Consider the following 72,089-nt stretch of genomic DNA (forward strand, 5'->3'; position numbering starts at 1 on the left):
ACAGGCTATGAGAGACTTCTGGGCGATTTTCAACCTGACTGAAATCGCCCAAAAACGGGCGGGGCCATTTGAAGCACGACTTTAGCCTGATTTGACATTTAGTGGCTGGCAGATCAGACGTGAACACTGATAACTGCTGTTGCCGTGATATAATTTTTTATAAATTTATTTTAAAAAAGTATTATTTTTTTTATTTTATTTTTTTTATAATTGATTAGAAAAAAAATCCCTTCCTTTTCCCGTTTGGCAGTGCGTCGCCCATATCGCCCTATTGAACAAGCCGTCCCTGATTGAACCTTACTATTGTTGATAAAACAAGTTTACTGGAGAACGGAGAAAAAGTAGAGACTTTTGGACAAGGTGGATAATTGTATAATATAAGGCAGTTTATTCAGAGGTAAAGATATCTGCAATCGCGTTCACGGACCCGTTCGTCAAACTCTTAGGGAGCTATAAATCAAGCCCCATTACTTACCATATCAGATAAGAGAAATTGCTGCAGCTACATATATTTTACATCCTGGCCCTACATAGTTCACTATTTGCATCACTTACCAAAATATTACATGTGGTCATATATGCTTGGAAAGTGGAGATGCCATAGAACGTCAAAAAAGTAAACATTGCTGGAGACACATTGCGTTTGCTAGCGAAGAGATTTGTTGTGGCAAATGAATTTGGGCTGGGAATTGCCAGGAACCTCACGATAAGATATATGCATCAGCATTGCGAGTCTCATGATTCTATACGTATTGCGATTCGATACTGTGATTTTATTGCGCACCATATGTCTGTTGCAGAGGGATCAGAAAGCCATGAGAACGAGTTTTGATCAGTCATGGAAATAAAAGTGCTGAAAACAAATTGGCTCCCAATGTGAAAAGATTGAGAACAAGCTATGAAGGAACAATAATGGTGTTTTGGTGCAGGTACAGCCAACTAGCGCTAAAATATTGCGATATTGTCAATACAGTATATCGTAAAGTATCACTATGTAACTCGATTTCTTTCACCCCAATCCCTCAAATTAACGGTAAATAACTGAATTGTTTGCCCCACATTTAGCTAAGATGATTAGCTAGCCAGCTAAAATGTTTTATTTAGTTAGCAGTCGCATCTACAATAGTTTACTGTCAATAACATGTCTCCAAAAATGACGTGGTGTCTCCAATTGTGTTGACATTTTACAATTGCAATGCGCATCCATGAGTATCCACTTTCTGTAGCTCAGCTGGTAGAGCATGGTGCTTGTAACGCCAAGGTAGTGGGTTCGATCCCCGGGACCACCCATACACAAAAATGTATGCACGCATGACTGTAAGTCGCTTTGGATAAAAGCGTCTGCTAAATGGCATATTATTATTATTATTATTATTATTATCTGAAGAGAGCCCCGAAACATTGTGTGCAGACATTTTATGCAATAAATGAAGTAGGTTCAATCTAGTAGTTCTGATCTTCTGACTGGTCCTGATGAGTTGGGCGAGGTCCCCTCCAGGCTACTGTCACTGTTGCATTGTGTTATGATTTAACTGGATAAGAACCCAAATGCAGACAAGTACACCAAGCCAGATAAGTTTTAACAGGTTTATTTACAATGTTCAAAGTCCAGGTTTCCAAATATAGGGGAAGAGCAAGTCCAGGTACAGGGAGGGTAACAGATCCAGATCAGGGCAGGTGTGGTACCGTAATGTCCTAGTGTCCGTGGTGAGTCCAAAAGAGAGGTCCGGTAAAGGAGAGCAGGATGGTGGTGGCAGGAGTGAAGCGGAGGCAGGAGTCAGGTTCCAATATCTGTGGCACAGGAGAAAAAGTAAATAGAGCAGGCCAAAAAACACAAAGAGCAAAAATAACCAGGTTGAATCGGCAGCGAGACTAACATGGTCGTCTTGACTATGATCTGACGATGAGTGGCAAGTTTGACCGGGTCTTAAAGGCTGAGGTGATTATGGTGAATGAGCTGCAGCTGGAACCCTGACTCCCGCACACCAGACTTCACTCCTGCAATCAAGGACAGACAGAGGGGAGGGAGAGAGCAGAGAGAGCTACCTAGCAGCAGTAGGCCTAACAGTACCCCCCCCTCTACGGACGCCACCTGGCGGCCGACGGGGTTTATCGGGATGTAACCTATGAAACTCTCGGACCAGAGCAGGATCCACAATGAAGCTCCTGGGCACCCAGGAACGTTCCTCAGGACCATAACCCTCCCAATCCACCAGGTACTGGCAACCACGACCTCGGCGGCGAACATCCAGAAGTCGCCGGACAGTGTGAGACCGGACCCCCACCCACGATCCTGGGCGGAGGAGGGGGACGAGAGGGCGGGCACAGAGGGCTAACCGACACAGGCTTAATCTGGGAAACATGAAAGGTGGAATGAACCCGTAGGGAGGCAGGAAGCTGTAGCTTAACCGTGCAGGGGTTAACAATAGACAGTATCTTGAACGGTCCTATAAAACGAGGCGCCATCTTCTTAGACTCCACCTTCAATGGAAGGTCCCGTGACTTCAGCCATACCTCTTGACCAGGAGAGTAACCGGGAGCCTGGGACCGGTGACGGTTGGCTTGCCTCTGCATGTACGCCCGAAGCTCGGGACAGAGCTACCCTGGCCTTCCTCCAGACCTTGAAGCAGCGGCGCATGTGGGACTGCACCGAGGGTACCGCCAGTTCCCTCTCTTGGGAAGGGAACAGGGGAGGTTGATAACCCAGAGCACACAGAAAAGGAGACAAACCAGAGGAAGCGTTAGTCAAGGTGTTATGAGCATATTCCACCCAGGGGAGCATGGAGCTCCATGACCCAGGGTTAGACCCAGTGACACAGCGAAGAGCGGTCTCCATCTCCTGGTTCGCTCTCTCGGCTTGCCCGTTGGTCTGGGGGTGATATCCAGAGGACAGGCTGGATATAATGCCCAAAACTTTACAGAAAGCTTTCCACACCTGGGAGACAAACTGGGGACCCCTGTCAGAGACAATATCCGTGGGTAGACCATGAGAGCGGAACACATGTTCAACCAAAATCTCAGCCGTCTCTCTGGCAGTGGGCAGTTTAGGTAGGGCCAAAAAAATGAGCGAACTTAGAAAAACGATCAATCACCGTAAGAATGACAGTCTTTCCAGACGAGGGGGGAAGTCCAGTGACAAAATCCATAGCGATATGCGACCAGGGCCGGCTGGGTATAGGTAGAGGTCGTAGATGACCGGCGCTGGCCTGGGTGGAGTTTTTACTTCGTGCACATACCGTACAAGCAGCAATGAAGGCTCGAGTGTCCGCCTCCATCCTGGCCCACCAGAACTTCCGTCGCACAAAGTCAAGGGTCCGCGAAACTCCAGGGTGACAGGTAAGGGGAGACGAGTGAGCCCACTGAAGTACCTGGGAGCGAGCAGACTCAGGGACAAACATCCGGTTAGGAGGACCCCTCCCAGGGTCAGCTTGATGATGTTGAGCCTGTCTAACAATCCCCTCGATGTCACATGTGATGACCGCAATACTGCAGGTAGGAGGCAAAATGGGTTCAGGGTTACTACCAGTATCAACAGCCGAATGAACACGAGACAGGGCGTCAGGCTTGACGTTGCGTGACCCAGGACGGTACGACAGAGAAAAATTGAATCTCCCAAAAAATAGTGCCCACCTGGCTTGACGGGGTTGAGCTGCTTCGCTGACTGGAGGTAAGCCAGATTCTTATGATCCGTCCAAACGATGAAGGGTTGTTCCGCCCCCCTCCAACCAATGTCGCCACTCCTCGAGAGCCAGCTTAACGGCGAGCAGTTCACGATTGCCAACATCATAATTCCTCTCAGCCTGAGAAAGTTTCCTTGAGAGAAAAGCACAGGGATGCAGTTTGTTATCTTCAGGAGAACGTTGTGACAACACCGCACCTGCCCCAGTGTCGGATGCATCCACCTCCACGACAAACTGGCGGTCGGGGTCCGGCTGCATCAGAATGGGAGCCGAGGCGGCGATGTTGCAGTTCTTCGAACGCTGATTCGGCCCCTTCATTCCAAGCGAACGGTCGTGAGATGGAGGTGAGAGCGGTGAGTGGCGCCGCAATGCGGCTGTAGTCCTTGATGAACCTCCTAGAGAAGTTCGCAAACCCCAGGAATCGTTGAAGTTGTTTTGCGGGTAGAGGGAGCTGGCCAGTCCGTGACAGCAGAGATCTTAGCTGGGTCCATCCGCAACTCCCCCTGAGCTATGATGTAACCCAAAAAGAGGTCTCAGACACATGAAATTCACATTTCTCCATCTTCACAAACAGTTTGTTCTCCAACAACCTTTGCAACACCTGGCGCACATGCAGTTCATGTTCCTGAGAGGACTCTGAGAAAATCAAGATATCATCCAGATAGACAAAAACAAACCGATTCAACATGTCCCGAAGGACATCATTGACTAGTGCCTGAAAAACAGCAGGGGCATTGGACAACCCAAAAGGCATAACCAGATACTCAAAATGTCCCAAGGGTGTGTTGAAGGCAGTCTTCCATTCATCACCCTTACGAATGCGCACCAGGTGATACGCATTTCGTAGATCCAGTTTCGTAAAGATGGTAGCACCATGAAGGAGGGGAAAAGCAGAATTAATCAAAGGCAGAGAATACTTGTTCTTAATGGTGATGTTGTTAAGTCCACGGTAATCAATACAGGGTCTGAGGGTCTTATCCTTCTTAGCAACAAAAAAGAATCCCGCTCCTACAGGTGACGAGGAAGGACGCATAATACCTGCCGCCAAGGAGTCCCGAATGTAGTTCTCCATAGCCTCCGTCTCCGGCCGGGAGAGATTGTACAGGCGACTGCTGGGGGAGCGGGGCTCCTGGCTGGAGGTCAATGGCGCAGTCGTAAGGCCGGTGAGGAGGAAGAGAAGTAGCTCTGTGTTTGCAGAAAACGGATGCCAGGTCATGATACACGTCAGGAACAGCAGAAAGATCCATGGACTCCAGTGGAGGTTGAGGCACAGTACTGGCAGGAGTCTGAGCAGAACACAAACAATTCACATGACAAAATGTGCTCCATTAAACAATGCTACCTGTCACCCAATCAATGTGTGGATTGTGTCTTATGAGCCAGGGGATACCAAGGACCAGGGGAGTCTGTGGGCAGTCGATAATATAGAATTGAATGTTCTCCTGATGATTTCCCGACACTCTAAGACAAACAGGAACAGTCTGATGGGTAATACGGGTCAACAATTGTCCATTTAGACCCTTAGCCTGCAGCGGACAGTCCATAGGAACAGTCTCCAAATCCATTTGTTGAGCCCACTCTCTATCCAAAAAGCTTTCGTCGGCACCAGAGTCAATCAGCGCACTAACAGAGAAATTCTGGGACTGCCACTGGAGGGATGCCTGGAGCAGAATGCGGGGAGAAGAGGAAGAATCCGCTGCTCGGCTCACCAAAACTTCTCCCATTAATGATGAGCCGGCCCTTTTCCCGGACGAACTGGGCAGGAAGGAACGAAATGACCAGCTTCTCCACAATACAGGCAGACCCGAGCCTGAATACGACGTGCACGCTCCTCTGAGGACAACCGTGCACGACCCACCTCCATGGCTTCGGGTTCAGTGCTCCTCGTATCGACTCGGGAAGACACGGCTCTCTCCGTAGGGACGATGCAGGGAGGAGTTTGTTGATGACAGACAGGTTGCTTGGAACTAACACTCCTCTCCCGGCGGTGCTCCCGAATCCGATTATCCAACCTGATAGTGAGTGAAATAAGATTATCCAGCGTAGGCGATTCATCATATGACACCAATTCATCTTTTAAAGTCTCAGACAAAGCATTGATGAACACTCCTTGTAATGCCTCGTCATTCCAACCACTCACTGCTGCTAAAGTCCGAAACTCCACTGCCATCTCCGCCACACTACGAGCCCCCTGCCGAAGAGAAAACAGCCGTTTCGCAGCCTCCTTGCCTCGTACGGGGTGGTCAAAAACCTTCCTCATCTCCGTGGTGAAGGCAACGTAAGCGTTGCAGATGTCCGACTGACTCTCCCAGACCGCGGATCCCCAGGCACGAGCGGAACCGCTAGTAGAGTTGATAAGGTAGGCAATACGGGCTCTTTCTGAGGCGTAGGTGAGGGGCTGTTGTTCAAACACTAACGAGCATTGAGTCAAAAAATCGCCACAGGTTCCCATGTTCCCGTCATAGCGCTCTGGAGCAGGAACAAAAGGCTCTCGGATCTGGGCTGAAGGGGTAGTAAGGGCAGACACTTGATTGGAGAGTAATTGAACCTGATTAAGCAGCACCTGACTGTCCTCAGCAATCGTCTTAAACAGGGTATCATGTTGGCCAAGTAAAATGCCCTTATTGGCTATGGCAGTCCAAATTTGAGTGCACTCTGGGGTGGTATCCGAGCTACTGTCTGCTGGGTTCATGTTGGTCAGATCATACTGTTATGATTTAACTGGATAAGAACCCAAATGCAGACAAGTACACCAAGCCAGATAAGTTTTAACAGGTTTATTTACAATGTTCAAAGTCCAGGTTTCCAAATATAGGGAAGAGCAAGTCCAGGTACAGGGAGGGTAACAGATCCAGATCAGGGCAGGTGTGGTACCGTAATGTCCTAGTGTCCGTGGTGAGTCCAAAAGAGAGGTCCGGTAAAGGAGAGCAGGATGGTGGTGGCAGGAGTGAAGCGGAGGCAGGAGTCAGGTTCCAATATCTGTGGCACAGGAGAAAAAGTAAATAGAGCAGGCCAAAAACACAAAGAGCAAAAATAACCAGGTTGAATCGGCAGCGAGACTAACATGGTCGTCTTGACTATGATCTGACGATGAGTGGCAAGTTTGACCGGGTCTTAAAGGCTGAGGTGATTATGGTGAATGAGCTGCAGCTGGAACCCTGACTCCCGCACACCAGACTTCACTCCTGCAATCAAGGACAGACAGAGGGGAGGGAGAGAGCAGAGAGAGCTACCTAGCAGCAGTAGGCCTAACACATTGGCTCTGAGTCGGGTTCTCTGTCTTCAAATGTTCAGCCTAAGAGAGGGGATTTTTGTGTGTGTGTGTGTGTGTGTGTGTGTTTAACAGTGATGATGTGTGTGTGTGTGTGTGTTTAACAGTGATGATGTGTGTGTGTGTGTGTTTGTGTGTGTGTGTGTCCTCAGAGCAAGAACTCGTGAGTTGGAAGAACTGAGAGGCCTATGGCGTGGGTGTTGTCCTTGGCCACCTGCTGACAAGGCTGACAAGATAGGACCCTTTTGTCCATTGTTATTGGATAGGAACATAACTTATAACCAGCTCCTGACCTAAATAGATCTTAGCACAACATTTTACTCAACATATCATATTCCATATTCACTATAACAAATATATTTACTACGACATTAGCAAGAACCGCCACATCCTCAGCCGGCTAATCCAGTGTGTGAAGTTTTGCGGAGTGTTTGAGTTAGCTTTGCGAGGCAAAGATGAAACTGAGGGCTCCACCAACCCTGGTAAGCCAACACTTTTGAGATCAGTCAATAAATGCTTCTGGTATTGACTTATATGCTGCCCCTGTCTTCATGTTGTTGCTGGACATATCTTTTTTTAAATGTGTGTAGGTCACCTAAATCATCAGAAAAATTGCCCCTCCTGAGAATTTTTTCAGGAGCCGCCACTGGATACAGTGAATTATAAGTGAAATAATCTGTCTGTAAACAATTGTTGGAAAAAGTACTTGTGTCATGCACAAAGTAGATGTCCTAACCGACTTGCCAAAACTATTGTCATAAAAACAAGTTTTAATGACTCCAACCTAAGTGTATGTAAACTTCCGACTTAAACTGTATTTCTTACTGTTATTTTTCTTTTTAATGGCAGCCTACAGGTGCATGTTTTATACACTTATAAATTGAAATGAATAATGTACTTGTAACCACTCCACCCACCCCAACAAAAAAATTACTAAAGAAATCAAACATTTGTAATAAAAATAAATAAAAACATAAAGCTCACATGGTGGGACTTTTATTTGTAACATTTAATTATACTAGAGGTTGGAGTTTCTTGGAAAACGTGACTGATTTGAGTATTTTCAATTTGAACATGTTCACAAATATCTGACCTGTTGTAACTGGCCAAAGCAATCCTGTATTTTGTGGGAAGTATAGAAAGTTAGAATAAAATGGGTAGTTGTATGGTACAGCATTGACCAGGTAATTACTAAGAAACTACATAGTAAAAACCTATGAATTAGGCTACCTGTTTGTTTGTGTAAGATACATTCAAACAAGCACAACCTATTACTCCATGAACCTTTTTGTTGTCATCTGAAACTTTATTTATAGGTTCAAATCATGTTTAAAAATAATACATTCTAAAACAGTATACAGTATTTGCATGTGAAAATGTAATGAGATCCATTTTCTCTGTTGTTTATGTGTGACTTCAAGTTAGTGTCACTTCAAGTTTATAAGCTTAATTTCATAAACACATCATAACAACATTAGTTCATCTAATCCAGTAGTTCCCAACCTTTTCCGGTTACTGTTCCACCAACTGAATTTTGCTCTGTCCAGAGTATCCCTGAAGTACCCCCTCATGTGCATTTTACCAGTAGGCCTATGATCTCATGAGTCTTCTCATGTATCCCCTGTGGATAGGGAAAGTGCCCTCAGGGGTCCTAGTACCCCTGGTTGGGAACCACTGATCTAATCAATTTGCTTCAAGTTTAACAGCAACCCCAGTAAAATGACAAGTCATGTTTAAAGCACAGTACATTCTGCTTTCAACTGCTTTCCATAGCCATTCTTTTAGTTGCCTTTCAGTGAGAATCCACATTCTCTGCCCACTGTCATGCAACAGTAAGTTCGTAAAATATGTATAATAACACAATTCTCTTGAAACAAAATGAAACTTTCACATGTGAATATTTTCTTCATACAAATACAGACTTTCTTTCAAAGAAGTACTCAATTGTTGTGGTTTACCTTTAGCCTGGGTTTTAGACTGGCTCGCTAAATGTTTTAGTTTACCTTTAGCCTGGGTTATAGACTGGCTCGCCAAATGTTTTGGTTTTACCTTTAGCCTGGGTTTTAGACTGGTTTGCTAAATGTTTTGGTTGACCTTTAACCTGGGTTTTAGACTGGCTTGCTAAATGTTTTGAGGAGGAGGAGCAGGAGGAAGGTGTCAAGGTGATAGAAAGTGTCTCTGACGTCAACCTGAGTGTAGAGATGAGCTGCAACATCAATGAGCACAGCATGGAGCCCCTGAATTGATGTGACACACTTGAGTCAGACCATCACTCATTGTGTTCAGTGTTGTAACAGATGGGGTTTTGTAATATGTTATGTGGGTCAATGTGGGCTGATATAGAAATAGCAACACTTCACAAGTAAAAATAGCAGCAAGTGGCCGATGGTAAATATAAAAAATTGTCAGTTTACTTGTAACTTGAAGATGTTTCTGTTTACATATACGCTCACTGGACAGTTTATTAGGTACACCACCCCGTTCACGAAAATGGATCGCTGCTACATACAGTGAGTCACGTGGCCGTGGCTTGCTATATAAGCAGGCAGACAGGCATCGAGGCATTCACTTACTGTTCAATTGATAGAATGGGCAAAACGAGTGACCTAAGTGACTTTAAGCGTAGTATGATCGTCAGTGCCATGCGTGCCGGATCCAGTATCTCAGAAACGGCTACCCTCCTGGGCTTTTCACACACGACAGTGTCTACGGTTTACTGAGAATGGTGCGACAAACAAAAAAACATCCAGTCAGCAGCAGTCCTGTGGTCGAAGGAGAATGGCAAGAATCGTGCAAGCTAACAGGCGGGCCACAAACAGACAAATAATGGTACAGTACAACAGTGTTGTGCAGAACGGCATCTCGGAACGCACAACTCGTTGATCCTTGTCACGGATGGGCTATTGCAGCAGACGACCACACCGGGTTCCACTCCTATCAGCTAAAAACAAGAAGAAACGGCTCCAGTGGGCACACAATCACCAACACTGGACAATTGAAGAGTGTAAAAACATTGGTCCGATGTATCCCGGTTCCTGTTGCGTCATGCTGATGGCAGAGTCAAGATTTGGCATAAGCAGCATGAGTCCATGGAACCATCCTGCCTGGTGCAGTCTGGTGGTATACTGGTGTAGGGAATGTTTTCCTGGCACACATTATGTCACTTGATACCAATTGAGCAACTAACGTTTATGACTTGTAGAATCCATACCCCGAAGAATCCTGGCTGTTCTGGAGGCAAAGGAGGGGTCCGACCCGGTACTTGATGGTTGTACCTACTAAACTAGCAGGTGAGTGTATATAGTAGTGTAGGCAGTGGCGATTTTAGCATGTAAATCTTGGTGCGGCAAATTAAAAAAATTAAAAGTAATGCATGCCAGCACTACACAACACAACACTAAACAATACATTAATTGCACTATAACGGTGACAAACGGTGCCCACAAACTGTTTGGGCGTACATAAAGCTGTCCCAACAGCAGAGATTTCTTTTCAGCACCATGGAGTGAATCCTTACCACCGCTACACCTGGATATCAGCAGAGCCTTGTCTGGCAGTGAAACAGTTCATTCAGCGTAATTTACTGCCTTTATAAAAACATAGCTGATATGGCTGACTTGCTTAAACAAATGTGGTTTCTACTGACAATTGAGACGTACAAACTACAGTATGGCATAAGGGAACGACGAGCGGATAAGATGCAATCCGTAATTTCGATTAAGACATTAATGAGCGAGCTAGGACGGGCACAGTCAATATAGCCATTTGTTCAGCACCTTTGAAATGTACAGCGACAGAATTCAGAACATGGGCTGTTCTTACTGTATTCTTCCTGTACACCAAGTCAGAACGTAGGATAAATAAAGGGGGATATATAACCAGACAATGAAAACTCTTACAATACTCAATGATTACATTTCTCTAAAACAAGCTATAGGCTACATGTGCACCATCAAGTCAGAACAGTAGGCTAAGTTAAGAGGGGGAAAGGGACCAAATTACTAGGGTGAGGCACATGGGCTACTAACAGCTTACTACACAACATACACCTAGTATTACTTTATTATGCAGCAGCATACAATACATTTTTGGAATCACCTTGTTGTTCTGTGCTCACTTGAACAAGAAGGTGGTGCGGCGGTCCTTCTTGTGGGCAAATTTTGTCATCAAACTTTGTCATCAAAGTCTGGCATTCTCTGGATTTATGGTGCTTTCAAGACAACTGGGAACTCAGAAAAAAACAAGGTTCAATCAGGACGTCAGTGATCTTCAGTTCGGAGCTCTAGAAAGAGGCCCAAGTTCCCGACTTGGAATTCCGAGCTGGATGACCGTTCAAAACGTATTTTCCCAGTTGGAGCTCGTTTTTTCCCCGCGTTCCCAGTTGTCTTGAACTCACTGAAGTCTGAGATTTCCCAGTTCCGGGTTTCCAGTTATGCTGGATTGACATCATGGCCAATGTATTCAACCTTTTCTGGCCCATGGTGTTGTATGTGAATGTTTATCCTTTTAAGCTTGGAAAAGAAAGCCTTAAACCAAGACTTGGACCACACACCCACCCATTGTTGAATTTGCGATTTCCAACTTGGTGTGTAATGTTTATGTCCAATGGCCGATGAACACCGATACGTTTTATCCATACTTTCTCTTCATATGACAAGGATTGAAAAGGATTTGCCAGTAGATTGTCGACTTGATTCATGATGACTGCTTGCTAGCTAAGATTGTGAAAGCATGATGTTGACATGATCAGTCCAATCAAAGCTATGGGAGATAGAACGTGATTTGACGTCATCTTATCTGTGGCCAATGACCTTGAGCCTCCTTGCATGGGCACTTCTAATGTAAATCTATGGTAGCACCCAAGGGGCTTGAATTTTTTTGCTCTCCCCGTAGATTTTGCGTTGACGTAGTGTCCCCATGAGTGACAGAACACTGAGCCAATCACGGCGCAACTACAGTACATTACCAACCCCTACGCTCCGTATTTTCCGCTGGCTGCCCCACCACCACAGAAGCTAGGCTGAAACACCTGTATTTTGGAGCTACCTTACTCAAGAAAGCAAAAAAGACACCATGTTTGTTTGCGGCTTTATTAAGTCAATGATATTTTTGTTTACATTGTTTGCAAACTGATATGTGACACGTATTAATGCCAAAATAACATTCAAAAAAGGCAACACACACAAAAAAAGAAATATATATATATATATACAGTACCAGTCAAAAGTTTGGACACACCTACTCATTCAAGGGTTTTTCTTTATTTTTACAATTTTCTACATTGTATAATAATAGTGAAGACATCAAAACTATGAAATAACACATATGGAATCATGTAGTAACCAAAAAAGTGTTAAGCAAATCAAAATATATTTTATATTTGAGATTCTTCAAAGTAGCCACCCTTTGCGTTGATGACAGCTTTGCACACTCTTGGCATTTTCTCAACCAGCTTCATGAGGTAGTCACCTGGAATGCATTTAAATTAACAGGTGTGCCTTCTTAAAAGTTAATTTGTGGAATGTATTTCCTTCTTAATGCGTTTGAGCCAATCAGATGTGTTGTGACAAGGTAGGGGTGGTATACAGAAGATAGCCCTATTTGGTAAAAGTCCATATTATAGCAAGAACAGCTCAAATAAGCAAAGAGAAACGACAGTCCATCATTACTTTAAGACATGAAGGTCAGTCAATATGGAACATTTGAAAGTTTCTTCAAGTGCAGTCGCAAAAACCATCAAGCGCTATGATGAAACTGGCTCTCATGAGGACCACCACAGGAAAGGAAGACCCAGAGTTACCTCTGCTGCCGAGGGTAAGTTCATTAGAGTTACCAGCCTCAGAAATTGCAGGCAAAATAAATGCTTCACAGAGTTCAAGTAACAGACACATCTCAACATCAACTGTTCAGAGGAGACTGTGTGAATCAGGCCTTCATGGTCGAATTGCTGCAAAGAAACCACTACTAAAGGACACCAATAATAAGAAGAGACTTGCTTGGACCAAGAAACACGAGCAATGGAAATATGTCCTTTGATCCAAATGATATTTTTGGTTCCAACCGCTGTGTCTTTGTGAGACGCAGAGTAGGTGAACGGATGATCTCTGCATGTGTGGTTCCCAACGTGAAGCATGGAGGAGGAGGTGTGATGTTGTGGGGGTGCTTTGCTGGTTTATTTAGAATTCAAGGCAGAGTTAACCAACATGGCTACCACAGAATTCTGCAGCGATACGCCATCCCATCTGGTTTGCACTTAGTGGGACAATCATTTGTTTTTCAACAGGACAATGACCCAAAACACACCTCCAGGCTGTGTAAGGGCTATTTGACCAAGGAGAGTGATGGAGTGCTGCATCAGATGACCTGGCCTCCACAATCACCCAACCACAACCCAATTGAGATGGTTTGGGATGAGTTGGACCGCAGAGTGAAGGAAAAGCAGCCAACAAGTGCTCAGCATATGTGGAAACTCCTTCAAGACTGTTGGAAAAGCATTCCTCATGTAGCTGGTTTGAGAGAATGCCAAGAGTGTGCAAAGCTGTCAAGGCAAAGGGTGGCTACTTTGAAGAATCTCAAATATAAAACATGATTCCATATGTGTTATTTCATAGTTTTGATGTCTTCACTATTATTTTACAATGTAGAAAATAGTAAAAATAAAGAAAAACCCTTGAATGAGTAGGTGTGTCCAAACTTTTGACTGGTACTGTATATATTTTTAGCTCTGCCCCACCTGCCCTGAATGACGGGTCGCCACTGATTGTAGGTGCAACTTAATGTAAAGAGTGACTATAGAAACCAATAGTTTTAATTATCCCCTCCTCCATCAGTGTCATGCACCCTGAAAATCTGATTTGGCACAAAGTACATGAGAATGGCTGGGGAAAAGATTGAAAGGAATGTGAGTATTATTCAGTACATTTAGTAATTGCTTGCTTTTCTAAAGTCTACCAACCTTGCCAGCAGGCATGCCAGCTAAGATAGTTAGCCAACCTAGCTACTCTATCTTGACAGCCTCAAATGGCTTCTTGGTAGTTAGTTATCAAATCAAATCTTATTTGTCACATGCACCGAATACAACAGGTGTAGACCATACCGTGAAAAGCCCTTAACCAACAATACAGTTTTAAGAAAACAGAGTTAAGAAAAGATTGACTAAATAAACTAAAGTAACAAAAAAATGTTTTACAATAAAGTTATAATAACGTGGCTATATACAGGGGGTACCAGTACCGAGTCAATGTGCATGGGTACAGGTTAGTCGAGGGGGTGTTAATGCAAATAGTCCAGGTGGCCATTTGATTAATTGTTCAGCAGTCTTATGGCTTGGGGGTAGAAGCTGTTAAGGAGCCTTTTGGACCTCGACTTGGCGCTCCGGTACTGCTTGCCGTAGGGTAGCAGAGAGAACAGTCTATGACTTGGGTGACTGGATTCTTTGACAATTTTTTGGGTCTTCCTCTGACACCGCCTAGTATATAGGTCCTGGATTGCAGGAAGCTTGGCCCCAGTGATGTACTGGGCCATACGCACTACCCTCTGTAGCGCCTTACGGTCGGGTGCCGAGCAGTTGCCATACCAGGCGGTGATGCAACAGGTCAGGATGTTCTCGATGGTGCAGCTGTAGAACTTTTTGAGGATCTGGGGACCCATGCCAAATCTTTTCAGTCTCCTGAGGGGGAAAAGGAATTGTTGTGCCCTCTTCACGACTGTCTTGGTGTGTTTGGACCATGATAGTTTGTTGGTGATGTGGACACCAAGGAACTTGAAACTCAACCCGCTCCACTACAGCCCTGTCAATGTGAATGGGGGCGTGTTCGGCCCTCCTTTTCCTGTAGTCCACGATCAGCTCCTTTGTCTTGCTCACGTTGAGGGAGAGGTTGTTGTCCTAGCACAACACTGCCAGGTCTCTGACTTCCTCCCTATAGGCTGTCTCATCGTTGTCGGTGATCAGGCCTACTACTGTTGTGTCGTCAGCAAACTTAATGATGGTGTTGGAGTCGTGCTTGGCCACGCAGTCGTGGGTGAACAGGGAGTACAGGAAGGGACTAAGCACGCACCCCTGAGGGGGCCCCCGTGTTGAGGATCAGTGTGGCAGATGTGTTGTTGCCAACCCTTACCACCTGGGAGCGGCCCGTCAGGAAGTCCAGGATACAGTTGCAGAGGGAGGTGTTTAGTCCTAGGGTCCTTAGCTTAGTGATGAGCTTTGTGGGCACTATGGTGTTGAACGCTGAGCTGTAGTCAATGAAGAGCATTCTCACGTAGGTGTTCCTTTTGTCCAGGTGTGAAAGGGCAGTGTGGAGTGCGATTGAGATTGTGTCATCTGTGGATCTGTTGGGGCGGTATGCGAATTGAAGTGGGTCTAGGGTTTCCGGGATGATGGTGTTGATGTGTGCCATGACCAGCCTTTCAAAGCACTTCATGGCTAACGACGTGAGTGCTACGTGGTGGTAGTCATTTAGGCATGTTACCTTCGCTTTCTTGGGCTTTCTTATACATCTCGTTGAGTGCGATCTTAGTGCCAGCATCGGTTTGTGGTGGTAAATAGATGGCTACGAAATTATAGATGAAAACTCTCTTGGTAGATAGTGTGGTCTACAGCTTATCATGAGGTACTCTACCTCAGGCAAGCAATACCTCGAGACTTCCTTAATATTAGACATCGCGCACTAGCTGTTATTGACAAATAGACACACACCATCACCCCTCGTCTTACCGGACGTAGCTGTTCTGTCCTGCCGATGCACGGAAAACCCAGCCAACTGTATATTATCTGTGTCGTCGTTCAGCCACGACTTGTGAAACATAAGATATTACCGTTTTTAATGTCCCTTTGGTAGGATAGTCTCGAACAGAGTTCATCCAGTTTATTCTCCTGTGGTTGCACGTTGGCCAATAGAACGGATGGTAGAGGCGGGTTACCCACTCGCCGACGAATTCTCTCAAGGCACCCGGATCTGCGCCCTCTGTATCTCCGTTTTTTCTTCATGCGAATGACGGGGTTGGGAGATTGGGAACCTATCTGGGCTAGATAAAGCCAACTTCATAAAATTGCTAGGTGGCTAGTGGTATTACAGAGAAACAACATCAACAAAAATTACCTCGAAAATGTATGTTTTCATTTTTATAAAAATCTGGACAAATCTGAGGTGGCGCGTGCCCCTGTGCCCCATATAGGCATGACGCCTCTGCCCACCTCCCCCATCACACACCTCTTTGGAGAGCTTCTGAAACACATGGCTTCTAAAACACAAACAAAAGATGCCGATTGCAGTATTAGTCAAATAAGCATTGCCTCTTGAGATTACTATGAAACACACTTGGACAGCCACACTTATGAGGGGGCTTCAGTCAGTCAGTCAGTCAGATAAACAGCAGTTGAATGGCGCCTACCCACACCACTCTGCTCTACTCTGATGTAGGTCACAGATAGAAGCTGAATGGCTACACATTAAGGGAGGGGGCATGGCTTTACATTGCGTGACTCTTTGGGCACTCTTGATTCGATCACATTAACATAAATAAACAAATCCTCTTATAATCAGCACCTCAATGGGGTTGCGGTCAACCAGAGCCAAGCGAACACACTGCAGGGTCTGCATGGCCTTTTTCATCATCACAAAATGCCACCGCATAATCACTTCCTTTAATCATTAGAGTTATGGATGGACATAACCCAGTGATTAATATTATAATTTATTAACACTGACAAAAATGCTGTTTGAGTCCAAGGTCTCCATTAAAGTAAATAGTCTATGACTTCACGAATATGATTTCACATATCGTATAATTTGATCACCACTCAAAAGCAACATAAACTTTCATATGACAAAAATGTCCATACATAAAGTTTTGTTCATAGAATGTGTAGTCTCTCCTAAGTTCTCTTTCCAAATGCTTGCTTGTCACAAGCACTTAGATCCATGATAACTAAAGGTTTTTGATTGTTATTGTTGTGCAGTGGCTTGCAGCCAATCGATGCATTCACACCAATGAGTAAGGAACCCATGTCTGGGCAGAGCTACAGAATGTTGACTACACCTCAGCAGCTCAGCCACAAGGCTCTACCTGGAAGTGATCAATATCTGAACCACAGGACACATTTCACCTGGAGGATGATGGGAGGTCAGATATGCTGTTGTCTTACTACCTTGTTCAATCCTGTATGGGATGGAAAACAGTCAATGTTCACTACTTATATCATAGAGCCAAGACAAACCATGGAAGACAGTTGAGAGAGAGAGAGAGAGAGAGAGAGAGAGAGAGAGAGAGAGAGAGAGAGAGAGAGAGAGAGAGAGAGAGAGAGAGAGAGAGAGAGAGAGAGAGAGAGAGAGAGAGAGAGAGAGAGAGAGAGAGAGAGAGAGAGAGAGAGAGAGAGAAAGGGCTCTGTGGTGAAAGTGTTGTATGATCCATTAACTTGTTCATATGGACTGAATCAGGTCTGCTTCTCTTTTTGTCCCAGGCATGGACAACATGGACCGAGGTTTCTTCCGGAAGGTGGATGTGCCGGACCACGCTCATTACATCGTGGCCTGCTTTGTCATGGTGATTGGAGCAGTAGGGGTCGGTGGGAACGCCCTGGTGATGTACGCCTTCTTCAGGTAGGCCACAGTACCTGAGGGGAGAATGAAGGAGGGAATATCACTAGTTGGAGGAGAGAGGGCAAGTGTTTCTAGCCTGGGTGCCGGTCTGCACCCAGGCTGAAGTGTTTCAGTTTTCTTCCCTCTAAACCTGTTCTTATTTGATTCACCAAAGTAATTTGTGTTTATTACAGGATAGATTTTACCATGCAGGGTATTTAAAGAGGATATTTGGATATTTTAAGATCTTTGTGGGAACAGGCATGAGAATAGGCATCATCCCAGATTTTCACACCTTTTCGTTTTAGCTGTCAGATTTGTCCTCATCTGTCCTAAACCTGTTCTTTGTGCAATCCTATCCTTTTAAATTCCTCAAAAATGTTTGTGTTCAGCTCTTCAGTAAGGGGCCGATTCAGACGTAGGAAATCTATGCCTTTTTTACAAATTTTGATTTAAGCGCTTCTCAGTAGTGGGTACTCAGACTTACCTTATACACGTGCGTTATGGGCTGTGCAGGTGTGGCTCCCTTGCGCGCACTGAATAAATGTAATTCAACCGCTGAAAACCCTCCCACTTGCTGGCTAACAGATTTTCTCTAGGGGTTTTCATTCAATAGGGTCTTCAGTACATTTATCTAAAGCCATCCCTTTAAATACGGTGTACCTTTAATTTGAATTTTCTCGACAGACTCATTAGAGTATATTGAGAGAACAGGTTCAGAATATTTGAGATCAATGAAAGAAAGCCATCTAAATACATTAATATTTGTCTACTTTTCAGCACCAATTACTAGCTTTGAAAATACTCTGATCTTGTAGATTATTTCGGGTAATGAAAGTATTTATGAATCATGCATAGTAGTGTTGGAGAGCCTTTGCTCACGAAATATATTGGTTAATCAAAAATATTTCAACCATGAAATATTGGAAGATGAGAAAACTGTACAATAGGGGTTGAACAATAGTCCTATAGGCGGGTTGGTTGTTTAGCAACAAAACCGATGCGCGCGCAACCATGGGGCAAAACTGACAGGGTTGGCTTAGATCTGTTTATTGAAAACAAAAATATACATTTGCACATTGAGCACTTGTTGTCGCTCAAATACATCATTACAGTTGTTGGTTAGCTAGCTAGCAATTGTTTTGACATATTAGCATTGACATGAAATCAGTCAAAACAAGACATGGTATCAAGACGAAACTAGATTAAAAAAGTAACTTACATTTCCCCACATGGCAGTTTCTTGTCATTGTGGGTAGCTATCTGGCCATCCAGAATCACAACAACTTGCGGACTTCTGCCCCATTGAAGCGAGCGCATTGCTTTCGTGACGTTGTCAGCCAACCCATCCATAAATGTACCCTAATAATCCTCACTAATCATGGAACTGTGATGACAAAGGTCCAGTCGTTGTGAACCGCGCACTAGGCTCCAGGTTTAAACTGCTATGTATGGTCTGTGTTCCATAATGATTCAAATAGGCTACATGTCCCAAATTATTGCACAACTTGTTACGTTAGCCTAATATAGTCCACTATTGCTAACGACCCTCAGGAACAACCGCACGGACGTGACAGGAAAGAAAGTAAACTAATGATGTATTGGAATAATGCAAAATGTAGGCTACAAATTGAAGGAAACTAACACTAAAGGGACCGTTATTATGTATGTGGGTATTACTGACAGTGGTTTCCGATTGTTCCTAATATTTAATATGAAAACATTTAAAATACAAGTCTGGGAATATAATTAAAACATTCTAGAGAGTCTAAATCAACTCGGTAGGTTCGGTGCTATGGTCAGTGCAGACAGGTTTCCATAAGATACAGCCTCGGCTTGGGTCTTTGAATTTCACACCCGCAAATTATGAAGCCATAGGCCTACAATTAAAATTCGGAATAAAGACACAGCTGTTTATATTTCACTGTGGAAAAGAGGCCGGAATATCTGTCATGTTGATATGCTTTTCATTTTGCTGAAATATGACTGGTTTCACATTGGCTTCCAGCGATCATAAGGTCAAACGGATCTAAAACAATTGTAATTTATGTTTATACTGAACAAAAATATAAACACAACATGTAAAGTGTTGGTCCCATGTTTCATGAGCTGAAATAAAAGATCCCAGAAATTTTCCATATGCACAAAAAGCTTATTTCTCTCAATTTATTTGCACAAATGTGTTTAAATCCCTGTTACTGAGCATTTCTCCTTTGCCAGGATAATCCATCCGACTGACAGGTGTGGCATATCAAGAAGCTGATTAAACAGCATTATCATTGCACATGTGCACCTTGTGCTGGGGACAATAAAAGGCCACTCTAAAATGTGCACAATGCCACAGATTTTAAGGGAGCGTGCAATTGGCATGCTGACTGCAGGAAAGTCCACCAGAGCTGTTGCCAGAGAATTGAATGTTCATTTTTCTACCATAAGCTGCCGCCAACGTCATTTTAGAGAATTTAGCAGTACGTCCAACAGCCTCACAATCACAGACCACGTGTAACCCGCCAGGCCAGGACCTCCACATCTGGTTTCTTCACCTGCAGGTTCATTTGAGACCAGCCACCCGGACAGCTGATGAAACTGTGGGTTTGCACAACTGACACATTTCTGCACAAACTGTCAGAAACCATCTCAGTGAAGCTCATCTGCGTGCTCGTCGTCCTCACCAGGGTCTTGACCTGACTGCAGTTCGGCATCGTAACCGACTTCAGTTGGCAAATGCTCACCTTCGATGGCCACTGGCATGCTGGAGAAGTGTGCTCTTCACAGATGAATCCTGGTATGGGGTCGTGTGGGTGAGCGGTTTGCTGATGTCAACATTGTGAACAGAGTGCCCCATGGTGGCGGTGGGGCTATGGTATGGGCAGGCATAAGCTACGGACAACGAACACAATTGCATTTTATCAATGGCAATTTGAATGCACAGAGATACCGTGACGAGAATTCTTCAGCTGCTCCGGATGACTATGTGATCACGCTCTCCGTAGCCGATGTGAGTAAGACTTTTAAGCAGGTTAACATTCACAAGGCCGCATGGCCAGACGGATTACCAGGACGTGTACTCCGAGCATGTGCCGACCAACTGGCAAGTGTCTTCAATGACATTTTCAACATGTCCCTGACTGAGTCTGTAATACCAACATGTTTCAAGCAGACCACCATAGTCCCTGTGCCCAAGGACACTAAGATAACCTGCCTACATGACTACCGACCCGTAGCACTCACGTCTGTAGCCATGAAGTGCTTTGAAAGGCTGGTCATGGCTCACATCAACACCATTATCCCAGAAACCCTAGTCCCACTCCAATTTGCATACCGCCCCAACAGATCCACAGATGATGCAATCTCTATTGCACTCCACACTGCCCTTTCCCACCTGGACAAGAGGAACACCTACGTGAGAATGGTGTTCATTTACTACAGCTCTGTGTTTAACACCATAGTGCCCTCAAAGCTCATCACTAAGCTAAGGATCCTGGGACTAAACACCTCCCTCTGCAACTGGATCCTGGACTTCCTGACGGGCCGCCCCCAGGTGGTAAGGGTAGGTAACAACACATCTGCCACGCTGATCCTCAACACGGGGGCCCCTCAGGGGTGCGTGCTCAGTCCCCTCCTATACTCCCTGTTCACCCATGACTGCATGGCCAGGCACGACTCCAACACCATCATTAAGCTTGCCGACGACACAACAGTGGTAGGCCTGATCACCGACAACGATGAGACAGCCTATAGGGAGGAGGTCCGAGACCTGGCCGTGTGGTGCCAGGATAACAACCTCTCCCTCAACGTGATCAAGACAAAGGAGATGATTGTGGACTACAGGAAAAAAAAAGAGGACTGAGCATGCCCCCATTCTCATCGACAGGGCTGTAGTGGAACAGGTTGAGAGCTTCAAGTTCCTTGGTGTCCACATCACCAACAAACTATCATGGTCCAAACACACCAAGACAGTCGTGAAGAGGGCACGACAAAGCCTCAGGAGCCTCAGGAGAATGAAAAGATTTGGCATGGGTCCTCAGATCCTCAAAAAGTTATACAGCTGCACCATCGAGAGCATCCTGACTGGTTGCATCACCGCCTGGTATGGCAACTGCTCGGCCTCCGACCGCAAGGCACTACAGAGGGTAGTGCGTACGGCCCAGTACATCACTGAGGCCAAGCTTCCTGCCATCCAGGACCTCTATACCAGGCGGTGTCAGAAGAAGGCCCTCAAAATTTTCAAAGACTCCAGCCACCCTAGTCATAGACTGCTCTCTCTGCTACCGCATGGCAAGCGGTACCGGAGCGCCAAGTCTAGGTCCAAAAGGCTTCTCAACAGCTTCTACCCCCAAGCCATAAGACTCCTGAACAGCTAATCATTGCTACCCGGACTATTTGCACTGCCCCCCCCCCCCCCCCACCCCCACCCCCCTCTTTTATGCTGCTGCTACTCTGTCTATTATTTATGCATAGTCACTTTAACTCTACCCACATGTACATATTACCTCAATTACCTCGACTAGCCGGTGCCCCCGCACATTGACTCTGCACCGGTACCCCCCTGTATATAGCCTCCCTACTGTTATTTTATTTTACTGCTGCTCTTTATTTATTTGCTTTGATTTTTTTTACTTAACACTTTTTTTAAATATATATATATCTTTAAAAAATGCTTTGTTGGTTAAGGGCTTGTAAGTAAGCATTTCACTGTAATGTCTACACCTGTTGTATTCGGCGCATGTGGCAAATACATTTTGATTTGATTTGAGATCCTGAGGCCTGTTGTCGTGCCATTTATCCACTGCCATCACCTCATGTTTTAGCATGATAATGCACAGCCCCATGTCGCAAGGATCTGTACACAATTCCTGGAAGCTGAAAATGTCCCAGTTCTTCCATGGCCTGCATATTCACCAGGTATGTCACCCATTGAGCATGTTTGGGATGCTCTGGATCGACGTGTACGACAGCATGTTTCAGTTCCCGCCAATATCCAGCAACTTTGCACAGCCATTGAAGAGGAGTGGGACAACATTCCACAGGCCATAATCAACCGCCAGATCAACTCTATGCAAAGGAGATGTGTTGCACTGCATGAGGCAAATGGTGGTCACCCCAGATACTGACTGGTTTTCTGATCCATGCCCCTACCTTTTTTTTAAGGTATCTGTGATCAACAGATGCATATCTGTATTCCCAGTCATGTGAAATCCATAGATTAGGGCCTAATGAATTCATTTCAATTGACTGATTTTCTTATATGAACTTTAACTCAGTGAAATCTTTGAAATTGTTGAATGTTGCGTTTATATTTTTGTTCAGTGTACAATCCCCTTATCCAAACGGATTACTCATTTACCTAGCTCTTATCAATAGCTGTTATCAATTTACAAATTACAGTTGTTGGTGAACACATAATTTAGGAGAGGGAGTACAAACCATCGACGCTAGACAGAGAGGAATTTGCTTAATGCAAAAAGGCAGTTTATTAAAACAGAGAGATCTTGTCCTGCTCAAGCTACATGCATGGACCCCAATCAATTGCCTCTTATGGAGACAGTTGAGAAGGATGATTAAAAAGAGTCTACAGCATTACTTTATACAATGTAACATAAAGGAAGGGGTCCTTCTTCTAGTCCCTGATTGGTTCCCGAGGCGTAGGAGGCGGGTCTGCTCTATCCAGAGTAGAAGCCCCATTGGTGCACGGCAGAGTCCTCTGCCCTTGGCACCCGACCAGTAGACAGGGGAGTTGAGAATGAGTGTGCGTGCAGTGAAATGTCTGTGTGTGTCCAGGGAACTCGTTGAGGAGTATCTGTTGATCTATGGCCGGAGGTGGGGGTGTTGTCCTATTATCGCATTCCTAGGCCATCTGGTGAGAAGATAAGGTGTTGTCCTCTGACCTTTTGTTCTCTGACCTGGAACAGCATTTATTGAAAACAGGCTCCAAATGGGTCTTACAGAACATTTTAGTCAGACCAATCTATAACAAATTATATTTACTACGACACAGTGCATGGAGATTGGTGTTATTTCTATCAGAATGTTTTTTTTCACTTGGAACTGATAGGTTGCTCGACCTTATTCATGTTGTCCTCGCGTGTAAAGGTGGTGTAATTATTTGGGAATTAAGTTAAGGTCAAAATACGCATATCTGTAGACTAAACCTCTGCCATACGTATATTTCTGCGATCTCCACCCCAAATGTATATCTGGCTGGCACAGGCATTTCCCCATGCTTATGTTCAAGGTCAGAATATGCATAGAGAGATAGATACGCACGTAACATGGGTCTGAATTCCCCTCTAATAGAGTAGTCACTTTTCATAAATCACTGGCCCTGGTTCATCATTGGCCGAGTGAAAGTGAACCTCTGGTTGCAGCAGGATGACAGGTGTTGTTTTTTCATGTTTGATTTAAAAATATGAAGAGTGGTGGTGGTGTTTTCTTGAGTGTGAAGTGTTTTGACATGGTACTGTTCTGACACTAAGACTTATTTTCGATGGTGCTGGGAGCGACAGAGCGAAGCTTGCTAATGCTGGGTGACAGACAGTGGGCAAGCATTGTCCAGCTAGTTCTCATCCCTAAACTCAAATCAGGAAGTGTTTTATAGTTGGTGTGGACTCATACTTGCCTGACGACTCACATGGAATTCTTCCGCTGCTCTATCGATCGCTACATACATCAGTCTGAATCTGCCCTCATTCAAGTCTTGTGTGGGGATGAGGGGCATTGTACAAAACAAAGTCATCAGCGACTGGATCATCTTTAACCAATCAGAGTATGACAAAGCCAATGATGAATTCACCTAATGTAGCAGGCGTAAAAGAAACGCCTGAGCGGCGTTTCTTTCTTTCTGGTCCTGACAAGAAAAAATAAACTGTCGGGGGAGGTTTTCTTCTGCACTGTTCAACCAAACCATTAAATGTGGAGGAGGAGTTAATGTCTTGTTAATGCAGCCTTGTTAATGTTCAAAAGTGGAAGTCGCGTCACAGGCTCTCTTTCCAGTAATTTTCAAAACGTCGCTTTACCCACGTGTGTTCTGGCTCTGGTCCAACCCATCGGTTTCTGGGACTAATCAGACGGTCCGAATGTGTTCTAATTCTAGAAGGGTCGGGGAGGGAGTCAAATCCAGATTCATTGCAGAGAAGAAATAAAGGTTTGTGGGCGTGGTGTGGCGTTTGGCCAGAGCAATGAGTCTGGGTAGCAGGGTTGGGTTGGTTACTTTCTAAATGTCATCGGTTATAGTTAGTACTTTCACCTTAAGCGGCATCAGAACAAAAATACAAAAATGATCCATTAAACGCATTTGGTGTGTCATCATAGTGGTCTCTGACTTTTGGTCAGACTTGCTCAGGTGGAACAAACTTGCACTTTTTTTCAATGCTGAATATAATGTCTATAGCTAGGATTCCATACAATTGCAGACAGATTTTCATGCGAATATTCATACTTTCCCGAGTCGTAGTGGGAGGACCACACAACATATCATCAGCATGACTCTAAGTTTACTTAAATATGATGGTTATTATATCAATATTTGCGCATAAAGGTGTTTCCACCGCCATTTCTTACATATTTAATTTTACAGACACAAAAAGATCCCACCTTGTCTAGCGTATTTAGTTATGTCGACATTTGGAAAGTTTACCGAAAAAAATTAATTAGCTGTTTCCATGTGAAATTTACTGCCATAAAAAGGTTGGATGGAAACCTGGTTATTGAGAAAACAGAAATGTGTCATAATGTATGTTTTCACAAGTATCCTTTCTGAATTTAAAAGTAATCCAAGAAGTAATCATCTAGTTTTTCAAAAATATCTGTAATCTGATGACAATATTTTTCTGGGAATGTAACTGATTACAGTTCAATTTTTTGTAATCCGATTACATGTAACTGATGGCATGTAACTGATTACATGTAATCAGTTACTGCCCAACCTTGCTGGGTAATAAAATAATATATGCCATTTAGGAGATGCTTTTATCCAAAGCGACTTAGTCATGCATGCATACAGTTTACGTAGCCAAGCAAGACTTATACCAAGGAGAGAATATATTCCTCTAGGAACTGTGACCCTTCATAGGCATTACATAAATCTACTGCACATATTCTACTACTCGGGCAAAGTAGCTAAGGCGCAGGAAGGTAAGGGTTAGAGCTATCCAGGATCCTTGGGACATACATACTTTAAACCTTAACCCCTACAGTTACCCTAACCCTAACCTTAACCATAACCCTTACCTAACCTTAAAGTAACTGTCCAGTGTTTCCAGATTTCTATGAAATATGACCTATAATGAATTACAACATGAGTTAAATCGTTTTCCTTCCACAAAATCGTAGTTAAGTATGTTAAAAAGCAGCTTTTCTGTTTTAGAGTGGTGTGGGCGTACCCCAACAACAGAATGGTGTGGGCGTATACCGGTCATTACAAATATTCATGTAGACCACTGATTGGCTTTTTAAATGTTTTAAACTGTAAACATTTTACATAATGCAATAGGAAAATAGTTTTAATGGACAATATCAATTCCTTATTATTTTTTCCTCATCCTCTATGAGGAAATAGCAAGCATTTATTAAACAGTCTTTTTTAAAGTCTGTTTGAGGTGGGGTTTTTGAAGTGTTTTTTTTCTCAAATGTATGCATTATTTGGGTATAAGTTAACAGAATACTTTAACCCTTACCTTAATCGTTTTAAATGTAAACTTCAATGCGTTGATGTCAGAGTTGGGACGTCCCAGGATCCCATTAAGACTTTTCCAGAAGATAAGAGACCACAGTGAAGAAGAAAGTCTCAGCACTTTTAGTTCAAATGCAAATTCAAGTAATTTCATGTGCTAAGCTTTCCGTCATAGCAGACCTTTGACAGAGCTGACATAGTAGCTAGGTCTACTACTGCTTTGACCGAAAGCTTAGCACATTAAATGACAGACATTTGCATCTGATCTAAGAGCACAGAAACATTTCTCTTCTACTAAGGTATGGCATACCTATGATAGTCATATGCACAGACTACTTATTTGAATGCTTAAAAATGTGTGATCCACTTTGTTTGGTTGCTAGTTCTACAGTGATATCCCATTCTAATATGTTTTCTATTTCTACCTGAGCTGAGAGCTCACTAGGCTGGTATACAGCTACAGTTTAGGTCCTTTGGTAGGAATGTGTCTGAGTCTGAGCTAGGGGCTTTATGATTCTAGCTGTCAAGAGTTCCTGGCTCCACTCAGCAGTAGAGACAACAGTGAGGGAGAGCCAGGTCCCCCAGGTTTTCCTCTAGGAATTTGCCTGTGCTTAGCTCCATTCCGTTTCTTTCTTTTCCTGAAAAACTCCCCAGTGCTTAATAATTACAAGCATACCCATAACATGATGCAGCCACTGCTATACTTATGGAGAGTGGTACTCAGTAACGTGTTTTACTGGATTTGCCCAAAACCAAGAACTAGAAAAAGGTCCCCCAGAGAACATTCCCTTGGGACCATAATGAGATGTCCTAAGGACTAGTTAAATTAACGTCCTGAAAACATCCTAAAAAGATCCTGACATGGTCCTCTATGACGTCCTGGGAACTTACAGGGAACTAGACAAAGGTCCCCCAGTGTCACGACTCCCTCCGAAGCTGCCTCCTCTCCTTGTTCGGGCAGGCTTCGGCATTCGTCTTCACCGGCCTTCTAGCCACTGCCGCTCCTCTTTTCATCATTCCATTTGTTTTGTCTTGTTTTCACACTCAGTCTCTGTATAATTATTCCCTCCTTTCCATGTGGAGGTGTCGCTAGCTCGGTTGAGCATTATGTACTTTTATCGCCGGGATATTCACCTGTGTGTTTTTGTTTTCCCAGTACGCACATAAGGCGCACTGTATTTGGTTTATGCATTGCTGCAAACTGCTGTATTGGACGAATAAACCATATTCTGTGATTCACACCTCCTGCGCCTGACTCCGTCCTAATCACCTGCTACAGAATAACACACCCAACAGCATGGAGTCAGCAGGAGTGGGGTCCGGGAGCATTCCAACATGTTAGCCAGCTTGGGCGAAGCGATGGATCGGGTTCTCCAGGCCGTCCAGCGCCTGGAGAGGAGAGGACCCGATCCTGCGGAACCAGCTGAGCTACCGGATCCAGCCACCCACACACCAGCACCCAGTGGTATTCAACTGTCTCGACCGAGGGAATACGACGGGACAGCTTCCCGCTGCCAGGGTTTCCTCCTGCAGCTGGACCTCTATTTCACCATGGATCGGGAGAAGGTATCTGCCCTCGTCTCCTGTCTCTCGGGAAAGCCCTGGAGTGGGCCAACGCGGTATGGAGTGAAGGAGGAGATGCGTTGGACAGCTACGGAGAGTTCGCTCGCCTCTTCCGGGCAGTCTTTGATCATCCCGCCAAATGAAGAAAGGCGGGCGAGCGTCTGTTCCATCTGAGGCAGGGACGAGGACCGCGCAAGACTTCGCCGTGGAGTTTATAACCCTAGCGGCTGGGTCCGGGTGGAACGAGCGGTACCTCATTGACCAATTCCGATGCAGCCTGCGTGAGGACATCCGAAGGGAGCTAGCCTGCTGGGTTACCACTCTGACCTTCGACCAACTGGTGGACATGACCATCCGGTTGGACAACATACTGGCTTCGAGAGGACGTCCTGGAAGGGGCCTGCCCATTTCACCCCCCCTCACCCCGGCTCACGTTCCGATGGAGCTGGGTGGTGCAGCGGTCCAGAAGAACGGAGGATGACAGATCCAGTGTCACTCTTGTGGCAGAAGAGGACATTCTGCTGCACGATGTCGTCAGAGTTCTTCTGATTCTGGAGACGGCAGGCAGGGCACTCTTGCGTCACCCCAGGTAGCGCAAATCCACACTTGTTCAGAGCCTTCTGCTGCACAGTTAACCATCCACGTCCACTTCCCTGATTACACGGTAGTTCCCCAGTGTAAGGCGCTGGTAGATTCAGGCGCAGTGGGGAACTTTATGGACAGGTCTTTAGCTCTTAGTCTACGTATTACATTGGTTCCCCTGTCTATTCCATTGCCCATCAAAGCACTTGAAAATCGACCATTAGGGTCAGGTTTTGTTAGGGAGGTTACAGCACCAGTCACCATGATTACGCAGGAGACCCATAAGGAGCAAATCACGTTTCATATTATTGACTCCCCTGATTTCCCTGTGGTGTTGGGCCTTCCCTGGCTAGCACTACACGACTCACCTTTTCATGGCCGCAGAGGGCTCTCACGGGGTGGTCGCGAGAGTGTCAGGGTATGTGTCTAGCTGTTTCCGTTGCTGCGACCACAGTGGAAAGTCTAGACAATGCCTCCACCGTGCGCATTCCCCACGAATACCTTGATTTGGCGGATGCTTCTTCCAAAACGCAGGCGACCAAATTACCACCCCATCGCCCAGTGGATTGCGCGATAAACCAGACGCTGTGCTGCCCAGGACTCATGTGTATCCCCTGTCGCAGGCTGAAACGGAGGCTATGGAAACATACAGTGACTTGCGAAAGTATTCACCCCCCTTAGCATTGTTCCTATTTTGTTGCCTTACAACCTTGAATTAAAATTGATTTTGGGGGGGTTTGTATCATTTGATTTACACAGCATGAGTACCACTTAGAAAATGCAAAATATTTTTTGGGTGAAACAAACAATAAATAAGACAGTAAAACAGAAAACTTGAGCGTGCATAGCTATTCACCCCCCTCCAAAGTCAATACTTTGTAGAGCCACCTTTTGCAGCGATTATAGCTGCAAGTCTCTTGGGGTATGTCTCTATAAGCTTGGCACATCTAGCCACTGGGATTTTTGCCCATTCTTCAAGGCAAAACTGCTCCAGCTCCTTCAAGTTGGATGGGTTCTGCTGGTGTACAGCAATCTTTAAGTCATACCACAGATTCTCAATTGGATTGAGGTCTGGTCTTTGACCTGGCCATTCCAAGACATTTAAATATTTCCCCTTAAACCACTTGAGTGTTGCTTTAGCAGTATGCTTAGGGTCATTGTCCTGCTGGCGCAAATCTCTGGAAGACTGAAACAGGTTTCCCTCAAGAATTTCCCTGTATTTAGCGCCATCCATCATTCCTTCAATTCTGACCAGTTTCCCAGTCCCTGCCGATGAAAAACATCCCCACAGCATGATGCTGCCACCACCATACTTCACTGTAGGGATGGTGTTCTCTGGGTGATGAGAGGTGTTGGGTTTGCGCCAGACATAGCGTTTTCCTTGATGGCCAAAAAGCTCAATTTTAGTGTCATCTGACCAGAGTACCTTCTTCCATATGTTTGGGAGTCTCCCACATGCCTTTTGGTGAACACCAAACATGTTTTCTTATTCTTTTCTTTAAACAATGGCTTTTTTTCTGGCCACTCTTCCGTAAAGCCCAGCACTGTGGGGTGTACGGCTTAAAGTGGTCCTATGGACAGATACTCCAATCTCCGCTGTGGAGCTTTGCAGCTCCTTCAGGGTTATTTTGGTCTCTTTGTTGCCTCTCTGATTAATGCCCTCCTTGCCTGGTCCGTGAGTTTTGATGGGTGGCCCTCTCTTGGCAGGTTTGTTGTGGTGCCATATTCTTTCAATTTTTTAATAATGGATTTAATGGTGCTCCGTGGGATGTTCAAAGTTTCGAATTGTTTTTTATAACCCAACCCTGATCTGTACTTCTCCACAACTTTGTCCCTGACCTGTTTGGAGAGCTCTTTTGTCTTCATGGCTTGGTGGTGCCCCTTGCTTAGTGGTGTTGCAGACTCTGGGGCCTTTCAGAACAGGTGTATATATACTGAGATCATGTGACAGATCATGTGACACTTACAGTGAGGGAAAAAGTATTTGATCCCCTGCTGATTGTCTATGTTTGCCCACTGACAAAGAAAATATCAGTCTATAATTTTAATGGTAGGTTTATTTGAACAGTGAAAGACAGAATAACGACAAAATAATCCAGAAAAACACATGTAAAAAATGTTATACATTTATTTGCATTTTAATGAGGGAAATAAGTATTTGACCCCCTCTCAATCAGAAAGATTTCTGGCTCCCAGGTGTTTTTTATACAGGTAACGAGCTGAGATTAGGAGCACACTGTTAAAGGGAGTGCTCCTAATCTCAGCTTGTTACCTGTATAAAAGACACCTGTCCACAGAAGCAATCAATCAATCAGATTCCAAACTCTCCACCATGGCCAAGACCAAAGAGCTCTCCAAGGATGTCAGGGACAAGATTGTAGACCTACACAAGGCTGGAATGGGCTACAAGACCATCGCCAAGCAACTTGGTGAGAAGGTGACAACAGTTGGTGCGATTATTCGCAAATGGAAGAAACACAAAATAACTGTCAATCTCCCTCGGCCTGGGGCTCCATGCAAGATCTCACCTCGTGGAGTTGCAATGATCATGAGAACGGTGAGGAATCAGCCCAGAACTACACGGGAGGATCTTGTCAATGATCTCAAGGCAGCTGGGACCATAGTCACCAAGAAAACAATTGGTAACACACTACGCCGTGAAGGACTGAAATCCTGCAGCGCCCGCAAGGTCACCCTGCTCAAGAAAGCACATATACAGGCCCGTCTGAAGTTAGCCAATGAACATCTGAATGATTCAGAGGAGAACTGGGTGAAAGTGTTGTGGTCAGATGAGACCAAAATGGAGCTCTTTGGCATCAACTCAACTCGCCGTGTTTGGAGGAGGAGGAATGCTACCTATGACCCCAAGAACACCATCCCCACCGTCATGGAGGTGGAAACATTATGCTTTGGGGGTGTTTTTCTGCTAAGGGGACATGACAACTTCACTGCATCAAAGGGACGATGGGCGGGGCCATGTACCATCAAATCTTGGGTGAGAACCTCCTTCCCTCAGCCAGGGCATTGAAAATGGGTCGTGGATGGGTATTCCAGCATGACAATGACCCAAAACACACGGCCAAGGCAACAAAGGAGTGGCTCAAGAAGAAGCACATTAAGGTCCTGGAGGGGCCTAGCCAGTCTCCAGACCTTTTATCCCATAGAAAATCTGTGGAGGGTTGCCAAACGTCAGCCTCGAAACCTTAATGACTTGGAGAAGATCTGCAAAGAAGAGTGTGACAAAATCCCTCCTGAGATGTGTGCAAACCTGGTGGCCAACTACAAGAAACGTCTGACCTCTGTGATTTCCAACAAGGGTTTTGCCACCAAGTACTAAGTCATGTTTTGCAGAGGGGTCAAATACTTATTTCCCTCATTAAAATTCAAATCAATTTATAACATTTTTGACATGCGTTTTTCAGGACTTTTTTGTTGTTATTCGGTCTCTCACTGTTCAAATAAACCTACCATTAAAATTATAGACTGATTATTTCTTTGTCAGTGGGCAAACATACAAAATCAGCAGGGGTTCAAATACATTTTTCCCTCACTGTAGATTGCACACAGGTGGACTTTATTTAACTAATTATGTGCCTTCTGAAGGTAATTGGTTACACCAGATCTTATTTAGGGGCTTCATAGCAAAGGGGCACGCACCACTTTTCCGTTATTTATTTTGTATAATTTTTTTAAACAAGTTATTTTTTTCATTTCACCTTATCAATTTCGACTATTTTGTGTATGTCCATTACATGAAATCCAAATAAAAATCCATTTAAATTACAGGTTGTAATGCAACAAAATAGGAAAAACGCCAAGGGGGATGAATACTTTTGCAAGGAACTGTACGTCTCAGAGTCTCTGCGTCAGGGGTTCATACGTCCCTCCACTTCACCCGCCTACTCAAGTTTCTTTTTCGTGAAGAAGAAGGACGACGGTCTGCACCCTTGCATTGATTACCGTGCACTTAATAAAACTACAGTTCGCTGTAGTTATCCTCTACCCCTCATTTCCTCTGTGATCGAATCAATGCATGGGGCGTGCTTCTTCACGAAATTAGATCTCGGGAGTGCATACAACCTGGTGTGTGTCCGGGAAGGGGATGAATGGAAGACAGCATTTAGCACCACCACGGGGCATTATGAATACCTTGTGATGCCGTACGGGTTGATGAATGCTCCATCAGTCTTCCAGTCCTTTGTGAACGAGGTGTTTCGGAACATGCTTGGTCGCGGTGTGATGGTCTACATCGATGACATCCTGGTGTATTCCGCTACGCGCGCCGAGCATGTGCCCTTGGTTCACAGAGTGCTTGGCCGACTGTTGGAGCATGACCTGTATGCCAAGGCAGAAAAATGTCTGTTCTTCCAACAATACGTCTCCTTCCTCGGATACCGCATCACCACCTCAGGTGTGGAGATGGAGGGAGACCACATTTCAGCCGTGGTAATTGGCCGACTCCAACCACGGTAAAGCAGGGGCAGCGCTTCATTGGCTTTGCCAATTACTATCAGAGGTTTATCCGGGGCATTGGCAAGGTCGCAGCCCCCATCACCTCTCTTGAAGGGTGGGCCGTCCCGGCTCCACAGGTCTGCTGAGGCTGACAGGGCTTTCAGTAACCTGAGGGCTCTGTTCACCTCACCCCTTGTACTGGCCCATCCCGATCCATCATTGCCGTTCATAGTGGAGGTGGACGCGTCCGAAGTAGTGGTAGGCACTGCTTGGACACGCCACCCAAACTCCGCCCCGTGCCTTCTTCTCTAAGAAGCTCAGCCAGGCGGAGCAGAACTATGACGTTGGTGATCGGGAGCTGTTGGCTGTTGTCAGAGCCCTGACAGCGTGGAGGCACTGGCTCGAGGGGGCTAAGCACCCTTTCCTCGTCTGGACTGACCACCGTAACCTGGAGTACATCCGGGCAGCGATGAGGCTGAACTCTTGCCAGGCCAGGTGGGCCTTGTTCTTCACCCAGTTTGATTTCACGCTGTCCTATATACCAGGCACTAAGAGCGTGAAGGCTGACACAGAGGAGAGACAACACCCCCATACTCCCGGCCTCCTGCATTGTGGCGCCGGTGATGTGGGCGGTGGACGTGGACATAGAGCGGGCATTACGCACAGAGCCATCTCCACCTCAGTGTCCCACTGGGCGTAGGTACAGTGGGGAGAACAAGTATTTGATACACTGCCGATTTTGCAGGTTTTCCTACTTACAAAGCATGTAGAGGTCTGTAATTTTTATCATAGGTACACTTCAACTGTGAGAGACGGAATCTAAAACAAAAATCCAGAAAATCACATTGTATGATTTTTAAGTAATTAATTTGCATTTTATTGCATGACATAAGTATTTGATACATCAGAAAAGCAGAACTTAATATTTGGTACAGAAACCTTTGTTTGCAATTACAGAGAACATATGTTTCCTGTAGGTCTTGACCAGGTTTGCACACACTGCAGCAGGGATTTTGGCCCACTCCTCCATACAGACCATCTCCAGATCCTTCAGGTTTTGGGGCTGTCGCTGGGCAATACAGACTTTCAGCTCCCTCCAAAGATTTTCTATTGGGTTCAGGTCTGGAGACTGGCTAGGCCACTCCAGGACCTTGAGATGCTTCTTACGTAGCCACTCCTTAGTTGCCCTGGCTGTGTGTTTCGGGTCGTTGTCATGCTGGAAGACCCAGCCACGACCCATCTTCAATGCTCTTACTGAGGGAAGGAGGTTGTTGGCCAAGATCTCGCGATACATGGCCCCATCCATCCTCCCCTCAATACGGTGCAGTCGTCCTGTCCCCTTTGCAGAAAAGCATCCCCAAAGAATGATGTTTCCACCTCCATTCTTCACGGTTGGGATGGTGTTCTTGGGGTTGTACTCATCCTTCTTCTTCCTCCAAACACGGCGAGTGGAGTTTAAACCAAAAAGCTCTATTTTTGTTTCATCAGACCACATGACCATCTCCCATTCCTCCTCTGGATCATCCAGATGGTCATTGGCAAACTTCAGACGGGCCTGGACATGCGCTGGCTTGAGCAGGGGGACCTTGCGTGCGCTGAAGGATTTTAATCCATGACGGCGTAGTGTGTTACTAATGGTTTTCTTTGAGACTGTGGTCCCAGCTCTCTTCAGGTCATTGACCAGGTCCTGCTGTGTAGTTCTGGGCTGATCCCTCACCTTCCTCATGATCATTGATGCCCCACGAGGTGAGATCTTGCATGGAGCCCCAGACCGAGGTTGATTGACCGTCATCTTGAACTTCTTCCATTTTCTAATAATTGCGCCAACAGTTGTTGCCTTCTCACCAAGCTGCTTGCCTATTGTCCTGTAGCCCATCCCAGCCTTATGCAGGTCTACAATTTTATCCCTGATGTCCTTACACAGCTCTCTGGTCTTGGCTATTGTGGAGAGGTTGGAGTCTGTTTGATTGAGTGTGTGGACAGGTGTCTTTTATACAGGTAACGAGTTCAAACAGGTGCAGTTAATACAGGTAATGAGTGGAGAACAGGAGGGCTTCTTAAAGAAAAACTAACAGGTCTGTGAGAGCCGGAATTCTTACTGGTTGGTAAGTGATCAAATACTTATGTCATGCAATAAAATGCAAATTAATTACTTAAAAATCATACAATGTGATTTTCTGGATTTTTGTTTTAGATTCCGTCTCTCACAGTTGAAGTGTACCTATGATAAAAATTACAGACCTCTACATGCTTTGTAAGTAGGAAAACCTGCAAAATCGGCAGTGTATCAAATACTTGTTCTCCCCACTGTATATGCCGTCTAGTGTCTGTGATCGTCTTATCTATTGGGCACACACGTCCCCCTCCTCTGGTCACCCAGGCATCGGCCGTACAGTGCTCTGCCTTAACGGGTAGTACTGGTGGCCTACCTTGGCTAAGGACGTGAGGGTGTATGTCTCCTCCTGCTTGTTGTGCGCTCAGAGTAAGGCACCTAGGCACCTTCCAGCGGGTAAGTTACATCCCTTACCAGTTCCACAACGGCCATGGTCCCACTTATTGATCAATTTTCTGACTGATCTTCCCCTCTCGCAGGGTAACACCATCATCCTGGTCGTTGTGGACCGCTTTTCTAAAGCCTGACGCCTCCTTCCTCTGCCCAGTCTCCCAACAGCCCTGCAAACTGTGGAGGCCTATTTTACTCATGTCTTCCGGCACTACGGGGTGCCAGAGGACATAGTGTCTGACCGGGGTCCCCAGTTTACATCAAGGGTCTGGAAGGCGTTCATGGAACGTCTGGGGGTCTCGGTCAGCCTGACCTCTGGGTTTCACCCTGAATCTAATGGGCAGGTGGAACGAGTGAATCAGCATGTGGGTAGGTTCCTGCGGTCCTACTGCCAGGACCGGCCGGGGGAGTGGTCCGGGGTTCTTGCCATGGGCCGAATATGCCCAGAACTCTCTCCGCCACTCCTCCACTAACATGTCCCCATTTCAATGTGTTTTAGGGTATCAGCCGTTCCTGGCACCGTGGCATCAAAGCCAGACCGAAGCTCCAGCGGTGGACGACTGGTTTCGGCGCGGAGGAGACGTGGAACGCAGTCCACCTCCAGCGTGCCGTGCGTCGCCAGAAGTCCAACGCTGACCGCCATCGCAGTGAGGCCCCTGTCTTTGTACCAGGTGATTGGGTCTGGCTCTTGACCCGGAACCTGCCCCTCCGCCTGCCCTGCTGGAAGCTGAGCCCGCTGTTTGTGGGGCCGTTCAAAGTCCTGAGGAGAGTAAACAAGGTGACGTATAGGTTGCTGCTCCCTCCTGATTACCGTACTAACCCCTCGTTTCACGTGTCTCTCCTCAGGCCGGTGGTGGCTGTTCCGCTCCAGGAGTCTGAGGTGCGGGAGGTCCCTCTGGACATCAAGGGGGCCCCGGCGTACTACGTCCGTTCCATCCTGGAATCGAGGCTTTGAGCGGGGGGCCTTCAGTACCTCGTGGAGTGGGAGGGGTACGGTCCGGAGGGGCGGTGCAGGGTCCCGGTGAAGGATGTCCTCGATCCCTCCCTGTTGCGGGATTTCCACCGTCGCCATCCGGATCGCCCTGCTCCGCGTCCTCCTGGCCATCCCCAGGGCCGGTGTCGGGGTGGGGGGGGGGGTACTGTCACGACTCCCTCCGAAGCTGCCTCCTCTCCTTGTTCGAGCAGGCTTCGGCGTTCGTCGTCACCGGCCTTCTAGCCACTGCCGCTCCTCTTTTCATCATTCCATTTGTTTTGTCTTGTTTTCACACACACCTGGTACATATCTCCTCATCAGTCTCTGTATGATTATTCCCTCTGCTCCCCATGTCTTTGTGTGTTATTGTTTCCATGTGGAGGTGTCACTAGCTCGGTTGAGCATTATGTACTTTTATCGCCGGGATATTCACCCGTATGGCTTTTGTTTTCCCAGTACACACCTAAGGCACACTGTATTTGGTTTACGCATTGCTGCGAACTGCTGTATTGGACGAATAAACCATATTCTGTGATTCACACCTCCTGCCCCTGACTCCGTCCTAATCACCCGCTACACCCAGAGAACGTTCCCTTGGGATGATCACACAACGTTCTTAGAATGTTCTCAGAATGTCAGAGGGATAACGTCATGCCGAATCCCTTAAGGGAGTTAATGGGAATGTCGTCAAATGTCCTCAGGATGTCCCCTGATTGCTGGGGACAGTACTGTACATTTCTTTTCAACTTACACAAACATTTGTTTAAGAATGTGTTATTTTTTGGGCATTTGTGCAGTCTAACTTTGCTTTGGTTGTTGTTAAAGATTATGTTGCTGGGAGGAATGAGAAGGGCTAGTACCCGAGACACAAACACCACTAAGCAAGGGGCACCACCAAGCAAGCAGCACCATGAAGACCAAGGAGCTCTCCAAACAGGTCAGGGACAAAGTTGTGGAGAAGTACAGATCAGGGTTGGGTTTTTAAAAAATATCCGAAACTTTGAACATCCCACGGAGCACCATTAAATCCATTATTCAAAAATGGAAAGAATATGGCACCACAACAAACCTGCCAAGAGAGGGCTGCAAGGAGACCAAAGATTACCCTGAAGGAGCTGCAAAGCTCCACAGCGGAGTTTGGAGTATCTGTCCATAGGACCACTTTAAACCGTACACTCCACAGAGCTGGGCTTTACGAAAGAGTGGCCAGAAAAAAGCCATTGCTTAAAGAAAAAAATAAGAAAACACGTTTGGTGTTCGCCAAAAGGCATGTGGGAGACTCCCCAAACATATGGAAGAAGGTACTCTGGTCAGATGAAACTAAAATTGAGCTTTTTGGCCATCAAGTGAAACGCTATGTCTGGCGCAAACCCAACACCTCTCATCACCCCGAGAACACCATCCCCACAGTGAAGCATGGTGGTGGCAGCATCATGCTGTGGGGATGTTTTTCATCGGCAGGGACTTGGAAACTGGTCAGAATGGTAGGAATGATGGATGGCGCTAAATACAGGGACATTATTGAGGGAAACCTGTTTCAGTCTTCCAGAGATTTGAGACTGGGACGGAGGTTCACCTTCCAGCAGGACAATGACCCTAAGCATACTGCTAAAGCAACACTCAAGTGGTTTAAGGGGAAACATTTAACTGTCTTGGAATGGCCTAGTCAAAGCCCAGACCTCAATCCAATTGAGAATCTGTGGTATGACTTAAAGATTGCTGTACACCAGCGGAACCCATCCAACTTGAAGGAGCTTGAGCAGTTTTGCCTTGAAGAATGGGCAAATATCCCAGTGGCTAGATGTGCCAAGCTTATAGAGACATACCCCAAGAGAGGTGGATCTGCAAAGTATTGACTTTTGGGGGGTAAATAGTTATGCACGCTCAAGTTTTCTGTATTTTTTGTCTTATTTCTTGTTTGTTTCACAAGAAAAAATATTTTGCGTCTTCAAAGTGGTAGGCATGTTGTGTAAATCAAATGATACAAACCCCCCAAAAATATATTTTATTTCCAGGTTGTAAGGCAACAAAATAGGAAAAATATATTTATCTTCAAATCCCTTAAGGGAAGGTGTAGTCCCCTTGTTTTTTGGTGAATAATTTTTACACCCTAGATCAGTGGTCACCAACCGGTCGATCGCGATCGACTAGCTTATCTTCAAGGCATTCCTAGTCAATCACCAAACATTTCTGTAGAAAAGCCAATGATAAATGGCTGCTGTTTTTATGAGTGAGTTCATGTTACATTTTTTATTAAGCACTGTCAACACTGTTTTTATTCAACACCATTACAAAACATAAAACGCGCTTCTCTGTACTTCCACTCGCACTGCAGCTGCAATGAGTAGCCAAGTGTATTGATAGCCCTGTGTTTTTATTATTATTAGCAGCTCATCTTGTCTATTTTAATATCAAGGAATATTTCACTTTGTCTGGTCATAGGAACAACATGAATTTGTGTATGAGGCAGATGCGGTGCGACTCGTTTCGCCATCAGGTTGAAGATGGTCCCCTGTCTCTGGTCAGTCTCACCAGAGGAAAGGAAGGGGAGAGCAGGGACCGTGAGAAGCGGATGGAGGACCCTCTGCTGTGCTCTCCCTCCCTATGCTGAGACTATTGCCGTGTTCAAAACAACTGGGAACTCTGAAAAAAACAGTCATCCAACTCGGAATTCCAAGTCAGAAATTCAGGCATCTTTCTAGAGCTCCGACATTCCAATAATTTGACCTAATTTCTTCAGAGTTCCCAGTTGTCTTGAAAGCACCATGACCATCAGATGCAGGTACCATCAGTCCAGTAAAATAAAAAAGCACATTATTTCAATGTATGCTTTGCAATGCCTAGCAAGTGCTAAAAGCTAGGTGGTTTTTGGTATGCACATCCTTTATGAAACTTTCCAATTCTTCAAATCATGTTTAAATGTAATTGTTGTGTCTGGCGAGTTGACTGCCTGTACAATCTGAATTATTCTAAAATGGTTGGTAGATCCATTATTTTACCATCTTTATACAAATAAGACATGGTGCAAATCCCATCTGTAGCCAATCTCTCCACAATATTGGTCTGTGTGGATTGCTCCAGATGGTTGCTTGAAAAGAGGTACATAAGGAGACTGCATTTTTATTTCCAATAATTTAAAGAACGTTCCAAGAAGCAGATATTGTTGGATGGTCTTTCAGATATTCGGGTAGTATTCAGTTTGCTATCAGCCTAAGTGGCATGGGGTGAGACATTTCTTCAATTTCTAACCAAGTAGGGGGTTATGTTGGTGGGTAGAGACAGTATATGGTTTGTCTTGTTACATATGACATGTAATATGTTTTTAATATCCGGAAGGGCATCATAGGTTTATCTAAGGCAAGGTTGCTCTGAATTCCATACATTTTGTGATCATTTCATCAATCTTCTTTAAAAAGTATTGTGGTAAATTGAGGCAACATACTTAGATTGTAATTGATTGTTGGAGCCACTGTCATTTTTATTATTACAATTATTGCTTGGAACTTTAAAAAGAGGGAGGACCATCTCACAAAGTCTGCTTTCAAGGAATTCACAATAGCTTCCAAGTTCTCTTCAACCATGAACTTGATATTTGATGACAGGAAAATACCAAGATATTTCAGACCATCTGGTGCCAAAACAAAACTGAAATCTGACATATCGTCTTCAATACATAGATCATTTATCGGAGTAACCTCTGACTTTTTCCAGTAATTGACATTTTATGATTCCTAAAAAAAGAACATTTCATCTGCGTACATTGCCAGTTTATGCTCATGCTTTCCCACCACAATAGCTTCAATATCACTTCGGTGTCTTATGGCTTCTGGTAATGGTTCTAACGCTAAAACAAAGATCAAGGGAGACATCGAATATTCCTGTCTTTCGCCCCTCTCCAACGTAAAGAAAGGAGATATAATGCCATTTGTTGTTACTGCTGCTCTAGGGCTATTTTATATACTGGAGACACATCCTATAAACAACAGACCAAACCCAAATCTTTCCATTGTATAAAATAAATACTTCATCAAATGCTTTTTCAGCATCAAATTATAATCCTGCAGCTGGTACCTTCAATATCTTAGCTTTATGCACCATATTATAAAATGTCCTTGCATTGTCTGAGCTATATCGATTTGATACTAAACCAACCTGGCCAGTTGAAATCAAAGGGTGAATAACTTTCCCAAGTCTGTTTTCTTATAGTTTAGAAAGTATCTTAAAAATCAACATTCAGTAAAGCGATTGGTCTATGTTTTTGAGCATTGAGACAGGTCTTTTCCCCCATAGGAATGAGCGTGATAATTGCCTCAGCAGTAGTTCCATTCACAGTATCGTGCTCCAAAAAAGAATTATGCAGTCTAAGCAGTATTGGTGAAAGTATAGTTACAAACTGCTTATAAAATTCGGAGGTATCACTTCCCAGTGCCTTTGATTTTGGTAGCTCTAAAATGGCATTGTGGATTTCCTGCATTGAGATTGGCTCATCCAATTAGGTCTTAAGCTCATTGTGCAACTTTGGTAACTAAAAGGAATCAAAAAAAGTCTCAAGGTCTTTCTCAGTACAATGTTGGTAGAAATTAAATAATTATTTGTTCATTTCAGCTGGTTAAGTTAATACGGTACCAGTAGCATTCTTTATGGAGGGAATATGATTGTGTTGTCCTTTTCTTTATTGTTCTTGCCAGCAGTTTTCCAGCCTTGTCCCCCTCTTCATAGTATGTCAACCTTCAGTATGCTAATTCTGCTTCAATTGCTTTCATGTGCAATGTGTTGTATTGATGTTTAAATTGTAACAATTTTGCTGATTTACATTAGGGACATTCATAGTAGAATTACCTCATTCTAGCACTTTACTTTCCAACTATGATTCTTTTTCAAGTCGTTTCCTCATTTTCCAGACAGAATGGCGCTGCAATGGATAGCTGCTGTTTTATTTTGGGGTGTTTTTTTTACATAATGTTTCCGCCATCGTATCCTATGACTGAAAAGAGCTTCTGGACATCAGAACAGTGATCAATAACCTCTATTTGGATGAAGATTTCTACTTCAAAGAGTCGGAGGCGCAGGACATACTGCTCACCCCGGACTAGGCCCTAATCCCAGAGACTAGGAAAAGAAAAAGGCGGCGTAAAATGAAGAACGCAGCTAGCTGTGAGAACTAATGTGAATTGCAGGACACATTGATCATCGACACTTTGATGTTCGGTTCTCGGGGTAGCGCTCGGGGTTAGGTTTGGGCCGCGGAGCTCCGACCGCCGACCTGAACCGAATTGAGAAGATGAGCCCGGGCGCCCGGCCACACTCCATTCACTTTGACTACGACCTCAGACCTGACAAACTACGTCGGCGAGAACATAAACCACCTCCACCCTCCCTTTTATTGGTGACGTACAATCACTGGAGAACAAACTGGACGAGCTCCGTTCGAGACTATCCTATCAATGGGACCTGAAGAACTGTAATATCCTATGTTTCTCAGAGTTGTGGCTGAACAAGGACATGGATAATATATCTAGCTGGTTTTTCTACGCATCGGTAGGACAGAATGGTAGCGTCGGGTAAGCTCATGGAGGAAGGTGTGTGTCTCTGTCAGCAACAGCTGGTGCGCAATCTCTAATATAAGTCTCAAGGTTCTGCTCGCCTGGGTTAGAATGCTTCATGATAAGCTGTAGACCACACTATTTACCAAGAGAGATATCTATATATATCATAGCTGTCTATTTGCCACCACAAACCGATGATGGCACTAAGACCTGACTCACAAAGCTGTATAAGGCCATATGCAAACAAGGTCATGCTCATCCATAGGCGGTGCTCCTAGTGGCCGGTGATTTTAATGCAGGAAAACTGAACTCCGTCTCACCTCATTTCTACCAGCATGTCACCTGTGCAACTAGAGACGAAAAATTGGACCACAACTCTATGTCCTTCTGATTCCTGCTTAAAAGCAAAAACTCAAACAGGAAGTACCAGTGACACGCACAATATGGTGCAATGCTAAGCTACACGACTGTTTCGCTAGCACAGACTGGAATATGTTTCGGGATTCATCTGATGGCATTGATGAGTTTACCACATCAGTCACTGGCTTCATTAATAAGTGCATCAACAACGTCGTCCCCACAGTGACCGTAAGTACATATCCCAACCAAAAGCCGTAGATTACAGGCAACATCCGCACTGAGCTAAAGGCTAGAGCTGCCACTTTCATGGAGCGGGACACTAATCCGGACGCTTATAAAAAATCCCGCTGCGCCTTCCGACAAACCATCAAACAGGCAAAACGTCAATACAGGACTAAGTGGCAGGGCTTGCAAAGGGAAATCCTGCCGCGAGCTGCCTAAACTCTGATTTACCACCCCAAAATATACCTGCACAACATCTATTTGTGCCTCTACCGGATGGAAACTAGAAGTGTAATGGCTGCGTTCAATGCAATGGCACTTACAAATGTAGATCCTTCAATCACCCCCAAACAGGGAAACAGATCCCAATCAAAGGTGTTATCACGTGCTCCACTAAGGCAGTTATTTATCTTATAACTTGTCCTTGTGGTAAAAATGTGTGGGTAATGTGGGTAAAACAAGGCGCGAATTAAAAGTACGAATCTCTGAGCATCGTTGCACCATTCGGTGCAAAAACGACATAACCAGTCGCGGCCCACCTTTTGGAAGCGAACCACTCGATTTTGTCCCTACGTTATATCGGCATCGAACATGTCACCCTCCCTAGGAGAGGGGGTGACCTCGACAATTTATTGTTAAAATGAGAGGCTGCCTGGATCTTTCATTTAAAAACCCTTTCTCCCTTCGGTCTCAACATAGACTTTGATCTGAAGCCATTCTTGTGAATATTGTGATTTTGCTATTCATTGTAAATGTTTGTAGGCCTATCACACTCTCCGTAGCCAATGTGAGTAAGACCTGTAAATAGGTTTAACATTCACAAGGCCACAGGGCCAGACAGATTACCAGGACGTGTACTCAGAGCATGCGTTGACCAGCTGGCAAGTGTCTTCACTGACATTTTCAACCTCTCCCTGACCCAGTCTGTAATACCTACATATTTCAAGCAGACCACCATAGTCCCTGTGCCCAAGAACGCCAAAGTAACCTGTCTAAATGACTATCGCCCTGTAACACTCACATCTGTAGCCATGAAATGCTTTGAAAGGCTCATCATGGCTCACATCAACATCATCATCCCAGACACCCTGGACCCACCTAATTCGCATACCGCCCCAACATATCCACAGATGATGCAATCTCTATTGCGCTACATTCTGCCCTTTCCCAGCGTCAGCAAGACAAAGAAACTGATCGTGGACTACAGGAAACGGAGAGCCAAGCACGCCCCCATTCACATCGACAGGACTGTAGTGCAGCGGATCGAGAGCTTCAAGTTCCTCAGTGTCCACATCACCAAGGATCTAACGTGTTCCACACACACCAACACAGTCGTGAAGAGGGCACAACAACGCCTCTTCCCCCTCAGATCCTCAAAAATGTATACAGCTGCACCATTGAGAGCATCTTGACTGGCTGCATCACCACTTGGTATGGCCACTACTTGGCATCCAACCGCAAGGCGCTACACATCACTGGGGCCGAGCTCCCTGCCATCCTGGACCTCTATACCAGGCAGTCTCAGTGGAAGGCCCTAAAAAGTGTCAAAGACTCCAGCCACAGACTGTTCTCTCTGCTATCGCACGGCAAGCGGTGCAGATGCACCAAGTCTAGAACCAACAGGACTCTGAACATCTTCTACTCCCAAGCCATAAGACTCCTAAATAGTTAACCAAATAGCTACTCGGACTATCTGTATTGACCTTTTTGCACTCATCACATACGCTGCTGCTAGCTTTTATTGTCTGTCCTGTTGCCTAGTGACTTTATTCCTAGTTATATGTACATATCTACCTCAATTAACTTGTATCCCTGCACGCCGACTCGGTACCTTGTGTACATAGCCAAGTTATTGTTAGCCATTGTGTATTTATTACGCGTTTGTAACGAAGATGCTAGGAGCTGATGGTGAGTTTAATAATTACAAAACAAGAGAATACTGCCTGATGACTGAGGTTGGTGAGGGCTATATGAACGGAGAGCAGGTGTACGGCCCCGAGGGCGAGGAGCGGGCCGGTCCAGATGGCAGAGATGGAAATCCCGGATGATGTTGGGGTCCAGGATGTCCGCCACTGGGACCCAAGAGCGCTCCTCAGGACTGTACCCCTTTCAGTCCACCAAGTACTGGAGCCGACCCACACGATGTCAGGAGTCCAGGAGGGACCTAACATCATAGGCGGGGGTCCCCTTGATGTCCAGGGGAGGCGGAGGGGTGTTGCATGGGACGGCGTCAGCCAGGGGACCAGGAACCACCGGCCTGAAGAGGGAAACATGAAAGGAGGGTGAGATTCGGTAGTTGGTGGGGAGTTCTAAACGATAGGTTACCTCATTGACCCTCCGGGGGACCTTGAAGGGCCCCACAAACCGGGGGCTCAGCTTCCGGCAAGCAGGAGGTTCCTGGTGGAGAGCCAGACACGATCACCAGGATGACACACGGGAGCCTCACTGTGGTGGCAGTCCGCCTGATCCTTCTGACGGTGGGCTGGCGCCTCACGTGTGCGTCATTTCACACCTCCTCTGTGAGCCAGAACCACTCATCAACTGCAAGGGCCTCGGTTTGGCTCGGAGTCCATGGAGCCGGCTGATATCCCAGGATGCACTGGTGTGGAGGAGTGATGAAGTGAGTTCTGGGCGTATTCCTCCCAGGGAAGGAACCGGGCCCACTCCCCCTGCCGGTCCTGGCAGTGACTCCTTAGGAACCTCCACAGCTCCTGGTTGGTCCTCTCCACCTGCCCATTAGACTGAGGCCGGTACCCGGATGTGAGGCTGACTCTGGCCCCCAGCTTCTCCATAAAGGCTTTCCAGACCCGTGACGTGAATTGGGGACCACGGTCATTAACAATGTCTTCCGGAAGGCCATAGTGCCAGAAGACATGCTGGAATAGTGCTTCAGTGACCTGGAGAGCGGTAGGGAGACCAGAGAGAAGGATAAAATGGCAGGATTTTGATAATCTGTCAACCAAAATAGTGGTAAAACCATCAGAAAGGGGAAGATCCATTACAAAGTCTATGGACAGATGTGACCAAGGCCGCTGAGGCACAGAAGGGGAAGTAGTTTACCTGCTGGAGCATGCCGGGGAGATTTGGAATGAGTAAATACCGAACATGAGTTGACATAGTGGGCGATGTCCTGCGCCAAGGTGGGCCAACAGTATTTATCGGAGAGGGATTGGATGGGGCGGGTGATACCTGGGTGTCCAGTGGCGAGGGATGTGTGTGCCCAGGTCAACAGCCGAACTCTCACCCCCGTGGGGACGTAGATGCACTCTGGATGGCAGGTGGCAGGAGCGGGTTCTCTCTCCAAAGCCTATAGATGTCCACATCTATGTCCCAAAACACAGGGCCAATGATACTGGAGGACCACTTGATGGGCTGGAGGACACTCACAGGACCCACCACCGACGTGGAACCACAGGGTGTGGGAAAGCAGGTCCTCCAGCAACGTGGTCCCCAGTCTGTGATTCTCATCTTTGACCAGAAGATGGTGGGATTATGGAGTTGGAGCCACGGGAGGCTGAGGATGACTGTGTGAGGGTGCATGATGATGAAGGGAAGGTTGTCCTGGTGCTTGGGTTCCACAGTGAGGGTGAGTGGTGCTGTGACGTGACTAATTGTGCCGGATCCCAATGGTCGCATAACTAGGGCTTGGACAGGAAAAGGAGAGCGGGTATGAGGTCAAGTTCAGGGAGGAGGAAAGGGCCTGGTCGATAAAGTTCCCCACGGCAGTCCACTAGAGTTGTAGAGACAACACTTGAGGGACAGCCAGTGAAATGGGAACCAGAAAGAGTTTGGCGGAAAACGAAGATAATGGAATACTCACGCCTACCCTGAGGGACAGAAGGTCACGGGGCCGCCACTTTGCTCTAGTGGACCCCAGGTTAGGATGCACCGGACACCACTGAAGCTGATGCCCCTCCTGGCCGCAATAGGGACAGAGCCCCAGCGGTCTCCGGCGACGCGGAGAGGTGTGTGGCCCATACCTCCATTGGTGGAGAGCCGGCTCATTCCATCCGCTGGAGGCTGCCACAGTCCGAAAGGTGAGGGCGTACTCCGCAGTAGTCTGGGCACCCTGCTGGAGTTGGAGAAGTCGCTCACCTCCCTCTCTGCCCTCTGGAGGATGGTCGAAGACTGCCCTGAACCTCTCATAGGAACCCAGCTCCTCCTCTCCACTCTCGCAGATGGCTGTAGCCTACTCCAACACCCATCCGGTCTGCAGGAAAATGACTGTGGCAACCTTGGACTTCTCGTGGTGGGGGCTCCCATCTGATAGGTGAAATAGAGGGAGCACTGGAGTAGGAAGCCACGGCATTTCGATGGAGTGCCGTCATACTTCTCCGGAAGGGACAGTCGGGGTATCGCTGACCTGGGCCGACGGCTGGGGGACTGGCTCACTGTGACGACCCGTGGTAGGAGGCCCTCCGTCAAAGGTATGGAGAACCTCGCAGGTGGTGTCGAGGCGGTGGAGAACGGAGAGGACCTCCTTCATGGTCCTACCCAGTAGAGCCAGCTGGTCGTGGTGTTGGTGTAGATGACCCTGTTCCTCGACCGTCTGGAAGATGGTGTAATCATCTGCTGCTTCCATAATTTCTGAGGCAGTATTCTGTAACGAAGACGTAAGGAGTCAGGTGCAGATGGTGAGTTTAATAATAACGACCATGGCGATTTACAAGAGAAGCGTCTGGACATGATAACAGAACCAATACTGCCTGATGACTTAGGTTGGTGAGGGCTATATGAAGGGAGAGTAATCAGGGTGGTGATGAAATCCAGGTGTGCTTAACGATGGGGAGCAGGTGTGCGCAATGATGGTTGCCAGGTGTGCACAATGTGGGTTGCCAGGACCGGTGCTTAGTAGACCGGCGATGTCGAGTGCCGGAAGGAGGGAGCAGGAGTAGGCTTGACAGCGTTATTACTTTTCTAAACACCAAACAACAGTGTACTCTGTGTTAGTAATGTGTGAGTGACCGACAGGCCGTGGTTTCCTTTGTGATAGAGATGGCTGGAGACCATTGAGATGATTAGATCACATCTCCTCTTTGATTTGTACAAATCAGATTTTATTTCCACATGAGTGCATGGCTGTATAGCTTCCTCCTACTGAGATATAGCTGGCAACACTGCAATGCTCCACTCTCCGCTAATCCAACATGTCACTTCTCTATCTAAATGTTATTAACATTATTTAGCAAAAATACTCAAATAAGGCTATGTTCACAGTGGGGAGGGCAGAGGGCACTCACTCACCCATTCAAACACTCATGCCAAATCAGTGAATTTTTCCATGCAATTGGACATTTCTTGAAATACTAACTTTGATTGACCCTCTGTATTTGTATTGGGCTGACCGGTCTGATTTCCCCTCATGCCGTGAGCTTGTCTAGTTTCTTGGAAAACGGGAGGTATTTCTAGGTAGGGGATGACCCATGCTGCTAGGATGGGATAATGGTGAGTGCATGGACTCTGAGCGAGGCAAGGCAAGAGAGCGAGGGAATGGTCTGGTGGGGAGGAGGGGGCTCAGGAGGGGGCTGGCTGTCAGCAGGTGATGGCTGATCGCTGTACATCACTTATGCTGAATTGTGTTTGTGGTGAGATTAATGGGAAACAGTAATCAAAATAACAGTCATGCATGCATGTAATGATAATTCACCCACTCAGACTCTACATCCTGAATTACAATGGTTGGCAGAAAGTGGGAAATGTTCACTTTTGAGGAATTCGGATCCCAGAGGGGAGTGGTTTCGGGGAGGTAGCTAGCAAAGTGAGAGTAGAGTCATGTTCCAGTGGTTGCACTTTTTGACTAACGTGAAAGTCCAGCATCGTATCGTTGCCTTGTGACCTGATCTGTATTTCATTGCCTGGATAGAAACTATTTGTTGATAATGATTAAGCTTTAGCGATAAAGCTAAAGGTAAAAGCTTAAATGAGCAGTAAGCTAATAACAATGAATAAAAAATAAGTAAAACAAACACTGCTTTTGTATATTTGTTCTATATTTCAGTAACAAGAAGCTCCGAACTCCTCCTAACTATTTCATCATGAATCTGGCAGTGAGTGACTTCCTCATGGCCATCACACAGTCTCCCATCTTCTTTGTCAACTGTCTCTACAAGGAATGGGTGTTTGGAGAAACAGGTACTTTTACCTTCATTCCATACATTTGGTAAAATACCTGCATCAGATCAGTTGTCATAATTGAAAGCTTCAGCTATTTTGGTATTTTGAGATGAATTTTGCTGTATATACTGAACCAAAAATACTCTTCAAAGTAATTCTGTGGAAATTCCATCTCTCTGAGATTACTCAGATTGTAAGATTTCTGTTTTTTGTCTCTGTGAAATGATTTCTGTTTTTTGTCTCTGTGAAATGATTTCTGTTCAGGCTGTAAGATGTACGCCTTCTGTGGGGCCTTATTTGGGATCACCTCCATGATCAACCTGCTGGCGATCTCCATTGACCGCTACATAGTCATCACCAAGCCCCTGAAGGCCTTGCACTGGACCTCTAAACGCCGCACCTCCGTTGTAATCGTCATAGTCTGGCTCTACTCGCTGGCCTGGAGCCTGGCGCCTCTCCTGGGCTGGAGTGAGTTCCCTCCACTAACACTATCCTTTTGGGTGCCATGTTTTGCTAGACAATGACACCAATGGAGTTGGCAAGAGCCCAAACAGATCTGGGACCAGGCTAGCAACCTTTTATCTTATCTTTCAAACTCTCTCACTCTGCTATCACTCTTCCTCTTCTCTCTACAGGTGTACTGAAACAATCATTTCCTCTCGCTCTCGTTCTTACACACTTGGTCCCTAACCGACCCCAACCTCAACCCTAACCCAATGTCCCTATCCAGGTTCCTATATCCCGGAGGGCCTGATGACATCCTGTACGTGGGATTATGTGACCTCCACACCAGCCAATAGGAGCTACACTCTGATGCTATGCGTCTTTGTGTTCTTCATCCCTCTGGGCATCATCTCCTACTGCTACCTCTGCATGTTCCTGGCCATACGCACCGCCAGTAGGTGAGTTGGTACATTCACACAGCCATGCCTCTGTGTGCATACACACATAGACATATACTGTACTTATATACACACACACATGCATGCACACAAGCACGCATGCACACACACTCATATGCACACACACACAATCAAAACACACATCCAGACGATGGGGCCCTCTGGTTGTCTATCTTCGTCTGACACCCCCCCATCCCCTCTCCGATGCCCACAGAGACATGGAGAAGCTGGGCAGTCAGGTAAGGAAGTCCACCCTGATCCAGCAGCAGTCCATCAAGACTGAGTGGAAGCTGGCCAAGATCGCCTTTGTAGTCATCATCGTGTATGTGATGTCCTGGTCTCCCTACGCCTGCGTCACCCTCATCGCCTGGGCTGGGTAACTATGGAGTTACATATGGATTTCAATGGGGTTCAGTTCCCATATTCATAAAGCGTCTCAGTAGTGCTGATCTAGGATCAGTTTTGCCTGTTTAGAAAATGATGAATAAGATTACAGGGACAGGGGGGATCTGATGAAAGATGGCGCCGTACTGTATGGCTGCCGTTTTGCAAGCTCTGACCCAACTTTACCTATTTTGTGATTCTGTCGTTTATTTTTACTTAATATTCTCTAAAATGTATCCGCTATCATTTCTTTCAGATTGGCAGTTACTTACCTCAATTCCGGCTTCAACTTCGACTAATTTTCCGTTGGCTCTTTCTGTAATTCCGACCCAATTTACGGGCTACCCAAGAGGAAACACAGACGTTACAGAGGCAAGAGAGGGGGGATCCTGGAGAGATTAAAGCGAAGGGAGAACCGGCCACCTCTTCCCCGCATTCTACTGGTCAATGTACAGTCCCTTAATAATAAGATGGATGACCTAGGATTGAAATATTCTCGGCTTTTCAGAAATATGGCTCTCGGACACCCCCCATGGCTATCCAACTCGATGGATTCTCCATTCACCATGCAGACAGGACAGAGGAGTCGGGGAAATCGAGGGGGGGAGGGGTTTGCCTCTTCGTCAACAACAACTGGTGTTCTGACTCGAGCACTGTGGAAGTGTAAACCCATTATTCACCTGTCTTGGAATACCTGATGCTGACCCTTTTACCTCCCAAGGGAATTTTCAGCTGTTATCGTGACATTCCAGCTCAGGACAAGAAAAATAACAAGCTGGCACTTAACGAACTGTAGCAGGCTATAACCAAGCAGGAAAACGTACATCTAGAGGTGCCCAACTTCCATCAACACGTCTCCCTCACCACTAGGGGCGATAAAGTCCTAGACCACTAATATTCTAGCCACAAGCAAGCATACAAGGCCCTCCCTCATCCATTCGACAAATGACTCCTGCTTCCTGTTTACAAGCAGAAGCTCAAACAGGAATGACCCGTGACTCGCTCCATTGAGAAACGGTCTCCAGAATCATTGATTATGCTACAGGACAGCTTTGCTAGCACTGATTGGAATATATTTTGGGACTCCACTGATTGGAATATATTTTGGGACTCCGCCGATAACGTTGATGAGCTAACCACCTCCGTCACCAGCTTCATTAGGAAATGCATCAGCGACGTTGTCCCCATAGTTAAGGTTTGCTGCTTCCCCAATCAAAAGCCCTGGGTTAACACTGAGATTGGCACTAAACTAAAGGATAGGGCTACCACACACAGGGTTATCGCAGACAACCCTGAGGCTATGGCTGAGGATAGGAACAAGTACAAGAAGTCCCGCTATGACCTCCGCAGAGTCATCAAACCAGCAAAATGACAATATAGGAATAAGGTAGAATCATATTATACAGGCTCCGATGCCCGCTGCATGTGGCAGGGGCTACGGTCCATTACGGATTACAAAGGAAGACCCAGCCGTGATCTGCCCAACGATGCCACTCTACCAGACGAACTCAATGCATTTTATGCACGCTTTGACAATAACATCGTATCGGGTGTGCGGGCCACCACCAACCAGAAGATTGGGTGATCTCACTCTCCGAGGCCGACGTGAGTAAAGTCTATTCAGGTCAATACCCGTAAGGCTGCGGGGCCCGATGGTATTCCAGGGTGCATTCTCAGAGCATGTACAGAACAGCTGGCAGGTATATTCACAGTAATTTTCAACCTCTCCTTGTCCCAGTCTGTAATCCCCACGTTTTACGATGACCACCATCATTTCTGTTCTCAAGAACTCAAAGGCTTCATGCCACAATGACTACTGCCCTGTAGCACTCACATCTGTAATCATGAAGTGCTTTGAGTGGCTGGGTATAGCACACATCAACTCCGACACCCTAGACACACTTCAATTTGCATACCTCCCCAACAGATCCATAGACAACTAAATCTCAATTGCATTCCACACTGCCCTCACCCACCTAGATAAGAGGAATACTGTACATATGTGAGAATGCTGTTCATTAACTACAGCTCAGAGTTCAACACCACTGTCCTCTCCAAACTCGTCACCAAGCATAGGACCCTGGGACTGAACACTTCCCTCTGCAACTGGATCCTGGACTTCCTGGCGGGACGACCCCAGGTGGTGAGGGTAGGCAACATCATCTCCGTCACGCTGACCCTCAACACGGGGGCCCCACAGGGGTGTGTGCTTAGTCCCCTCCTGTACTCCCTGTTCACCCACGACTGTGTGGCCACGCACGATTCGAACACCATCATAAAGCTTGCTGACGACACGTTGGCAGTAGGCCTGATCCCCGGCGACGATGAGACAGCCTACAGGGAGGTCAGTGACCTGAAAGTGTGGACCCGGAACAACAACCTCTTCCTCAACCGTCAGTAAGACCAAGGAGCTGATCGTGGACTGCAGGAAAGGGGGGGGCAAGCACGCCCCCATCCACATCGATGAGGCTGCAGTGGAGTGGATCGAGAGCGTGAAGTTCCTCTGTGTCCAAATCACTAAGAAGTTAAAATGGTCCACACATGTGCACAGTCGTGAAGAAGGCGCGACAGGAGGTTGAAAAAGTTTGGCATGGGCCCTCAAATCCTCCAAAAGTTACAGTTGCACCATTAAGAGCATCTCCACTGGCTACATCACTGCTTGGTATGGCAATAGCACCGCCCTCGATCGCATGGCCCTACAGAGGGTGGTGTGGACAGCCCAAAATTGTTAAAGACTCCAACCACGCAAGCCATAGACTGTTCGCTCTGCTTCCACTTGGCAAGCAGTATCAGTGCATCAAGTCTGACACCAACAGGCTCCCTGAACAACAGCTTCTATCCCCATGCCATAAGACGGCTAAATAGCTAATTAAATAGCTAACAAAATATCAGAGTTGTCCTTTGTATTTAATTCTTATCTATGCACACTCACAGGGCCCTACACATAACGTACATTGATACTCCAACCCACATACACACACTCCATCATTTGCTCACACACACAGAATTTGCACATACATTTATACTGACTCTACACACACCCACTCACATACACGCTGCTGCTACACTGTTTATCATATATCCTGATGCCTAGTCACCTTACCCCTATACATACAGTTGAAGTCGGAAGTTTACATACACTTAGGTTGGAGTCATTAAAACTCGTTTTTCAATCACTCCACAAATTTCTTGTTAACAAACTATAGTTTTGGCATGTCGGTTAGGACATCTACTTTGTGCATGACACAAGTAATTTTTCCAACAATTGTTTACAAACAGATTATTTCACTTATAATTCACTGTATCACAATTCCAGTGGGTCAGAAGTTTACATACACTAAGTTGACTGTGCCTTTAAACAGCTTGGAATATTCCAGAAAATGATGTCATGGCTTTAGAAGCTTCTGGTAGGCTAATTGACATCATTTCAGTCAATTGGAGGTGTACATGTGGATGTATTTCAAGGCCTACCTTCAAACTCAGTGCCTCTTTGCTTGACATCATGGGAAAATCAAAATAAATCAGCCAAGACCTCAGAAAAAAAATTGTAGACCTCCACAAGTCTGGTTCATCCTTGGGAGCAATTTCCAAATGCCTGAAGGTACCACGTTCATCTGTACAAACAATAGTACCCAAGTATAAACACAATGGGACCACGCAGCCATCATACCGCTCAGGAAGGAGACACGTTCTGTCTCCTAGAGATTAACATACTTTGGTGCGAAAAGTGCAAATCAATCCCAGAACAGCAAAGGACCTTGTGAAGATGCTAAAGGAAACAGGTACAAAAGTATCTATATCCACAGTAAAAAGAGTCCTATATCAACATAACCTGAAAGGCCGCTCAGCAAGGAAGAAGCCACTGCTACAAAACCGCCATAAAAAAGCCAGACTATGGTTTGCAACTGCACATGGGGACAAAGATCGTACTTCTTGGAGAAATGTCCTCTGGTCTGATAAAACAAAAATAGAAATGTTTGGCCATAATGACCATCGTTATGTTTGGAGGAAAAAGGGGAACGCTTGCAAGCCAAAGAACACCATCCCAACCATGAAGCACGGGGGTGGCAGCATCATGCTGTGGGGGTGCTTTGCTGCAGGAGGGACTGGTGCACTTCACAAAATAGATGGCATTATGTGGAAGGAAAATTATGTGGATATATTGAAGCAACATCTCAAGACATCAGTCAGGAAGATAAAGCTTGGTCGCAAATGGGTCTTCCAAATGGACAATGACCCCAAGCATACTTCCAAAGTTGTGGCAAAATGGCTTAAGGATAACAAAGTCAAAGTATTGGAGTGGCCATCACAAAGCCCTGACCTCAACCCTATAGAAAATGTGTGTGCAGAACTGAAAAAGCGTGTGCGAGCAAGGAGGCCGACAAACCTGACTCAGTTACACCAGCTCTGTCAGGAGGAATGGGCCAAAATTCACCCAACTTTTTGTGGGAAGCTTGTGGAAGGCTACCCGAAAGGTTTGACCCAAGTTAAACAATTTAAAGGCAATGCTACCAAATACTAATTGAGTGTATGTAAACTTCTGACCCACTGGGACTGTGATGAAATAAATAAAAGCTGAAATAAATCATTCTCTCTACTATTATTCTGACATTTCACATTCTTAAAATAAAGTGGTGATCCTAACTGACCTAAAACAGGGAATTTTTACTAGGATTAAATGTCAGGAATTGTGAAAAACTGAGTTTAAATGTATTTGGCTAAGGTGTATGTAAACTTCCGACTTCAACTGTATTTACCTCTATCGATCCAGTATCCCTGCACATTGTAAATATGGTATTGGAACTGACCCTGTATAATAGTATGCTTACTTTATCGTGTTCTTCTTATATCTCGTGGGTTTTTGTTCTACCTTGTTATTTTTAGTATTACATTGTTATTTAATAATGCATTGTTGGGGTTAGAGCTTGCAAAGAAAGGCATTTTACTGTACTTGTTCATGTGTACATTAAAACTTGAAACTTGATCCTAGATCAACTTCTAATCTGAGATGCTATATGAATACAGACCCTGATCTAGTTGTTGAGATGCTTAAGCAATGGTTATAGTTAGAGGGCATGTGATCTGGATATTATGAAGGATCAGGAGTCATGAATAGTTATTTTTTTCTGACTGTCTTGATTCAGATATGAAGTTGAGGATTTTACTGTAGTTACTGCAGATCTTTGGTTAATGCAGAAAAATCTGGGATACATTATTTCCGAATCCCACTCCAAATTATTTTAAAGTAAGGCTGGGATTGGTTCGGAATGGCAGGCACCTATGGGTTGAAGAGGTGAGAGTCTGAGACAGACTGTTTTGAGAGTTTTGAAACGCTATCAGGGTCAGGGACAGTTTAAACAGATGTTTTTTTGAGTTTTGTATGGGGAACGTACTGTACGTACTGCAGTGAGAGTAGAGGTGAAGAGAGTGGATGTGAAGTGATGTGAGTGCAGTCTGTCGGAGAGGAGGGATAATCAAGCATGTGATTCCTCCTGCTCACTCCACAACACCTTTGGGTCACTGCCAGGCCATACAAACAGGTTGCACAGGAGCCAACTAGGCAGGCAGTACAAACAGACACCCACTGACTGACCAAGGCACAGACAGGCATGGGCTGACTCATTACTGACCATCCACTGACATTCTGTACAAACACAGAGTTCAGACTCCAATCTTATTTTTTAGAGGGTGGAAGCAGAGGAGAATAACTTACTGCCATATGTCAGTAAAACCTGAGGAGGTCAGATTACTTTACCTATGAGGCTTGTAGTGTCCTATTCATGATACCTCTCCTTTCAGTTATGGAAGTACCCTCAGTCCCTACTCCAAGGCCGTCCCTGCTGTCATAGCCAAAGCCTCAGCCATCTATAACCCCTTCATCTATGCTATCATCCACTCCAAATACAGGTGAGTATCGTCATCTTAATGTGTCCCTCCCCTAGGGCATAACTCAAAACACCATTTTATGTACTGTCCTAACCTTTCATAACCTAAGATTGTTTTGGCAAGTTGCACTAAGGATCCTTTGGTGTGACTGGGCTTGGCCGTCCAGACTGGACTCCTGCAGTGCATTCGGAAAGTATTCAGACCCCTTGACTTTTTCCACATTTTGTTATGTTACAGCCTTATTCTAAAATTGATTAAATTGTTTTTTCCCCCTCATCAATCTACACACAATACCCCATAATGACAAAGCAAAAACAGGTTAACATTTACATAAGTATTTACACATTTACATAAGTATTCAGACACTTTACTCAGTACTTTGTTAAAGCACCTTTGGCAGTGATTACAGCCTTGAGTCTTCTTGGGTATGACGACACAAGCTTGGCACAGCTGTATTTGGAGAGTTTCTCCCATTCTTCTCTGCAGATCCTCTCAAGCTCTGTCAGGTTGGATGGGTAGCGTCGCTGCACAGCTATTATCAGGTCTCTCCAGAGATGTTTGATCGGGTTCAAGTTCGGGCTCAGGCTGGGCCACTCAAGGACATTCAGAGACTTGTCCTGAAGCCACTCCTGCGTTGTCTTGGCTGTGTGCTTAGGGTTGTTGTTCTGTTGGAAGGGGAACCATCGCCCCATTCTGAGGTCCTGAGCGCTCTGGAGCAGGTTTTCATCAAGGATCTCTCTGTACTTTGCTCCGTTCATCTTTCCCTCGATCCTGACTAGTCTCCCAGTCCCTGCCGCTGAAAAACATCCCCACAGCATGATGCTGCCACCACCATGCTTCATCGTAGGGATGGTGCCAGGTTTCCTCCAGACGTGACGCTTGGCATTCAGGCCAAAGAGTTCAATCTTGGTTTCATCAGACCAGAGAATCTTGTTTCTCATGGTCTGAGAGTCCTTTAGGTGCCTTTTGGCACACTCCAAGCGGGCTGTCATGTGCCTTTTACTGAGGAGTGGCTTCCGTCTGGCCACTGTACCATAAAGGCCTGATTGGTGTAGTGCTGCAGAGATGGTTGTCCTTCTGTAAGGTTCTCCCATCTCCACAGAGGAACTCTGGAGCTCTGTCAGAGTGACCATCAGGTTCTTGGTCACCTCACTGACCTAGGCCCTTCTCCCCCGATTGCTCAGTTTGGCCGGGCAGCCAGCTCTAGGAAGAGTCTTGGTGGTTCCAAACTTCTTCCACTTAAGAATGATGGAGGCCACTGTGTTCTTGCGGACCTTCAATGCTACAGAAATGTTTTGGTACCCTTCCCCAGATCTGTGCCTCGACACAATCCTGTCTTGGAGCTCTACGGACAATTCCTTCGACCTCATGACTTGGTTTTCTTCTGACATGCACTGTCAACTGTGGGACCTTATATAGACAGGTGTGTGCCTTTCCAAATCATGTCCAATCAATTGAATTTACCACAGGTGGACTCCAATCAAGTTGTAGAAACCTGTTTTCGCTTTGTCATTATGGGGTATTGTGTGTAGATTGATGAGGATTTAAGGCTGTAACAAAATGTAGGAAAAGTCAAGGGGTCTGAATACTTTCCGAATGCACTGTATAACAACTGACTTGTTACAACTGACTTAGGTGATGACAATAGGGACGATTTGGTGTACTGTATGCTTGACATTGTATCCCTCCTTCCTCTTGCCTCTCTCCTCCCTTTACCCTCTCCTTTCCTTTCTTCTTTGTTGACTCTCCCATACAGAGACACTCTGGCAGAGAAGGTTCCCTGTCTGCACTGCCTGGCCCAGACCCCCAGGAAGGACTGTATCTCTGTGTCCAACAGTGAGTCCTCCTTCAGGGACTCCATGCTCAGCAGACAGTCCTCCACCTCCAAGACCAAGTTCCATAGAGTGTCCTCTATGTCCACCGGAGACACAGTGAGTTAGTGTGCTTTTGTTGGGTTGGGGTGGTAGGGGTAGAGGGGTTGGAGGGTAGGGATAGAGGGGTTGGAGGGTAGGGATAGATGGGTTGGAGGGTAGGGGCAGAGGGGTTGGAGGGTAGGGGCAGAGGGATGTAGGGTAGGGGTAGATCGTAAAGGGGTTGGAGGGTAGGCGTAGAAGGGTGGAGGGTAAGGGTAAGGGTAGAGGGGTTGGAGGGTAGGGGTAGAGGGGTAGAGGGATGGAGGGTAGGGGTAGGGGTAGATGATAGAGGGGTGGAGGGTAGGGGTAGAGGACTTTGAGGGTAGTTGTAGAGGAGTTGGAGGGCAGATGTAGAGGGGTTGGAGGGTAGGGGTAGAGGGGTGGATAGATGCTGCACAAGAATAGTTGTCTCATGTTGCCAGGCATACACAAAGGCTGGAGTCAAGGCTACAAGAACAGAAACGTTCAAACGCAACAATGTACTGCTTTCTTGTACTGCAATCCGTTATTTTGTATGTATGTTTCTGAGAAAAGTGATAAAATGTTGATCACAAAAAAGAAAAACACGGTAAAGCACAGTGCTCTAGAGCTAACTGGACTAAACCATCACCTGTGTGAGATCTTTTCACTATGTCACTATGTAAACAATATCACAAGACATTACCGTATAATGGAGCAGTATTAAGATGTAATCTCCTAAACTGTTTAAAGCTGAGATCCGCGAAAGGTGCCACTGGCTGCCCCAGGCACATTTGTTGTTGCTTTTGTTTTGAGGAGATAGCATCCAGGTTTGTCTGCTGTTCTATCGCACATGCAATGATGTCTGAGGAAAAAAACAGTGCTCTTAGTTTGAAGTAACGTCTTCCTTGTTGTAATATAGCAAACGGACATGGCAGTTTCACCACTATGGATTCCAGCATTAAGACGTGTCTCATGCATTGTTGGCATAACACACAATAACTTTACTTTGTGTATACATGCTGGGTTAGAGCTCAGCTGCTGAGTGAGGACAAAGACTAAAAACCCTTCTAGGTGCCAATACAAACTCCCTGACACACCCCAGGGCTCTTGACTAACTGGCTAACACATACACAGGCATCCAGCAGCACGCCAGGAGCTCTGGGTCTGATGCTCTCCCAGTGGCCTGTGTGTGTTTAATGCTGTGGATCCATAGGGAGAGGTCTGTAGGGGAAACGGGTGTCCCTCCCTTCAGAGCTGTGTTTCCAGTGGTCCACTGGTCCACTGGTCTGGGGAGGGTGCCATGGGCAGGTTCAGCACTACTGTACCTGCCGGTTCCACTTTAGACCGTCTGGAAGTGCTAAGTCTGCACAATCACAACTGATCCGCAGGAGGTCTATATCCTGGACCTCCTACATATGGACCTACTGGACCTCCTACAGTTCTGTCCAAACACAAAGGATTTCCCCCCCAAAAAACGTTTACATTTTAGAGTTTTCAGAGTTATATAGGCATACTTTCTTGAAACTGAATTTACAGTACATACAGTATACTGAGCAGTGGCTGACCTGGTTGACCTGGCTGACTTGGACCTGGCTGACTTGGTCCTGGCTGACTTGGACCTAGCTGACTTGGCTGACTTGGACTTGGACCTGGCTGACTTGGACCTGGCTGGCCTGGCTGACTTGGCTGACCTGGCTGACTTGGACCCGTGTTGTGTGTAACCTCCACAGCAGATGTGGAGTGATGTCGAGCTGGACCACATGGACCAGCAGGGCCAATCTCTGAGAATCAGCCACTCCTCTGGAGCTCTGAGGGTGAAGGAGTGCAGACAGTCAGCCCAGCAGCAGGCCAAGATAAGGAACAGCAACAGCCAGGAAAAGGTAAGGTAGGAGTTCCAGCCAGCCAACTGTCACTGGGGCGCTGTAATGCTTTTCTGAACATGAAATTAATCTGTCAGGCTGACAGCATAATACAAAATAAAAAATAACAGCTGGTACCTGGTATACTCAGGTTCAGAGATGCTTCTAAAAATGTAGAAAACACAATTATTTATTTATTTTTATGCAATTTGCAATCATTTGCAATGGAACAGAGGCATAGACAGGAGTTATTCAACATATTCTATAGTTGAGAAGAAAACATCCAAATATATGCTCATAAAAAATTATGAGGATGGTAAAAATGTAATTCACACCCCATTTATTTTGGTGCTTTCATAGTGTGAGAGGGGCTCACTGAGCAGCTGTGACCACGACCTGGTGTCTGAATCTGTCAACATGGCCACCATGTCCCTCCTTATGACCAGGGAGGAGGGTGGAGAGGGGTGGCAGGAGGAGGACGAGAGGAAGACCCAGGAGATAGCCCCCCATTCAGCCCTTGAGGTGGAGGAGGCCCCCCCACCCCCAGCCTCACCCCCCAGGACCCCCAGGACCCTGAACAACAACAAACACAGAGACTCTGAGGTTTCCCAGATCATCATCAGCCCCTTGTCAGAGACAACGGGGGACTATAAGGTGGAGAAGCATGGAGCACCAACCCGTGAGGAGAACCTGCTATTGGGCCTGCAGAGTTTAAACTGCTCCACTGAACTGCTGGAATCGGTGGAGAAATTCCTCTCCTGAAACACCCCTGGGGAGTCAGTCTGAAGGTTTTGTGGTGTATGCATGATGTGTGGATGTGGATGTGTTACTGTCATATTACTGTACAATATAGACAATAGAGAGCAAGTGAGGATTGTTATGGTCCACGGAGGTTATACGTACACTGTAACAGAAAACTGTAAATTATACGCACATATTGGGTATTATCAACAGTAAAATGATCTGAAACTGTTTTCTGCAGCATACTGTAAATTATGGTGCATTGTGGGAAAATGTTGTGGGCGGGGAAATAATTGCTGTATTTTGAATGGTACTGTAATTCCACCCCACAGAATACAGTACCGTACAGTATCTTTGGAGCGCTAAAAACCTTTTGACCACTAGTGGGTGCATGTCATTGTTGTTTCTGTCTCATTAACATACAGCAGGGTTCTTCAATTCCGGTCCTGGAGGGCCGAAACACTTCTGTTTTTTATTTCTACCTGGTAGTTAATTGCGCTCACCTGGTGTCCCAGGTCTGAATTAGCCCCTGATTAGAAGGAGAGGATGAAAAACAGAGGTGTTTCGGCCCTCCAGGACCGGAATTGAAGAACCCTGACATACAGTACCAGTCAAAAGTTTGGACACACCTACTCATTCCAGGGTTTTTCTTTATTTTTTACAATTTTCTACATTGTAGAATAATAGTGAAGACATCAAAACTATGAAATAACACATATGGAATCATGTAGTAACCAAAAAAGTGTTAAACAAATCAAACTATATTTTATATTTGAGATTCGTCAAAGTAGCCACCCTTTGCCTTGATGACAGCTGTGCACACTCTTGGCATTCTCTCAACCAGCTTCATGAGGTAGTCACCTGGAATGCACTTCAATTAACAGGTGTGCCTTGTTTAAAGTTAATTTGTGGAATTTATTTCCTTTGAGCCAATCAGTTGTGTTGTGACAAGGTAGGCGGGGTATACAGAAGATAGGCCTATTTGGTAAAAGACCAAGTCCATGTTACGGCAAGAACAGCTCAAATAAGCAAAGAGAAACGACAGTCCATCATTACTTTAAGAAATGAAGGACAGTCAATCTGGAAAATGTCAAGAACTTGTCGCAAAAACCATCAAGCGCTATGATGAAACTGGCTCTCATGAGGACCGCCACAGGAAAGGAAGACCCAGAGTTACCTCTGCAGAGTTACCAGCCTCAGAAAACGGCAATTAACTGCACCTCAGATTGTGAGTTATAGATCTGTCATTCTCATTGAAATCTTGTCTAAGAAGTGGTAGATCTGTGCTATGTATGTTATTTCTATGCTTCCCATTCTTAAGTTTTGTTTTTGCATCTTTTACTTTCAGTTTTGTACACCAGCTTCAAACAGCTGAAAATACAATCGTTTTGGTTATGGAAAATATATTTCACAGCAGTTTAGATGGTACAATGACTCTCTATACACTATACTTGCTTGTCATATAAACTGAAATTAGGCAAACTATTAGAATTTTTGCAACCAGGAAATGGCGTAGCGATTTCTGCATGGTGCATCTTTAAACCTTAAATTGTTGAGCATTTTGCCATGTCGTTTTGGTCTGTTTTTCCCTGTAGTCGCTGCCAGCTTGGAAGCCTTTGTTAAGGCCTCTAGAAGTGCAAATAATGTAAAACACCAAATATTCATTAATATACTGTCATGTGTAAACACTTTACCTAGCAACCAACCTGCTTGCACCAATCCCTTGTAATTACAGTAAAATACTGTGAAATACAAACCCCTCCCGTCAATGAATTTCATTCATTCATCCATTAATTCATTCCGATTACAGTAGCACCGACTTTTTTAACAGTATAATACAGTCCATTTTACAGTATTGTACTGTGTGTGATTACACAGTACTTGCTTTGATACCGTATTTATATTAAAGTAGGTGTACTGTAATATGAAATACAGAATTGTACTGCCTGTAAGCTACTGTCAAATTTAAAGTAACCTCATTACAGTGTGTGTTAAATACAATCAGCTGTAATCACTACTGTTCTCGCAGTTGCAACTGTGTGTAGCCAGCCAATCATCTGGTCTTTGTGTATAGCCAATCAGCAACTAACTTTTTCACAACTTTCAGAGGGTGTGCGATTTACTGTATGATCTTGACACACTTCTATCCAAGTATATGTGTTTGTCTTATGTATTTTTTATTTAACTAGGCAAGTCAGTTAAGAACACATTCTTATTTACAATGACGGCCTACACTGGCCAAACCCGGATGACGCTGGGCCAATTGTGCGCCGCCCTATGGGACTGGTTGTGATACAGCCTGGAATCGAACCAGGGACTGTAGTGACGCCTCAAGCACTGAGATGCAGTGCCTTAGACCGCTGCGCCACTCGGGAGCCCGTATGTATGATCTTATGACAAACAAATAATTGTGTCTCCTACAGCAGGCCACTGAGTAGGTTGCGCTTTACCTGCTACACAGCCTAAATCAGGGTTCTTCAATTCCGGTCCTGGAGGGCCGAAACACTTCTGTTTTTAATTTCTACCTGGTAGTTAATTGCACTCACCTGGTGTCCCAGGTCTGAATTAGCCCCTGATTAGAAGGAGAGGATGAAAACCAGAGGTGTTTCGGCCCTCCAGGACCGGAATTGAAGAACCCTGGCCTAAGTAGTAGCTACCATCATCACACTAGGACATACAGACAGACACTGAAACGACTGGGATGGACTTGCTTCTTGGTGCACAACCCAAAGGTTTGAAGGTTCTTTCTGAATGTGCACATTCTAAAACCAACCAGCACATCAGTAGAGGACCAACTAATTCACCAGAAATCAATAAGACAAAATATAAACTTGATTCAAACCAAATGATGCAGCCCAAAACAAATCATCTAGACTCAAGCACTGTTACTATACATATGGTACACTTTACTTAGGGTGAAATGTAATGGACTGTAGAACATTTTATAATTTCTTTTGATATAACGTTTGGAATAAAATCTAATCATTATTGAAATCCAGGCTCTGTCGTAGCCGGCCGCAACCCGGAGACCCATGGGGCGGCACACAATTGGCCCAGCGTCGTCCAGGGTAGGGGAGGGAATGGCCGGCAGGGATGTAACTCAATTTGGTAGAGCATGGCATTTGCAACGCCAGGGTTGTGGGTTCGATTCCCACGGGGGGCCAGAATGAAAAATAATAATAAGAAAAATAATGTATGCACTAACTGTAAGTCGCTCTGGATAAGAGCGTCTGCTAAATGACTAAAATGTAAATGTTTAGGGTGTATTTTGTGCGTGATTAGACTTTTTTTTCAAACCGTCTACAACTGGGTTTGTAAGCCCCCTTGGACTGTGGAGAATGTCTTTATCATCTGTCACAAGTACTGTATGTTCTGTTGTACAGTGGGGAAAAAAAGTATTTAGTCAGCCACCAATTGTGCAAGTTCTCCCACTTAAAAAGATGAGAGAGGCCTGTAATTTTCATCATAGGTACACGTCAACTATGACAGACAAAATGAGAAAAAAAATCCAGAAAATCACATTGTAGGATTTTTAATGAATTTATTTGCAAATTATGGTGGAAAATAAGTATTTGGTCAATAACAAAAGTTTCTCAATACTTTGTTATATACCCTTTGTTGGCAATGACACAGGTCAAACGTTTTCTGTAAGTCTTCACAAGGTTTTCACACACTGTTGCTGGTATTTTGGCTCATTCCTCCATGCAGATCTCCTCTAGAGCAGTGTTGTTTTGGGGCTGTCGCTGGGCAACACGGACTTTCAACTCCCTCCAAAGATTTGCTATGGGGTTGAGATCTGGAGACTGGCTAGGCCACTCCAGGACCTTGAAATGCTTCTTACGAAGCCACTCCTTCGTTGCCCGGGCGGTGTGTTTGGGATCATTGTCATGCTGAAAGACCCAGCCACGTTTCATCTTCAATTCCCTTGCTGATGGAAGGAGGTTTTCACTCAAAATCTCACGATACATGGCCCCATTCATTCTTTCCTTTACACGGATCAGTCGTCCTGGTCCCTTTGCAGAAAAACTGCCCCAAAGCATGATGTTTCCACCCCCCATGCTTCACAGTAGGTATGGTGTTCTTTGGATGCAACTCAGCATTCTTTGTCCTCCAAACACGACGAGTTGAGTTTTTACCAAAAAGTTATATTTTGGTTTCATCTGACCATATGATATTCTCCCAATCCTCTTCTGGATCATCCAAATGCACTCTAGCAAACTTCAGACGGGCCTGGACATGTACTGGCTTAAGCAGGGGGACACGTCTGGCACTGCAGGATTTGAGTCCCTGGCGGCGTAGTGTGTTACTGATGGTAGGCTTTGTTACTTTGGTCCCAGCTCTCTGCAGGTCATTCACTAGGTCCCCCCGTGTGGTTCTGGGATTTTTCCTCACCGTTCTTGTGATCATTTTGACCCCACGGGGTGAGACCTTGCGTGGAGCCCCAGATCGAGGGAGATTATCAGTGGTCTTGTATGTCTTCCATTTCCTAATAATTGCTCCCACAGTTGATTTCTTCAAACCAAGCTGCTTACCTATTGCAGATTCATTCTTCCCAGCCTGGTGCAGGTCTACAATTTTGTTTCTGGTGTCCTTTGACAGCTCTTTGGTCTTGGCCATAGTGGAGTTTGGAGTGTGACTGTTTGAGGTTGTGGACAGGTGTCTTTTATACTGATAACAAGTTCAAACAGCTGCCATTAATACAGGTAACGAGTGGAGGACAGAGGAGCCTCTTAAAGAAGAAGTTACAGGTCTGTGAGAGCCAGAAATCTTGCTTGTTTGTAGGTGACCAAATACTTATTTTCCACCATAATTTGCAAATAAAATCATTAAAAATCCTACAATGTGATTTTCTGATTTTTTTTTCTCAATTTGTCTGTCATAATTGACGTGTACCTATGATGAAAATTACAGGCCTCTCTCATCTTTTTAAGTGGGAGAACTTGCACAATTGGTGGCTGACTAAATACTTTTTTTTTCCCACTGTATGTGCACATCATCTTGTATTTCCTGTAGGTACCAGAGTCCAATTAAATGACAGGTTTATACTACATGAGGGGGCACAAAGTACATGATGATGGCTGGGGGCAGGTTCCAAGTTGGAGAATTTTGCATTTTTCAAACACCTGAAACAGATTTTTCCTGCAATCTAGAGCCATAATCACTATGCTTAAGTCTATGTAAAAAAATATATGTTTATTTTTCTGCATATCTAAGCATACCTCTTGAGCTATCTGTATCCTCCTGACTGGTGGTTATTTTTTTATTAAAGAAACTAAATATGCTTCTCTGCTAAAATATGGGTAAAAGATTGCTTGTTTTTCTAAAGTCTACCAACCTTGCCAACAGTTTGGTGGAGGAGGAATAATGGTCTGGGGCTGTGTTTCATGGTTCGGGCTAGGCCCCTTAGTTCCAGTGAAGGGAAATCTTAACTACAGCATACAATTACATTCTAGACGATTCTGTGCTTCCAACTTTGTAGCAACATTTTGGGGAAAGCCCTTTCCTGTTTTAGCATGACAGTGCTCCCGTGCACAAAGCAAGGTCCATTCAGAAATGGTCTGTCGAGATCGGTGTGGAACAACTTGACTGGCCTGCACAGAGCCCTGACCTCAACCCCATAGAACACCTTTGTGATGAATTAGAACGCAGACTGCGAGCCAGGCCTAATCGTCCAACATCAGTGCCCGACCTCACTAACTTCCCAGATGATTGGAGGCTGCAAAAGGGGGGACCAACTCCATATTTATGCCCATGATTTTGGAACGAGATCTTCGACGAGCAGGTGTCCACATACTTTTAGTAATGTAGTGTATCTGGGCTAGACTTCATAAAACTGCTAGGTGGCTAATAGTACTACAGAGAAACAACAGCAATTTTTTAATTTTTTTTATAAAACAGGACAAATCTGAGGTGGCACGTGCCCCTGTACCCCCTATGGGCATGGTGCTTCTGCTATATTGGCTTTGAGAAGAGGGGTGGGGGTTTCTATACCAAACCCTGAATAACCCTGATCGAACCTTAAATTAATATTTTGGAAGGGAACTCAAGTGATATTTGTTTGGGTATCTTTACCTATAGGACATGTTCAATTTTAGATGAGGCAATACTTTTACTGCATAAACACAAATTGCACCCATGTCTGCTTCCTTGAAATTCTTTCAAGTATATGGTACACAAGACTTACCGATTTGAGGCATGACACAACAAGGCACCTATGGTAGATATAACTGCTTTGCCTTTTCTTATCTAAATTCTCTGAACATCTTTTAACTTCTTGCTCCAGAATTTCCTGAGTACTTTACAGCTTATACAGTTATGTAATTACACCATACATTATATGAGAGCTTCCCATCATGTTAGACTTGTGCAGATCAATGGTTCCAACTTAGGCACAGAGGCAGCTGAATGAGAAGCTCTACCTTGTCATTCAGCAGAATGAAAGAATGCAAGAACCCCTCTGTGTCAGAAGCGACGTGTATGTGGTGAGTGAAGTCAAGCGCAGGACACAGAGATACTAGCAGACGTACTTTACTAATAGTAAAGAACAAACAAAACCTCCGAACCGGGAGGAAAAACACAACACACGTAATACGACAAAAGCGATGCCGATACCGCCTAGACACAAACAATAACACACAAATACCAAACGTGAGACATGGGTAAATATAGGATCTACAATCAAACATAATAGACAACAGGTGTAACCACTCAAGACAGAACAAGACAAACACCGAAACATCGATCGGCAGTAGCTAGTACTCCGGGGACGACGAACGCCGAAGCCTGCCCGAGCAAGGAGGAGGAGCAGCCTCGGCAGAATCCGTGACAGTACCCCCCCCCCTTGACGCGCAGCTCCAGCCGTGCGCCGACCCCGGCCTCGGGGACGGCCAGGAGGACGCGGAGCAGGGTGAGTCGGATGACTCCGGTGGAACTCCGTCAGGAGAGAGGGATCTAGGATGTCCCTCCTAGGGACCCAGCACCGTTCCTCCGTACCGTACCCCTCCCACTCCACGAGATACTGCAGACCCCCCATCTGACGTCTCGAATCCACGATGGAACGGACTGAGTATGCCGGATCCCCTTCGATGTCTAGTGGGGGCGGAGGAGCCTCTCGTATCTCATTCTCCTGGAGTGGACCAGCTACCACCGGCCTGAGGAGAGACACATGGAACGAGGGGTTAATGCGGTAATTTATGGGCAGTTGTAACCTATAACATACCTCGTTCAATCTCCTCAGGACTTTAAATGGCCCCACAAACCGCCGACCCAGCTTCCGGCAGGGCAGGCAAAGGGGCAGGTTTCGAGTCGAGAGCCAGACCCGATCTCCAGGTGCATAAACGGGACCCTCACTGCGGTGGCGATCGGCGCTCGCCTTATGCCTACTGATAGCCCGCTGCAGATGGACATGCGCAGCGTTCCATGTCTCCTCCTCCACTCATCCACCGCATGAGCCTCGATCTGGCTCTGATGCCAGGGTGCCAGAACCGGCTGATACCCCAACACACTGAAAAGGAGTAAGATTAGTGGAGGAGTGGCGAAGTGAGTTTTGGGCTATCTCTGCCCAGGGGATATACCCCGACCACTCCTCCTGCCGGTCCTGGCAATAGGACCTCAGAAACCTACCCACATCCTGGTTTACTCTCTCCACCTGCCCATTACTCTCAGGGTGAAAACCCGAGGTAAGGCTAATCGAGACCCCCAAATGTTCCATAAACGCCCTCCAGACTCTAGAGGTGGACTGGGGACCCTGAACAGACACTATATCCTCAGGCACCCCGTAGTGCCGGAAGACGTGGGTAAACAAGGCGTCGGCCGTTTGTAGGGCTGTAGGGAGACCTGGCATGGGAATGAGACGACAGGCCTTAGAAAACCGATCCACAACGACCAAGATCGTGGTATTCCCCTGGGAGGGGGGAAGTTCCGTGACAAAGTCCACCGATAGGTGAGACCACGGCCGTTGTGGAACGGGTAGAGGTTGTAACTTCCCTCTGGGCAGGTGTCTAGGCGCCTTACACTGAGCGCACACCGAACAGGAAGAAACGTAAACCCTCACATCCTTAGCCAAGGTGGGCCACCAGTACTTCCTGCTAAGGCAGTGCACCGTTCGACCAATACCCGGATGACCAGAGGAGGGTGACGTGTGAGCCCAATATATCAGTCGATCTCGGATCTCGAGCGGCACGTACTTCCGCCCCTCTGGACACTCAGGAGGAGTAGGGTCTGTACGTAACGCCTGCTCGATCTCCACATCGACCTCCCACACCACCGGTGCCACTAGACAAGACTCCGGAAGTATGGGAGTGGGCTCAATGGACCTCTCCTCTGTGTCATATCGCCGGGACAGGGCGTCTGCCTTCACGTTCTGTGACCCTGGTATATACGTGAGCTTAAATACAAACCGGGCAAGAAACATGGCCCACCTAGCCTGACGAGGGTTCAGTCTCCTCGCTGCCCGGATGTACTCCAGGTTACGATGGTCAGTCAGAATGAGGAAAGGGTGTTTAACCCCCTCAAGCCAATGCCTCCACACCTTCAGGGCTTGAACCACCGCTAGCAGCTCCCTGTCCCCCACGTCATAATTACGTTCCGCCGGACTGAGCTTCTTAGAATAAAAGGTTTAGGAGGCGTGCCCGAGCTGAGACAGTACAGCACCAATCCCCGCCTCGGACGCATCAACCTCAACTTGGAACGCCAAAGAGGGGTCCGGATGTGCCAGCACCGGAACCGAGGTGAACAGGTCCTTCAGATGTCTAAACACCCTGTCCGCCTCAGCCGACCACTGCAAACACACCGAGCCCCCCTTTAGCAGGGAGGTGATGGGAGCTGCTACCTGTCCAAAACCCCGGATAAACCTCAGATAGTAATTGGCAAAACCCAAAAACCGCTGCACCTCCTTAACCGTGGTGGGAGTCTGCCAATTACGCACGGCTGAAACGCGGTCAATCTCCATCTCCACCCCTGACGCGGACAACCGATGTCCCAGGAAGGAGATGGACTCCTGGAAAAACAGGCATTTCTCCGCCTTCACATACAAGTCATGCTCCAACAGCCTACCCAACACCCGACGCACCAGGGACACATGCTCGGCTCGTGTAGCGGAGTATATTAGAATGTCATCAATATACACCACTACACCCTGTCCATGCAAATCCCGGAAAATCTCGTCCACAAATGATTGGATGACTGAAGGAGCATTCATTAACCCGTATGACATGACGAGATACTCATAGTGACCCGAGGTGGTACTAAATGCTGTTTTCCATTAATCTCCCTCCCTAATGCGCACCAGGTTGTAAGCGCTCCTGAGATCCAATTTTGTGAAGAATCGCCCCCTGTGTAATGACTCTGTCATACTCGCAATCAGAGGGAGAGGATAACTGTATTTAATGGTAATCTGATTGAGACCACGGTAATCAATACACGGGCTCAAACCCCCATCCTTCTTCTTCACAAAAAAGAAACTCGAGGACGCAGGAGAAGTGGATGGCCGTATGTATCCCTGTCCCAGAGATTCGGTGACGTATGTCTCCATAGCCGCCGTCTCCTCCTGAGACAGAGGATACACATGACTACGCGGAAGTGCAGCGCCTGCCTGGAGGTCTATCGCACAATCCCCCTGTCTATGAGGTGGTAATTGAGTCGCCCTCTTCTTACTGAAGACGAGTGCCAAATCTGTATACTCAGGAGGAATGTGCAGTGCGGGCATTTGGTTCGGACTTTCCACCGTCGTTGCCCCTACGGAAACACCTATACACCGCCCGACACACTGATCAGACCATTCCCTGAGAGCCCTCTGTTGCCATGAAATGTTGGGGTCATGAGATATTAACCAGGGAAGCCCCGACACCACGGGAAACGCAGGAGGGTCAATCAAATACAACTGTATAATCTCCTCATGACCCCCCTGCGTCTTCATCTTAAGTGGCGCTGTGACCTCCCTAATCAATCCCGACCCCAAAGGGCGGCTGTCTAGGGCATGGATGGGGAAGGGCACATCAACTGGTATAAGGGGAATCCCTAACTTATACGAGAAATTGCGATCAATAAAATTCCCAGCTGCGCCTGAATCGACTAGCGCCTTATGCTGGGAGTGAGGAGAAACCTCGGGAAACACAACTTGGATACACAAGTGGACAACAGAGAGCTCTGGGTGAGTGGGGCGCTTACTCACCTGGAATGACTCATCAGTGCGTGGCCTGCTGCCTCGATCCCTAGGAGACCCTCCCCAGCACCGAACCGCAGTGTGTCCTCTGCGGCCACAGTTGGTGCAGGGGACGGCCTCTCTCCTGGTCTCTCTCTTCTTCTCTCTAGCACCAGCACCCCCAAGCTCCATAGGGCTCGGCTCGGAGGTGCTGGGGGATGGAATGGACGGCCCCAGCTCCGGACGTCCGCGGGTAGCCAACAGGGTATCCAGACGAATCGACATGTCCACCAGCTGATCGAAACTTAGGTTGGTGTCCCTGCAGGCCAACTCTCGGCGAACGTCCTCCCTTAGGCTGCACCTATAGTGGTCGATGAGGGCCCTCTCATTCCATCCCGCATTGGCAGCCAGAGTCCGGAAATCCAGTGCAAATTCCTGCGCGCTCCTCTTCCCCTGTCTGAGGTGGAACAGACGCTCCCCCCCGCTTTCCCTCTGGGGGATGATCGAAACCGCCCTGAAGCGGCGGGAGAACCCTGCATATGTTATGATTTACCAGTATTAGAACCCAAATGCAGACAAGTACACCAAGCCAGAGAAGGTTTAACAGGTTTATTTAAAATGTTCAATAGTCCAGGTTTCCAATAATAGGGGAAGAGCAAGTCCAGGTTACAGGGAGGGTAACAGATCCAGGTCAGGGCAGGTGTGGTACCGTAATGTCCTAGTGTCCGTGGTGAGTCCAAAAGAGAGGTCCGGTAGTGGAGAGCAGGATGGTGGTGGCAGGAGTGAAGCGGAGGCAGGAGTCAGGTTCCAAATATCTGTGGCACAGGAGAAAAAAGTAAATAGAACAGGCCAAAACACAAAGAGCAAAAATAAACAGGTTGAGTCGGCAGCGAGACTAACATGGTCGTCTTGACTATGATCTGACGATGAGTGGAAAGTTTGACCGGGTCTTAAAGGCTGAGGTGATTATGGTGAATGAGCTGCAGCTGGAACCCTGACTCCCGCACACCAGACTTCACTCCTGCAATCAAGGACAGACAGAGGGGAGGGAGAGAGCAGAGAGAGAGCTACCTAGCAGCAGTAGGCCTAACAGTACCCCCCTCTACGGACGCCACCTGGCGGCCGACGGGGTTTATCGGGATGTAACCTATGAAACTCTCGGACCAGAGCAGGATCCACAATGAAGCTCCTGGGCACCCAGGAACGTTCCTCAGGACCATAACCCTCCCAATCCACCAGGTACTGGAAACCACGACCCCGGCGGCGAACATCCAGAAGTCGCCGGACAGTGTAGACCGGACCCCCACCCACGATCCTGGGCGGAGGAGGGGACGAGAGGGCGGGCACAGAGGGCTAACCGACACAGGCTTAATCTGGGAAACATGAAAGGTGGAATGAACCCGTAGGGGAGGCAGGAAGCTGTAGCTTAACCGCGCAGGGGTCGAACAATAGACAGTATCTTGAACGGTCCTATAAAACGAGGCGCCATCTTCTTAGACTCCACCTTCAATGGAAGGTCCCGTGACTTCAGCCATACCTCTTGACCAGGAGAGTAACCGGGAGCCTGGGACCGGTGACGGTTGGCTTGCCTCTGCATGTACGCCGAAGCTTCGGGACAGAGCTACCCTGGCCTTCCTCCAGACCTTGAAGCAGCGGCGCATGTGGGACTGCACCGAGGGTACCGCCAGTTCCTCTCTTGAGAAGGGAACAGGGGAGGTTGATAACCCAGAGCACACAGAAAAGGAGACAAACCAGAGGAAGCGTTAGTCAAGGTGTTATGAGCATATT

At 46.2% G+C, this 72,089-nt stretch overlaps 1 protein-coding gene across 1 annotated transcript; it reads left to right on the top strand.

The window, feature by feature from the left end:
- The first annotated feature begins 17,409 nt into the window (after positions 1 to 17,409).
- LOC121583222 (melanopsin-B-like) lies at positions 17,410 to 60,422 on the top strand. The gene is made up of 9 exons (XM_045225402.1): positions 17,410 to 17,549; positions 48,399 to 48,532; positions 48,779 to 48,982; positions 49,245 to 49,416; positions 49,631 to 49,792; positions 55,600 to 55,707; positions 57,443 to 57,617; positions 59,291 to 59,440; positions 59,780 to 60,422. Exons 1-9 carry the CDS (start codon positions 17,413 to 17,415, stop codon positions 60,179 to 60,181), a joined length of 1,644 nt encoding a protein of 547 aa, XP_045081337.1. The 5' UTR covers positions 17,410 to 17,412; the 3' UTR covers positions 60,182 to 60,422.
- The last annotated feature ends 11,667 nt before the right edge of the window (positions 60,423 to 72,089 follow it).

This window comes from Coregonus clupeaformis, chromosome 15 (genome assembly GCF_020615455.1).
Source record: "Coregonus clupeaformis isolate EN_2021a chromosome 15, ASM2061545v1, whole genome shotgun sequence".
Classification (NCBI taxonomy): Eukaryota; Metazoa; Chordata; class Actinopteri; order Salmoniformes; family Salmonidae; genus Coregonus; species Coregonus clupeaformis.

Excerpts from the sequence above, each read along its gene's own strand:
- LOC121583222 (XM_045225402.1), top strand. The coding sequence starts at position 17,413 with ATGGACAACATGGACCGAGGTTTCTTCCGGAAGGTGGATGTGCCGGAC. Across the intron at positions 49,417-49,630 it reads GCCATACGCACCGCCAGTAG|AGACATGGAGAAGCTGGGCA; the intron begins GTGAGTTGGTAC and ends CGATGCCCACAG. Across the intron at positions 49,793-55,599 it reads ACCCTCATCGCCTGGGCTGG|TTATGGAAGTACCCTCAGTC; the intron begins GTAACTATGGAG and ends CTCTCCTTTCAG.